Genomic DNA, 72,089 nt, shown 5'->3' with positions numbered 1-72,089 from the left:
GTCTTCTGGTCAGAGATAGAAACGGAGAGGGTCTTCCTTTCATATGCCTTATTTCCTCCAAAATATTTTTCCTCTGATATGAGTCCTTTCTGGTTCTCAAAGGGTCTAGGCTACTGAAACTTGAAAGCCAGGAAGAGGGTTCCTTTTCCTTCCCCTTTCTGCTGTCACAGGGAGGGATATGGGGGAAGAGAAGACGCACCGATGAATGGAAGGGCCAGGAAGGAAAAGGAAATAACAGTTAATATTTTCAAAATGTGATCCTGTCATAGGGTGAGAGAGTCTCAGAGACATCAGGCCTACTGCCTAAAGACACAGAACACATGTGTGTGGAGGAACTTGAACCAGAAATTAGCATCGAAAAGATGAGATATGAGAATTCAGACATCTTTAATCCAGTGGGTCCAGCTGTGAGTCAGAATCACCTGGTCTCACATGGAGAAGCTGACTTTAACAAGAGCCCCAGGAAATTATTCAGCAGTAATTCTGTACTCTTTGGAAATCATTTTCCAGATGAAGACACTAAGGCCCAGAGAGAACAGGCTCTCACAGATAGTTAGTTGTCATTTACAATCTACCTCTGTCCAAATAAATGGAGGCCATTCGAAACAAGTTCACGGCATCAAGGCTAGAACATGATGCTCAGGCTCCTTCTTCCAGAAGCTAGCCTGTCTCTCCTCCATCCTGTCTACTCCTGGCAAGGGTAAAGTTTTATCCATTTTTAATAAGTTGTAGCCAATTTATTCCCCAAAATTATCCAGGAGGCCAACAGGTTTGGAAGAGAAATGGAAGAGCTTGTGCCTAGGTGCAACTGCTGTGAGCAAGAAGTGATGTAAACACACAGTCGGCACTCATCTGTCCTCCAGGGGTTATGTCCATGTGTTTGGGGTAAGTAGGCTAAAGATAATCCAAAAACACTGATCTGACCAGTAACTAATTACTCGATTAGTCCTAGGAAACTACTGGGCCATGTCATCATTTTTTTTTAATTTTGTTGAACAAATAATTGAATTCTTCCTATATGCTCAACCCTATGCTCAGACATACAGGTGTGAATATGTCCTATAAGGCCTCTATGCTCTGGGAATTTACATTTTTATGGGAAGACAGATCAAAAATAAAAGCAAACATGAAAATACATACATTGATTCTTTTTTTAATAGTTTTTTTAATTTTTTTAAATTTTATTTTATTTATTTTTGGCTGCATTGGGTCTTTGTTGCTGTGCGCAGGTTTTCTCTAGTTGCAGAGAGCGGGGGCTACTCTTTGTTGTGGTGCACGGGCTCTAGGCGCATGGGCTTCAGTAGCTGTGGCGCACGGGCTTAGCTGCTCTGCGGCATGTGGGACCTTCCCAGACCAGGGATCGAACCTGTGTCCCCTGCATTGGCAGGCAGGTTCTTATCCACTGCACCACCAGGGAAGCCCATACATTGATTCTTATATGTGAAAAATGATATCAAGAAAGCAAATAAAAGGCTGAGCTACAACAGGAGTCAGCAAACTTTTTCTAGAAGGGGCCAGATGGTAAATATTTTATGCTTTGTGGTCCATATGGTCTGTCGCAACAACCTGGCTCTGCCACTGTAACCCCAATATAGCCAAAGTCAACAGGTGAAGGAACGGCCAGGGCCGTGATCCAATAAGCATTATTTACAGAAGCAGGCTGCCACCAGATTTGACCCACGGAGTTTGGTGACCCCTGAGTACTGCGCGTGTTGGGTAGAGGGTAGACCTGCAGGGTCTTGAGGAAAAGCAGCCACAGGAATTGAGGGGAGCGCCTCGGGCAGGGGAGCCCAGGGCAGGGGCGGGGTGAGAGTAGGGGAGGCCTGGCAGTGAGACAGCGGGTTGAGGCTGGTGAGGAACTGCAAGGCTGTAGGCATCGCCAGGGACCCTATGTGGGCTGTGAAACGAGTGGGAATTTTATTCCAAGTGCAAAAAATGCCATGGACAGTTTTAAGCAAAAACTGACATAATCTGAGTGACTTTCCTCCTAAAAGCATCGCCCCTTTTAAAGCTGCTCTGTGAAACATGGAAGGTATGGGAGACCCGGGTAGCAGGAAGCACCAGTGAAAAGGCTTCTCTCAGAGCAAGATGATGGTGGGGCCTTGGTGATGGACAGCAGAGGGGCATTGGAGATGCGGTGCAGAGATAAAGCCACAGCTCCAGTGGGTGGGTTGCACGTGGAAGGGAGGAAAGGAAAGACTCAGCAATGATTGCCAGGTCTCTGACCTGGACAGATGTGGCGGAGGCGGGGATGCACTGCATGGTCCTCTTAGCTCTGAGATGCTGCCTTTCTATAAATGAGGGAGACCGTGATGATGCAGCGGATGGGTAAGTCACCAAAACAATCATCTCAACTACCAGTACTCAAGGCTGTTCATGGCCTCAGTCAATCTTAATTAAGCACCAACTGTGTGCCCAGCACAAAGCTGGGTTTTTAGGCTCCACTTGGATGAGGTGGGCTGCTGCCAGGACAAGGAAACGAGACCACAGGCCTCCTCTGGCCTGTGCCTCTCTGCTCCCTCCACCCCCCTCCATCTCAGGTTCCCAGACATCAAAGAATCAAAATGGCAGCGAAGGCAGAAGCAGAGGCTGCAGAAGGACAGGAGTGACCTATCAGCATTGGCTATGTTGATAGAAAAGCTAAGAAGTTTTTAAAAGTTTAACTTTTAAATAAAACAGAACTGTTACCTTTATTATCTTTAAGTAAAAGCTGGGCCAGTTCAAGTGATTTAAATGCCAGCCCTCCAGAGAGCCTAAGGAGGGGTTCTCTGCTTGGTTTTTGCTGGGGGTTTTTTAAGAGGAAAGGCCACGGGGAGGAAGGACCAGCCTAGGGAGCCCTGGGTTCCAGTCCTGCGCTGCCCCAGAGAGGATGCCTGCGTTTGATGCTGGCCTAGTCATGCGCCCTCTCAGGGCCTCGGTGGATCCATCTGTAAACTTGGGGATGCAGCAGGGGTTCCCCGAGGCCCCGGTGTCTTGCCTGTGCCGTAAAGCTCCTCTGTCGGGTGATGTAATTGCCCACAGTCGCTTGGCCCAAATGGTCTGAGGCTGGTGTAAATCATGATCACCTGTCCTCTGTCTGGGGCCCATAAATCACAGCCCAGAGAGCTGAAAGGCCAGTCCTGCTCAGACCCGGGCCATGCCTCACCAGCAAGCAGCGCCAACTTCTGTCCATTTGGCAGAGGGGGCTGGCACGTAGGGATGAGGCTCCCCGAGTTTACGATGAGACAGAGAGCTGACACGGGCCCTCTTTCATCAGTGTCTTCCCTGGGGACTGTGGACTGGATCATCTGGGCCATTTCTGGTCTCCCTCAAGCTCACAGGCCTCTCCTCCTCTCCGTGTCCCACTGACCCTGATTCGACCCTCTGTACAGTCTCATCCCATGAATATTTTCACTTGTACATGTTGGGCTCATTTATTCAGCAAATATTTATGAAGCACCTACAATGTGCCAGACACACAGTATAAAGAGCTGGGAATCCAGGACCAACAAGACAGACACACGTGCCCACCAGAAGCCTACAGTCTGGTAAGGAAACAGCATCGCAGTCTATTCAAAAGTACAACTTGTAAAAAGTGCTATGATGGAAGTTAAAAGCAGAATATCAGGGCTTCCCTGGTGGCGCAGTGGTTGCGAGTCTGCCTGCCGATGCAACGCACACAGGTTCGTGCCCCGGTCTGGGAAGATCCCACATGCCGCGGAGCGGCTGGACCCGTGAGCCATGGCCGCTGAGCCTGCACATCCGGAGCCTGTGCTCCGCAAGGGGAGAGGCCACGGCAGTGAGAGGCCCGCGTACCTCAAAAAAAAAAACAATATATGACTCTGGCTGCAGTGTAAGAATGGATTAAAGCCAGTAAGAGAGAAGGTAGGAGTTGATGGGAAGCAGTGGGGAGATGATGGAGAGAAGGGGACCAAGTTAAAGTCTGTTCAGGGGACTTCCCTGGTCCAGTGGTTAGGACTCCACACTTTCACTGCCGAGGGCCTGGGTTCAATCCCTGGTTGGGAAACTAAGATACCACAAGCTGTGCAGCACGGACAAAAAATAAAAAATAAAATAAAATCTGTTTTAAAGGCTGAGCTGAAACAGTTGGCCATGGACTGGACGTGAGGGACAAACAAGAGGGGTCAAGAATGCCTCCCTGTTCTTTGTACTCTTGGTCATCAGCTGGCCATCGGACCATAGGCATGTTGAGATGACCCTTTCTTCCCCCAGCACAGAAGAGGTGCTTAGGAAATACCCTTGCGTTGATGGATGGCTCCCAGAGCAAGCATTTCAGATGCCAGGACAGGCATCTTAGAAGTTGAGCACAAGGCCTCTTTCTCCACTCTGCAGCTGACACCTCCAGGCTCAGTCTTCTGCCTGGATGGTGGTTTTCACCCCGTAGGAGAGGCAGAGAGCAGACCTGTGCTTCCTGACCCTCCCCAGCTCTCCTCCTCGGTTTCCAGGGCTTCCCCAGGGACCTCTGGCTGGGCGTTTGGGTGATGGTTGTCGCTGCGGTTTCCATGTCAGTCTGCCTCATCGGCCCACAGGACCTCCGGGGTAGAAGCAGAAGTTCTCATCTAACTTCTCAGCTCTGGCAGAGAGCTGGGGCTGAACGAGGGGAGGGAGTGGGAAGAGGAGGCTGGGTTCTCAGACCTTCTAGGGTCCCTGACAGGAAAGACCCTGAGTCAAAATATGGGCAACGGAAGGAGGCGGCAGGAGGAAACCGGTACACAGACGTGAAAATAAATTCCGTCTCCAGTGAAGACGACTTCTCTGAGGCAGTATCCCAGGGGACTGGCTTTGAGAAAGGGAACACTTTGTACTTGTTCCTTGACAAGTAGCCTTGAAGCAGCTTTGTAGCCTTGAGAGGAGGCTGTGGCCATGGGAGAGCAGTGGCTTCTAGGAGGTGGCCGAAGGGAGGAGAGAACAGCCCACGGGTACCGGCACAGGCACACACACGCACGCACACGCACGCGCACACACAGACACACACTGCTCAGCAGCCTGCCTTTCGATCTTATGCTTTGAGAATGCTGGTGCTATGAAAACTGAACCTAAATCAGATCAAGCCTCCAGATCCAAGTTCCAGATTACAGGAAATATGGGGGATAGAGGAACAGGCTGTACAGGACCTCAGAGATGCCAACAGCCAGAGCCAGGTGTGGGGAACCACAGAATAACTGACCAGATTGCTTAAACAAGTACGTTGCAGGGGAAAAAGGAGAGGGAGAGAAAAACTGCAGCTCAAAAGAAACTGAAAAGACTTTGCTTGCCATGTATGGCTCTTGGATCCTGACCACCTGTTAAAAAATAACTGAGACAAGGGCTTCCCTGGTGACGCAGTGGTTGAGAGTCCACCTGCCAATGCAGGGGACACGGGTTTGTGCCCCGGTCAGGGAAGATCTCACATGCCATGGAGCGCTGGGCCCGTGAGCCATGTCCGCTGAGCCTGCGCGTCTGGAGCCTGTGCTCCGCAACGGGAGAGGCCACAGCAGGGAGAGGCCCGCGTACTGCAAAAAAAACAAACGGAGGCAACTGAACTCTGACTAGAGTGATAATGACACACCTGATATCAGGTGTGATAGTGACCTTGTGATTACGGTTTTAAAACAGAATCATTAGCCTTTAGCGCTGCCTGCCGAAATACTTATGGAGGAAATGATACGATGTCATGGATCTGCTTTGAAATAATCCAGAGGTGGGAGAGCAGAGAGGATACAGATGAAATGGAACCGGCCCTGGGTTGGCAGCGGTTGAAAGTAAGTGATGGGAGCACGGGGCTTGTTCGCTACTCTCTCCACTCGTTTGCGTGTGTGAACTTTCCAGGAGGTAGACATCTGCCTTGCGAGCCGTGCTCTGTCTCTGCTTTGCTGTGTGGCCCTGGGCAAGAACCTCCACGTCTCTGAGCCTCTCCTCATCTATAAGGTCACACTTACAGTCACACTGCCTTACAGAATGGATGTAAATCTGCCCACTGCCCACTGCCTCTTGTTTCCTCCTGGAACCTGCATTCATAACGCGACCCCCTATCATCCTCGCCTTCAGAAGCATCACCATATCCAGCCCACTGGTCCTCCCTTTCATCGGATCCCCTCCTGTTCCACAAGGGCTCTGCAGGAGTCCTGGGGCTCCGGACAATTGCTTTCGCTAAGATTCTCATTATGATGGAAATCATCTGCCAACGAGTTTTAAAATTAGCATTCCACACAAGCCCATTACACTATTGCCCCAATGAGGGATTACTTTCAGAGCGGAGAAAGGGCTGCTGGAGACCAGCAAATAAGCAGGGTCCTCCGACTGCAGAGCAGAAGCTGTATCCACTGGGAGAAGAAACTGCAGCCTGGCCAGCATGCCTATAACGCACGTTATTAAGGCAGGAAACCCACGCAAGAACTCGGTGCAGCCCCACAGCCTGTGATGCTCAGAGATGCCGGCGACGAGAACCGCACCAACCGACACCTCTGCAGACGTGACGCCTGCACTTGGAGCCCTCGGGGCCTCTGTGGATCCCGTGGGGCACACAGGCCCCAGTGGCCCAGGACAGTCCGTCTCCCTGGCTCCTCCAGAGAGCTCGGCCCCATGGTTGAAGGCCAGAGCAAAATAAGGATAACATCCCCCCTTGGTTCCCTGGCCCAGAGCAGCCTGGAGGTTAGAAGGCTCTGGAAGCCAGGAGCAGAGCCAGCTTCATGAGTTGGTTTCCAGATTCTCAAACAGCAGCAGTGGCCACTGGGCCAAACCTCCTCTGGATGGAGACCCCCCTGGAGGTCAGAACGCTCGCCCGGCTTCCAAGAGCCGCTCACTGCCCTCTCCCGCCCCCTCCCCCTCACTGGGTACCCCAGCCTTTCAACTTCTTCTGAGCCCCATCCTGCAGGACCACCACCTTCCCACCCACTCACTGTCTCCCAAGCGGCTGCCACCACCCTAGGCAGCTGCTCGCCAGAAGCCAACACCCAGTAGGCACCCGGGGCCAGTGGATGTGATGAGTTCCTACCAAGGGCAGGATCCAGCTAGGCCCTGACAGGCAGAGGAACAGGGACAAACACTCCAAAGACAGATTCTCTTTCCCAGGAGAGTCACCCCACAGGGAGGAGGCTGCAGGCACCCCCAGGCTCTTGGGCAGGCAGACCCAACTGCACACACGGGGGCCAGCTCCGGGAGCCCCTCTGAGGTTGGCCACGACAGCCCAAAGCCCCCAGGCACCGGCCAGGGGTCCCCACTCCCCAGGGCTCATGTTGGCAATGGTGTAGCCAGAGCTGATCTGTGAGATGCCCAAGCAAACAGCAGCCACATCTGAGCAGCAGATAGGAACAGAGGGCACAGGGGATGGGATACAAGGTCGCAGTTCCAGGCACGATGGCATCTCTGAGGGCCCTGAGACACCCCACCCGAAACCTCTCCCACAAGCAGTGGCTTTTGAAGCTGCACCAGCAACTGCAGGGTGCTGACGCCCTCTACTGGATGGAGGGGCCGGGCTCCACCTGGACCGTCTTCCCTGGCCCGGGGGCGGGGGGGGGGTGGGGGGGTGGGGGAGTGAAGGTTCCCAGAGAGGTGCCAGCCCAGGGCAAAACTGTGATGTACAGAACACCGGCTTTCCAGCCTCAGCATTACTCCCCTTGCCCCTCCTCAGTGTCTCCCCATCTTCCCACTGGTCCCAGACACAGTGTGCCTTCTCCCTACGGCCCTTCCCAGCTTGCTATGTGGATGTCAATTTTACTACGGTGCAAACTTTACACTGTAGGACTGACTGTGTAGTCAGTTTAGAGCCAGCAAAGTCTTTGTTAGGAGTGAAGTTCCGATATGATTCAGGCATCCAGGAGGCATTTCTGGGAAGCATGGGAGGCACCCACTCTCCCCTTTGGCAAGGCAAGCCAGACTACAGGACTCCTGAAACCATCAGCACCCCACTTTTCAGAGGAGAAGTATGCAGGCGGACCCTGCAGGGGGAGGAAGAGGGATTGGAGCTCACTGCTTAAGCAATAGCAGCGAGGGCCAGGAGGGCATGGAGTCCCAGGCACAGAGCGAAGGAGAAAAGCCCGCCCTGGCCCCGTCCCTCTGTAGCCACGCCAGGCATCCTCAGTGCTCCCAAGACAGTGGATGGCAGGCAGCAAAGGGGGCCCTGCTTCAGTCCCCTTGACACCAGCGTCTCCAACAGTATCAAATCTTTATGCTTGTTCTACCAAAGGGAGGGCCACCCAGGAAATGCTTCTCATGGTCACAACAATTAATCAAGCGCGGTTCCTGCTCTCAGGGAGTTTTGAGTCCATTCATCAAATGTCAGATCCACTGTCCCTGCCGCGTTGTGGCCCCCTGCACCTCCCTAGAGCTGGCTGCTCAGTCATGTCACTCTGCCGCCCAGACTGCACGTGCTCGGAGCCCCTCCCTCACAGTGCTCGGGAGGCAGTGACCACCCCCACCCCCACCCCAGCCCCGGCCACCGGAGCTGGTATTCAACTTGACCCTAGGTCCCATGCCTTTGTGACAGGGCACACCTGCCCATCAATCTCCAGAACGTCCCCAAATTCACTAGTCCCAGACGCCATCCTCTCTCGCTGCACCTGGTGTTTCATTTCCTCCCCTTTCCCCAGGTCATGTACACAGAGCAGCAACAATACTCTTTAAAGGGCTTGAACCTTGATGTTCCCCTCCAAGCTTCCCTGCCTCGTGCTCTGGCAGCCTCGTGGCTCAGGGGCTGCCCAGCCTCTCCCAGCTTCTCTGTGGTCCAGTAGGGCTCTGTTCATGCTGTTCCCTCTGCGGGAACGACCCGCCCCTGAGCCCCCTTTGCAAAACCGGCTCTTTCTCAGCCTTAAGGCTCTCGGCTTAAATGTCAACTTGCTCAGAGTAGACTCCCCGAGCCCACACCCCACAATTACACTCTCCCACAGCACCCCAATGGTTTCATTCACTGCACTCATTACAATCTGCATTTTATTTACACCTCTGTTTACTCCTTTTAGACCTATCTCTCCAAGGAGAACTTGAGCTCCATGAGGGCGGAGATGTCAGTATTGTTCACCACTGCATCCCCAGCGCCTTGCTGCATACAGTAGGTGCTCCATGAGTACCAGAATGAATGAATGAAAGGGTCCAGTGCCATAGGAGAGATGCAACGAGGGTTCAGAAGAAGGAACAATCACTTCCAAGTGACCCAAGGGGGAAAAATAAGATGTGAACACGCAGAGGTGTTGACAAAGAAACTCAGAAGCAAAGGCGTGGAGGAGGGTAAGGACGGGTTGGGTTTAAATGCAGTGAAGAGCGAGGGTAAAGAAGGGAGAGGTGGTCTTGGAGAGCTCCGGGGGTATTAAAACAGGAGCAGAGGGGCTTCCCTGGTGGCGCAGTGGTTGAGAGTCCGCCTGCCGATGCAGGGGACACGGCTTCGTGCTCCGGTCCGTGAAGATCCCACATGCCGCGGAGCGGCTGGGCCCGTGAGCCATGGCCGCTGAGCCTGCGCGTCCGGAGCCTGTGCTCCGCAACGGGAGAGGCCGCAACAGTGAGAGGCCCGCGTACTGCAAAAAAAAAAAAAAAAAAGAGAGAGAGAGAGAGAGGAGCAGAAAGGCGCATGGAAGATGAACCGCAAGGCAGAGGTGGGCAGGGGGCCAGAGAGAGTGACAAAGTGACCAGAGCCTGGACTAGCACAGAGCAACTGGCAGAGACAAGGCCATAGACGGGAGAGCTGGGGCTGCAGGAACCACGCCCGCTGCTGCCCCTTATACCCCATCCGTCCCCGTCCCTGTCTCTTCCTTTCCCTTTCCTCCACTTGGAGGATCCGTCCCGGAGTCTCGTTTGCGGCAGTCGGTGAGAAGCCCCATTGCTAAGGAGCACCTAAAGCCCACCCCCCAGGAAGCACACACTCCAGACCCAGGGTCCGGACGGCGGCGTCCTTCTTTCAGCCCCGGGTTAGGAGCCCAAGATGAAGTTCCAGCGCCACCTCGTGGACGGAGCTGGAATGCGTGGCGCGGCCACACCCTGCATCCCTGCATCCCAGATTCTAGCAAAGTCGCCTCTGAAACTTCCCGACCTCAGGAAGGCTGAGGAGGCTGAGGAGGCTGGGGAAGCACAGAGCCCTAGGGTCAGGACCACGGGAGGCTTGCACAGCGTCTACCCGAATATTCTGCGAATCGCTGGCTGAGGGAGCGAGAGGGCAGGTGGAGGTAGAGAAAGCAGGGGGTCCCAGGGGAAATTTTCTGAGTCATCAGAAAAGGGGAGACATTTAACAGGGTTAACGTTTATAAAGCATTTACTATGTGTGTGCCAGGCTTGGTGTTAAATGCTTCGTGAATACTCATTACTTCCTCGTAAACCCAGTTAAGTGGAGACGGTTAATCAAGAAACAGGCGCCAGGTCGCCGGGCTGGTGAGCGCTGAACTGGGATCCGAACCCAGAGAGCCTTCGACAGATTTTGGGCACAGAATCCCAAAGTTATAAACGCTTCGACCGCAGTCACATCACAGAGATAACCCGGAAGCCCCCAGACTACTGCGCGGAGACCCTACCTGTTCAGAACTCCAGTTGGTTGGCGGGTCGGAGCTCTGTACCCCCAAGAAAGCCGTGAAAACGGACTCGCCCGTGACTTCGCGGTCATGGCCTTCTTTTCACCCCCGAGAAGCCCCACACCTGCGATTGGCCCGCGCATCACGTTCAACGCCAGCCCTCTCTGTATTCCCCTCCTCAAACAGCTGCGGCTTCTTTGTCCTGGATTGGGCACGTTTAACTCCCGAGGCAAACGTGTGGGTCCTGGGAGGCGGGCTTTAAATTATGGGGAAATCGTAAAGCCCCACATCTTAGTGCGTCGCCCTCCTTTTCCCTCCCACCACCCTCATCCCTAACCCACCCCCCAATGTGGTCACAGCGGGGACTTACCACAGCCAGATCATGAAATCCAAACAGGAAGAAGCTCACGGTCAAGGAAACTCCCGGGTGCCATAGAAAGAACAAGGGTTTGAGCGGCAGGTTGGCCATGATTCCCTTAAGATTCCCTTAAGATGCCTGAAGCGCTTCCTAAGACTTCCGCGCCTCCACTTCCCGGCGTGTAAAATGGGGAGAAGCTAGTCGTGCCTGTAAAGCTGTTAGCGCAGCGACTGGCAATTCGCTTATGCTCAATACGTATTACTTTATTCTCTGCACACTCAAAGGGTTTCTTTTTTTCATTTTAAATAAAGACGCGCATTTAGAGACCCTGCTCTTTGCTTTGGAAAAATAAAATAAACTGCACAAGCCCAATGATTCAATGACCCCTGACCTCCGTGCAGCAGACAATCCAGCAGGCGGAAATATAACAAGCATACCCCATGTAAATGACCTCTATTCATTATTAACCCATTGTTCCATGTGGAGTACAGACCCAGTGCTCCCAGATCTTCTAATAGTTTTAACACAAGCTAGAATTTTGCTACAATTTTAGAGAAATCTGATATCTTGAACTTTGACTCCATTTGTTTGACATTTTGAAATTACCAAACTAGGCAAGTCTGCAGGATGAATTAAGGCTATGTACACAGGTCTTGCACATGAACTTTGATATTAACTTTACTCAAATTTAATTATCAGGTGAGGTTTTGAAAGGACTCGAGTTCCCACTGGCTGGTTCTTGCCCTTCTTTCCAGGCCCACTTAAAGACTGGCTCTGCCATGTGCTCCCTGTCACCACCCAGATCTCCCACAGCAAGTTCTGTCTTTGCCTCGACCAACTACAGTATTATTAGCTAACCTTTCTTGGGTGAGGTCCTGGGTCCCCTAGGAGACAGTGCGCTGCTCCCAGGTGAGCACATGCTTTACACGTGGCCTCCTCTCCCCTGCCTACCTCTAGACTCTTTCAATGTTGGTTCCACTCCCTGAATCTTTACCACCCTGAATTCTTTTTTTATAATTTTTATTTATTTATTTATTTATTTATTTATTTATTTATTTACTTTTTGTGGTACGCGGGCCTCTCACTGTTGCGGCCTCTCCCGTTGCGGAGCACAGGCTCCGGACGCGCAGGCTCAGCGGCCATGGCCCACAGGCCCAGCTGCTCCGCGGCATGTGGGATCTTCCCGGACCGGGGCACGAACCCATGTCCCCTGCATCGGCAGGCGGACTCTCAACCACTGCGCCACCAGGGAAGCCCTACCACCCTGAATTCTAATCTCTCTAACCACCATGGCGATCCTGCTCACTGGCAACCAGCAAAGGAGGCAGGACCGTGTTTACAGATCCACTCCTCATCACCATCTTCAAACATGGATGTCAAGCCGGGAATTAGAAACGCCACGTTCTCTCTGGCTCTACGTATCCTGCGTCGACAGCGCATGGGTGAGTCCAACTTAACAGACTTGGGAAACACTAGCTCTTGACATCACTGTGCTCAGCATCTAGTCAATGAAAAGTCGTGAGGACTGCCTCCGTTTGGGTTCCCCTGAAAACAGCTCCTGAGACAGGATTCAGCTGCCAGTCCTTGATGTGTGAGCTGATGTCAGGAAGCACCAGTAACAGACAGGCAAAGGGAGACACGGAACGGGGAGAAGGATGATTACACCCCAAGAAAAGGGAATAATGAGTGGGTCACTGCTATAGCCGACTGGAGCTTAACCCCACTGAGGACCCTCTGAATTGTTCCAATGAGGGGCTGTTTATCTTCTAGTTCCACAAACCCAAACCCCACTGGATGACCATGACTGCTGGGGTATTGACTTACCAGCAACTTCCAGCAGGCTCTGGTGGCTCCACGTACTCCCAAGTCAGGGACCGCCCTCAGCAGGGAGATCCAGGCAGACAAAGGTGCAGGAATGTCCACAGGTGACCCGGAGGTGGCCACGGGCACATAGGCAGGGTCCTACAGAATCCACTGCAAGTCTGCCTCAGGAAAACCCAGCACCAGAACAGAAGCCAGTCTTTACGTTTAGAGAATAAATTACACTTTCAAGGCATCGCCCACTGGCTCAGGTGGTTTTCCCAATACTCCCGTGATAGACGTGCTAGATGTGGGGACATTATTCTTTGCCCTAATTTACAAATGGGAGAAGTCAAGGGTTTGCCCAAAGTCATATAATCAGTTACTAACTCTCATTTGCAGACTTGATGAACTTCTTATAACTAAAGACCTTGCCAGCGGGATTACTTTAAATAGCAAAGCATGTAATTCTTTAAAATTATTTTTGCAGTTTTTAAAATTGATTTCCTAACGGCTTTTTGGGAATTCATCTGATTCTTGGTGTTGTCTTTGTGTGCTTGTGTGGTGGGCTTTGCTGCAGTGACTCCCATATTCCGTGTCTGCAACTTTCTGGCCCCTCACAGTGTCCTGAGACTCAAACGCCCTTTCGGACAATTACTCTTTCAACCTCTGCATTTTACCTTTATTTATGTAAAGTTATTTTCTGGGCACTGAGAAGACTCTACTGTTAATTAAATTGACTTAAAGCAGGAACCCTGGATACACCATGCAAACCTACCTCTTGGTTCAGCAGCTTAGGGAAGCACAATGAATCTTCATCAAGAACGACCTCAGTGCACGTTGTTGCCAATGAAATTCAGGTTCATCCTGATCAAAGACAATGGCCGTGTTCTATCACCCAATTTAGACATACTTTCCAAATTAATCTGCCTGCTTTATGCCTGCATTGTGCCCACGAAAAGAATGTCATTCGCCATCTGGCTCTACAAGGATTAAGTCATTAGCCACTGCCGTTGCTGACCTTTAACATACCCTGAAAGGAGATCGGAGCAAAGATCAGGAATGAGGCACTCTGTGCTCTGGGGAAACTGGCAGAACAGGCCTTCAGAGAGTTAGATAGTTTCAGGAGAAAATTTTATGAACCCAATTTCTTGCATCTTCTCATACAAGCACTACAGTCATTAACTGAGATACCTGTTTCTCGTGACTCGCAACAACCTTCTGCGGAGATGTGTGCCTGATTACACCTACCCCTCCTCCAAACTCACTCTCATGCTGACCTCTCTCCCCACCTCTTTGGAGCTATCTGAGAGGCTGTCTCCTGGGCTATAGTCCTCAGTAAGTCCCCACATAAAACTGAAACTCATGGCTCTCATGTTGTGGGTTGTTATTTCAGTCGACTGCTGGGAGGGAACGTCTATGGGGAAAAGTTAATGAGGCTGCAAGACTTCAATAAAAGAGATTTTGTAAAAATTCCCAATCCAGAGATGGAAGCAAACTTTATGTAAAGAAAAAAAAAATGACTTGCAGTTTAGAGCCTCAAAGCGTTAGACAACTGTGGCCCTGTTGATACCATTACTGTTTCAGGATTGCAGATGTAGAAGTGATTTATGCAGTGCCTTGGAGGGAAGGGCTATCTCCTGACCCCAAGTGGAGGCGGCCAGGACTGCAGCCTGCAGTGTGGGAGGCCAGGGTGGAACTGCCCCCTTTTCTTTCTGCACAAGAGGCAGAGACTTTTCCAACTCAGTGAACACAGTGGAAGACTTCAGAGCAAGCCCAGCCAAAGCCTGCCTTGTGCTCAAAACCCCTCCCAAGTAAACGCCACCTCCAGATTCTGTTCCAGTGTTATTTGTTCTCTCTTCCAGACATGGACCCACTGGGGAGGCTGAGTGCCTCCAACGAGCCCCTGTAAAAGGCAGTATTGAAGATCAAGTTTGGAAACCAGCCCCACAGCCTGCCAGCAAGATGACCGTGAGAAATAGCTTACATTCAGTTTCCTCTTAGGGTCTTTAGGACCCCTACTACATGATCAGCGTGGTGCCCGGCACACACGTTCATAAAAATACTATTACGTTGTTGGTTTGCAAACTGGCCCCTGTACACAGAGGGCAAGGAGAGAACAGAGGAAGAGGCAGACTGTCCCAGATTGGTAGGTGGCAGGTTTAATAAGCAAGGGAACTTACACACGAGGATTGTCCTGGGCGGTGCAAGACAGTAGATCTCTGCCCCCATCAGCTAGAATCCTAAAAGTCTATATAGAGGCCTTAACTGGGTTCAATCACGTCTTCAGTCGAGTTGGTCTCGGCAACACCTCTCTCAAGGCTGCATCCTTGAAATGGCTGTCAGCATGGGAATAGTAAGCAGCACGGACATTCCAAGGACAGAGGAGGGGGTGAGGAGTCTCCTGCTGCCCGGGTCTAACTCTCCAGTCAACCAATGGTCACTTCCTCTCCGTGATTCCCTCCAACACATATGCTAATCATTGCTGAATTTTGGCCCTGCGTCATGACAAATCCACAGTAAGTGGCGACAAATTCTAGCCGTCTTCAACCTCAAAAGCTCTCCTTCTGCTTAACTCTGTGCAAAGGGCACAGTGTAGGAGGGCTTCTGAGAAATCCTTCGAGCTGGATACATCACCTTAGTGACATGGTTGCCCTCTGAATTGTACAAGGACACCCTTAACAGTGGATTTTTCAAGAGGAAATTAGGTGAAGGGAAAGAATCCTTACGTCCTTTTCCGCCTGTCCTGATGAGACATACTGCTTTCTGCCTTATTCCTCTGTGCCTGTCAGTTGTTCCAGGCCAAGGGCAGAATTTGCAAACCCAGAGAAAAGTGTGTCACCACGATGGAGAGCAAATCTGCACACTGCCTTGGCAGGAGCCTTCAGCAAACTGCTTCACGGTGCTTCAGTTTCATCAGTGGTTAAGATGAGGCTAATAGTATTGTACCTTCCCCCGGAGGATTGGGGTGATGCATAGAAAGTTCTTAGCGCAGTGCCCAACTCTGTACCCACAAACAAGTCCCAGGTACCAGCATGTCAAGCACATTGTTTTGCTGGAGCCAATAAACTTCCTTCCAGTTTCACAACCTTATGTACCTATAATTTGCCAAGTTCGACACCAAACACAAGGATGGTCCCTACTTCACCGGATGGGACTTGATCATTTTGCTTTCTTGTTCACCTTCCATTTGGCTGGTGGTCATTGAAGTGGGATTGAAGTGGGGTGGGACTGAGGGTCGAACGATGTTGCTTCTGTTCTAGATTCTATCATCACTTACTGTGCGAGCACCGGTGATGTCCTCTTCTGTAAAACTTGGGTGCCAAATACCAGGTGACTCCTAATTTCCCTTTCAGAGCTACATTTTCTTTCCTAAGTAGGAAATCGAGAAAACCAAATACCACATAGTTGTAACGCTCTTAAGCTTACAAAACACTTCTGCATTCATTCCACCTTATTTCATCTTCAAAAATCCACTGTTGTCCCCATACAACACAGAGGACACCCATGTATGTTCACTGGGGTGAGGTGACCAGCTCAAAGTCTTCCAGCACGTGCACAAGAGAGCCAGACTGAAGAGTTTTTTGCTCCCCAAACCCCATGCTCTCTCCCTGCTATACTCCTTTTCTTAAAAATAATAACAACAGATTTGAAAGGCTATATAAAATCCACACACAGAATGCAACTTGGATGAGCCTTCCTTTTCCTAGATTGAGGGCTGAGAAGCATCCAGATGTCAAGCTTTGTGGTACAAGTCACACAATGCAGGAGCTATGCTGGCATCTAGAGACGGCTAAGCAGTGGCCGTTGTGTGGACATCACAGATGCTGTGGACAATTAAGAAAATGTCTATTTGTACATTAGAATTTTGCTAGTTAGGTGTGTACCAGACAAGACTGTAAGGTGTTTAAAAGGGGCATAACTAGGACTACAATTAGTGAATACAGGACTAAACATTAAAAGACTAGACTTCAAAATTAATATCCACTTAAAAACGCGTGGTTGTAAAAGTTAGAATTTTGCCTTGATGAAGGGAAGGTAAGGTAAGTCCACAACGCAGGAGCAAGAAAGTTGCTAATGCAAAGGAAAGAACGAATACACCAAAGGGTGAGGGCACAGTCATGGCAACAGCATCCCAGAGGAAATCAAAGGGGCTAAAGCACAAAGTCCAGATCGAGAAGCTGGAGCAGAACACATGGGATGATCCTGGGTGTGGATCAGGTTCACAGCCCTGTCACGCACTGTCATGCACCCAAAGGGCATGGATGGCATCACCAGGCACCTGTTTAACACCCTTTCCAGGGGGCACACTTTTGAGAGAAGGCTGCATTTGAGCAGTTTCAAAGCATCCACAGAAAACTGTGCTCTAGTAAAATACTCATCTTACTTGTCAAAAAAAGTAAACTATTTTGAGCAACTATCATGAACTAGTGGGAAAAACGTAAGACTTCAGTTCATGCTTTTATAAACTTAAACATATTAAAATATATCAGAAGCACCACGTTTAAAGGAATATTTACAGAAACCCAAAGAATCTCTCTGTGATGTGAATATTTACTGAGAAGGGCGGTAGCCAAGCTGTAGATATCTACATCCCCAAAAGCCTGATCAAATTTGAAGAGCTCTGGGTCAGTAATAAAATCACGCACTGCAGGTTCACAAATTTATGTAAGATTATTTCTTATAAGCATTTTAATAAAGGCCTATGTGAAGTCAAACAAGAACCGTTTGTACAATGAATTATGTAGGGAACTTTTAACTACAAATGCAAGACACCAAGAATACATTCACTTTTTGGTTTATTAAAACAAAACTACACTTCTGTGCTTCTTACAATATATTGACAAGCATAAAAATCAATCAATGTTTCCAAATAAGTTTCACTCACAGCGTCACATGGTACTTTATAATAAATCTTTTTATAACAATCTGACACTTCTCTGTACAATGGGCAAATAGTTTAACACCTTCCATCAAGGCTTTTCAGAACTTTAGATGTTCAGAAATAAAGTCAAAAGTCTCTTTCAAATTCAATCATTAGTTTGTATTAAACTGAAATGCCAGATGCTAAGCCTCAAGTTCCTAAAATGTGTTTTAAAAAACAGATTTACATCCAAATTAAATCTTATAAACCTCAGTGGTAAGTCCTATCGTTTCTAAGCACTAGAACTATTTGTGGATAAAAAGCTGCATTCGATTGTGCAATATTTTCTTCTAGGTTTGAATTAAAATCTTAATTTTTTATCGCAATTAATCCTAATGTTAACTTTGCTACTTTCAGTGAAAAACCCAGATACATTAAGGGGCTGGTCTTTCATCAAAGAAAAGAGCTCTGACCACCTATACTATAGTTTTCTGTGCTTATTGTCTCCAGGGGAGGAAATATACATCCATTAAATGCAACATTCGATTATACAAAATGCATGCAAATTCTGCCTCTGTGCACGTGTTATTGTTTTGACCCCTTAGAGAACTACCTAACATAGTGTTTCCCAAAATGTTTTCTATGACCCTAAGGAGAGGTCCATAGGTGTCCCAAAGGGGAAAAAGGCCCTGGGATCACACAGATCGGGAAATGCTGGGTTAAACAGGCTTGGTACTGGCAGGCCCTGAGCCCTTACTGCACTAAAGTGCACTGTGAGTTTCTAGGAAAGAGGGTCCGTGTGCAAATTTATTTTACCAGCAACACGTTTTCTATATACAAAACACCTATGAACATCTCACAGAGCACTCATATACATGGAGAACTTTGGGAAATGCTTTTCCCCTTCAGACTGGAAATTCCACAATCCTACATTCATTGCAATCCCTGGTGTTTTCTCCACTCACCCTGTGGCTTTGTGAGACTTAATAGATCTGAACAGATCTGAGAAGGAAGACTCACAGTACTGTTACTAGTTCTACACACTTCATGCTAGTTCTTTCCCTTTGTTTTTCTTTAAATTTTGAGAGCGAAAGTTCCTTCCCCTCTTTTGAATTTCTTAGGATTTTCTCATTTTGAAAGAGTGCAATTTCACATTGCTTATTATTGGGTCTTTTTGTTTGCTTTTTAACTTGAGTCACAGCTTGTCTTCCCCTGGAGGACATGCATTTCAGTTTTCTAGAAATGCAATAGAGTAAACTGTAGTAAATTATTTACAAGCACCTAGTTTGTTTAATCTTACATGAAAGCCATTCGCTCTTGGAAAACAAGAATAAATCTTCTAGCAAAACAGTGCTATCTGGAAGCCTTATTGGGATGATGGATGTTCATTCAGTACCGAGGCACTCAAGAATGAGCTGTGCTAAAATTAACTCGAGGGTGAGCTTGTCTGGATGAGCAGAACTTTGGTTGAGATTTGCCTTCCTTAAAAAAAGGTTTTCAAAGCACCAGTTAATTACAGAAAGCATGCATATTTATTCTCACAGTGAGTTAAGTGGCGAGAGAGCTAGCAAATCATATATTGCATTCCCCAAAGCATCTGAGTAGATTTCTAGAAAACAAACCAACTGAAAGGGAAAAATAAAGCCAGAGAAGCCATTGTTCCCTGCTTAGGCTGGTGCAGCAGTAGCTCTTAGCAGAAGTCACAGGCGGGGCAGCAGAATCCACTGGGAGGTCAGTCCCAACCTTGACTTAAAGGGTCTGAGTAATCCTTGGTCTATAATTTAGTGGATGGGTAAAAGAGACTAGTGAAATATTTGCTTGCCTAGGCAAGGAACACACAAGGGGATAAATAAGCCTCCCTGGCTGTTCCCCCAAACACAGAGCTCCATCCTACTTAGGAAAAAGGAATGCTACACGGGGAAGACCCCACTCCACACCAGAGACGCTGCAACACTGACAACTGCTTAATGGTACATGAACGCCTATAAAGAAAACATATATTTTAAATGCGGAATTTGAGAAGAGTGGAAGAAAATCACAAAAGCATGGCATTATTGCTCTGAGTTTCAAAAGTGTCATACAATGTGAAATACCAATTAGTACCTTTCCCTCTCGCAACACACACAGAATATTCATGAGATATTATTAGTGTTTAAAAGCCAAGCTGATGAAAGCACAAACTTAATTCGCAGTACTTTTCGATTAAATTCAAAGATTACCTGCAATATTCATCACGAAAAATTCCTATTCCATAATACCATGGACAGAAAAGAAGGAACAGTGAGCTGTTAAAAAACGTTTAATATCACATGATTTTTAAGAAATCACTATAATTACCATAATTAGCTAACAATTATGATCCCTGCTCACAAAAAGGCACCTACATGTTACGAACAATTTTTCATAATTATTTGCCACTATGTGGCATCGGGGTTTAGGAAAATAACCCACACACATTTTTAAAGAACCATGTTTTTTTTCTTCCTCAAAGCTAAAAAACCTATAAATGCCTCCGACCATTTGCCAGTCTGCAGGGCTATCACATATACCGTCCAGGTTGTACTATGCCCAACGTGAGTGGGTACTAGCCACCCAGAAGACGTGCAGTGCACGACCGGTCTGCATGGCATGAGAGGACTGGGTCAGTAGCCTGAAGCCCGGGCACTTTAACACAGGCTATCAGGCCAAGCTAATAAGTTAATACAGCTGCTCTCTCTAAGAAACAGCTGTACCTGTGATAGGCAGGTACTACCTGAGGGGCGGGAAGGTATACAGACATAAAATAGGAGTTGTTCCTAAATACTTGCTGGTCATTTAAAACTCAATGGCACTTTTTCATATGAACAAACGTTTTCAAAGTCAGTTTTCTGGCCAGGTTTATCTTGAATTTCACCAGCCAAATTTATTTCCTGGTGCTAGCTGTTTGGTCACATTATCTCTATTCCTGACCTAAACTAATATTGCGTCTTCACTTAGCTCTTAAAACACTTTCTGTATCTGACTGCAACAGACAGCACAGTGATACCTGGGTGTGATGTATATTAGCCCATTCATCTGTAAAGCACTTTAAGATGAAAAGTGTTCCCACTTAAAATTTAGCTACGACTGACAAAGATAAAAACAAAAAAACAAAAACAAACAAAAAAAATCCAGGGAATGGATGACACAATTATTTTTAAAGGAAGCATTAACCATTAATCAGAAAATATGCCAACAAATTACCTGACAGCATTAAGTATACTATACAAGATTCAGTTCTAGAATCAACTACATTTTTGTGTCCATCACAGTAATTAGTCCTTAACAGTTATACTTAAAATGTAAATCTTTAATAAACTCCAAACTAATCGTTTGCGATTTCATCTTGTCATCTATTGATTATGAACTGTGAACGGAGGCTGAGGGCCCCCAAAGTGTGATCTGTAGGCGGCTGGGTCATCTCAGAGTCCGATGATCACAGATGACGTAGGGGAGAAGGCACTTGTCTTCCAGGAGGTCACATCAGGACAGGTCGGGCCCGACCACACGATGGCACCTCCCACTCTCGAGCCACAGGCAGGAGCCTACGAGGGACTCGTCCCACACTTGTCACTGGCCAGACGTGCCAGGAGTTACCTACAACACCACAAAACTCAGAATATATTCTAGGAGTTTTTGCCGGTTGCACTGAGGTAGAAAAGTGCTGCTGAGTTCTAAAACAGACACTCTCTTTTGTTTGGTCTCTTTGAAAACCTAGAGAGAAAGTTTAGATTAAATTAAAGACAAACCAAAAAGGGTCAGGGGGAATTTCTATCACCAACCCTGCCCTGTGTCCTAGCCCAGAAAATGCAGTAAGGCACGTAGAGCCATATGCGGGCTTTAAGTAAACGTCCATGTAGGCATGTGCAAGTGTGGGGTGGGGGGATTTGGGGGCAGGTGTGGGGTTTTGGGGGTGGAGTTCAACCAGTGTACTATATTTTTTAATTTACGTTGGAATAAAGTCACAAATATTCCCTTACAAAGACCACTAGTACCTTCATGGAACTCATGTCCCAAATGATATGTGAAGGTAAGGGATACCTGAGGATACTTCTAGAAATATCGGTAAAAGCACAAGAAAATAACTGAAGGGACTTCCCTGGCGGTCCAGTGGTTAAGACTCCACACTCCCAATGCAGGGGGCATGGGTTCAAATCCCTGGTTGGGGAGCTAAGGTCCCGCATGACGCACGGCGCAGCCAAGAAAAAAAAAAGAACTGAAAATCATAGGGCATAATTAACATCCCCACCAAAACTGTAGTAGAATCTTGAAACACACTGACACCTTTGTTTGGAATGAAGATGAAAACCAGGAAAATTCTGAAACATTCAAATAAATCTGTGCTGATGGGCCTCACCTTCCACGTGCCCCTTCTCCTCCCAACCCCCAGAAATGCCTGCAAGGTTAATCCAGCAGAAACTGCTTCTCCCAGGGTTCAGCCCAACACAAAGGTGCCTCACACAGACTAGATCTAAATAGAAAGAAGACAGACGTGAACACACTCTTTTATACCATAAGCAGGGGACACTCACCCCAATATCCTTAAACATTTTCACAGCATTCTTCACAAGACAGTAGGTGGCACTCTCAGCTGTGGAGAAAGAAAAAGCCCATCAGACGTTTTGGCCCAGCAACAGAGTAAACCCCAACATCCACAGGAAGAGCACGGGAGGCTAGGGAGAGGGTCAGAGCAAGTCCAAGGACTGGGTCAAGCTCCCTTTCGCTACTGGCAACCTGTGAGGCCTCAAAGGATTTGCCGTTCTTTAAAACTACTTTGTCATCTTTTAAGGAAAAAAGAGAAGGAGAGAGGGATAAGGAGAGAAACAGGGAGGGAAGGAGAGAGGGAGGCAGGGAAGGACAGAGAGAAGAGGAAGGGAAAGAGAAATACCCAAAACGCCCATCTTGAAGGATTTTTGTAAGACTCAAACAAGACAGTGTGCAGAAATTCTTTTAAACTGCACAGTGATGCATACATGACTACTACACCAGTGGGACCAGAAAGAGCACAAGTCTAGAGGTTGGAAAAAAAGAGTTCTAAACCCAGGTTGCCCTTTAACTAGCTATGTGATCTGGAATAGTGTCCTCATCTATAAAGTGAGGTGATTCTAGCTCTAGATAGCAATCTAGAGATATTTCTAGGGATATATCTACACATCTAACTATCTATCTATCTATAGAGAGATCTAGATATCTCTAGATAACTATAACTAGATATCTCTAGATAGATTATCTCTAGATCCCTCATGGCTCTAAAAATTATTGATTCAAAGTAGTTTCAGTCCTAAACCGTAATTGTGTAAAATGCCACTCCCACCCCAATCACACCTCTTCTGTAGCAGACACTACCAAGTGCCAGTCAGTATGGGGGGCAAATGAAACACCCACTGCTACTAGGCGTGCAAACTGGTTCAGCACTTAAGAAGCACTTGGCAGTACCCACTAAAGCTGAACCCACCACACCCTGTGACTAGGCAATTCTCCTATACAGCCCAGCATAAATGAGTCCCTGTGTTCACCCAAAGGCACATTCAAACATGTTCACAGCAGCACTATTCAGAGTAGCTCTGAACTGCAACACCCAAATATCCATCAATGATGGATGTGAATAAATAAAATGTGGTAAATACTTATACAGTGGAATACTACAAAGCAACAAGAATAGACAAACTACATGCAACGACATGTATGAATCTCACTTGCAAAGTTAAATGAAAAAAGCCAGACATAAGAATATCTATCTGTATCATTCAATTTATATAACACACCCAAACAGGTAGTAGTAGTCATCTATGGAGTTAGAGGTCAGGATAATTTTGCATTCTTTTTTCCAATTATCTACAAAAAGCAGATTCCTATAATCAAAAAATGTGTAGCTTTTAAAAGAAGCCAAAATAGGATCACACATACCATACACTGCAACACTTCTTTCTGTCCTGGTTATTAGGTATTTGTGCAGCTTTTGCAGATATTCAGGCTCTGGAACAGGACCACTGAAGTTGTGAATGAAGATGGCAGCAGAGCTGTAGGCCTCCAGCAAAGGCCCAAGGAGCCTCTGTAGGAAGGTGATGAACTGCTGGTGCTCCTTGGACTGGCTCACCTGGGAGGGGAGGGGCGGGAGACCCCGTCACTGGGGGACAAAGGAACCTCCTCAGAGCACCAGCGGCTCGAGAAGACGGCCTCTCACCGGTTCCACACAGAGGCAGCCTACTGCTCCGTGCGCACAGAATCGCCCCTGGAAATGACTGCTGGTTTTGAAATGCGTCCTTTACTGTAATCACTGACATTCACAGTACTTGAGGTTTGCGTTCATTGAACAGCTGCCTAGGAGAAATTGTCATACTTGAGGAATTATGCCATACGGTCATCACTGAAAATAGCTAGTCCCGAGGCTGGACCCTCCAGACTTTGAAGCCTGGCTCGACGGTCACTCAGGTGCGCAAAAAGGCCACATGTCGAGACCCCCGAGATCATCTCAGTCCCTCCCAGCCCTCACTGCCTGCCATCCCCACATGGCTTCGGGCCCACAGTCTGGCACAGCGGGGAATGGTGTTGGTGATGATGGGGTGCTTTGGGCAGTGGGCGCTCTCATTGCACCCCTCCCCCAAAACATGCACGTTCAGACGAGCCTCTCTGGAGTGTGGAAGCAAGATCACTGCCCCATCTCGAAACTAATAATACCCAACATGAAAAACCTCCAAAAGTCATTTGGATTCTCCTCTGTGTGTGTGTGCGTGCATGTGCGTGTGCGTGTGCGTGTGTGTGTGTGTGTGTGTGTGTGTGTAAACTAGGGTTATTATCCCACTGCAAAGACAGTGGGATACCCACTTAGGGTATTCAGAAAAGAAGGGTCATTACTACTAATTTCTAAAATTACAAATTAGACAAAATTGCTTTTTCTAAAGCAGGGACAATCTTTTAAAAATCAAATTTTCTCCTGTGATAGGAATTGTCTTAATTGAAGGCAAAGAGCTTGATGTAGGAAATTTTGGGAGAGACGGCAAGACTGAGCATGACTCAAAAAGAGCAACCAGGCCAGTGGCAGCTGAATCTTAATTCTCTCCCATACCTGGTACGGTACTGCCTTGCTTCAGTGATGACTGAACAAAACCGCTGCCTCTTTAGGAGTGAGTGCAGGTGTGGGTAAACAGGTTTGCACCTGTGCATTCTGATGAGAGGGTCATGAAAGGTATCATCTATGCTGTTCATCTTCCCAAATTCTCAGACTCTTGTCTCTTTTTCCATTTATCTATACCCACACTGAACAATTTAAGGTATTAATTCAATTCAAACAGTTTCAGTGTCCTAACTGAGCAGAAAGCACCCCGGATAGTTTGCGGGTGCTCTGAACGTGAATTAGTCACCAGAGTCCCAGTTTATAAGAGCCTCATAACTTGTGGCAACATAAGCCTCGACTCATCACGGTCATGTCCACCAGAATCCTTCACCCAAAGTACCTTCAGGAAGCAATCTCGCTGCTCTTCACCAAAATCGCTGTCTTCATCTTCTTCATCACTTCTCCAAGACAAAACTTCAGGAAGCTTCTTGTCCCACTGCTGCTCAGCAAGACCAGGACTAGTATCTTCCTGATCATCTGGCTATGCCAAGGAGATGACCAAGAGTAAATAAACATGCACAGGCACGCAAACACCTGCCCGGCTGGACCCCAGACAAAGCAGCCCTCTCTCATTCCCTCCCCTACTCTGCTCTGTTTAGCCATTCACAACATCAGTCCACTGCCCTCTCCAAACTCAAAACCACTCAGAAGACAGCAGGGGAGGGAAAAAAGAAAGAGTGAGGGCGAAAGCTACCAGACAGATCAAATAAAATACCCTTCCCTCTCCTAAATTGGTACCTATTTTCCCAGGCCATACCCTCTATACTAAAGGTGCCAAAATTAAAACAAAATCTCAAAAAAGAAAAATGCACATGGGCAAGCTACAAGCACACAGATACGCGGAACAGCTGATCTTGGAAGGCAGACTTCTGGATGTCAGGGAATCTAGTCAAGATACGTCTTATGAAACACCCATTACACAAAAGGAACCAAAATATTAAGCAGTCCCAAAAGACATTTATGCTCCCCGTTCTTATTTTTCTCTTCATCTCATCTGGACTCGACTATATATCAAGTGGAATTATTGGTTCAGGTGGCTGGTAGGAAAGATAATGAAGAGCAAGAAACTAAATAAAGGCAAACAAAGGCGAGCATGTCCTCTTACCTCCGCCACTGTAAGAATGCCATACTGGATAAACCTGCCTACTGTTTCATGGCAAATTTGGTAAAACGTCTGGCAGGGCTAAAAAGAAAAGGCATTTCCATGTAAATGTCACTGTCCTCCACTTATTTTTTTAAAGACAGAAAATCGCATACAAGGTAGCTGCTGGATACTTCCACAGTATCACCTGCCTCCCTCCACTGGGCAAGCCCTAAGAGTTCCGACGCCCGCCCTCTTGATGAGTGCATGTCATGGACAAAAGAAGAGACCTTGTAACCCGACTGGCAGAGCGCCCAATGCAGCACCACTTGCAGAGGGGGCTCCTGAGCTGTGTCTCCCCGAGTGGAGCAAGGCCTTAGAAGGGCTGCTGGCCAGGACCCTACACCTGTTTCTTCCTTTATAAGACAATTTCTCTGCAAAAGCTATCTTACAGTAAATGTTGTACACAAAGGTGGCGGATGAGGAAACACTATATGTATTCAAATAACTCAAAAAAGACCCAAGTGAAAGACAAGGTCAAACTTGAGAGCCTTATCTACCCTGCCCCCTCCCACCCTGCCCCCAAGATTCATGCAAAACAGATTCCCCAACAGGACCACAAACGTAACATATATAAAGAACGCTGTGGAGGAGAGCTGTACTCACAATACCTGTGCTCATAAATGTCCCAGGACACACTCATACAAGTGGAAAAGAACAGACTTTAAAATAAAATATAAATTCTATTTGTTGATGATTTTGAGGAAAAAATCTCTCTACTGCTTAATATGTATGCCTCCTTATAAATGTCTACACGTATTTAAATATACTATAAATGCTCATTAGTTCCGCTGGGCCTTGCTTTCCCCATTTGTAAAGGAGAAGGGGTTGAGCAGATGAGTTTTAAGCCTGTTTCTGACTCTTCTCTTCTACGGTTCTATCATCCACGAGTGGGCATGTTAGTTACTTACAAACCCCGGACCCAGTGGCTTAAGCACAATAAGAGCTCAATAACTCTGGATCTCAGTGATGGAGAACGCTGAGCCATCTGTCCTATCACACCTCACGGCACGCGAGGGGTTCGCTGGAGCGGTGACCCCCATAGCAAACCAAGATAGTAACGACATAATGGTTTGGTGGTCATTGAGACCCAGCAGCAGGATCTAAAGCTTCAATCGTGGGCCAAAAACTCTCTATAAGGAAAGCATTTTATGATTTCACAAAGGTGCTCAAGAAAGAGAGAAGAGGCAACACTGAAGAGTCTTCACTTACAAGCGAGATGGTGCCTTCGTTGGAGAGCAGATAGCAGAGGCTGGCGGCCTTGCGCACCAGCTGCTCCTGGCTGATCAAGCTGGGAGACACAGGCGCTCCCGGGCCCCTCTGCTTCAGAACTGCGTACAGGCTGCAGGCTGAGAAAGTAAAAGCATCAATGAAGCTGGCAGCCTTAGGTCTCCAGGAAAAACTTCAACTGGCTCAGATGAGTTGGATTACCTCAAAAGATTATTAATACATCAAAAATAATTATCTGGGGCTTCCCTGGTGGCACAGTGGTTGAGAGTGCGCCTGCCGATGCAGGGGACGCGGGTTCGTGCCCCGGCCCGGGAAGATCCCACATGCCGTGGAGCGGCTGGGCCCGTGGGCCATGGCCGCTGAGCCTGCGCGTCCGGAGCCTGTGCTCCGCAACGGGAGAGGCCCGCATACCACACACACACACAAAATTATCTGCATTCACTAGAGAAATTTAAGTAAATCCCTTCAGAATTTACTTCTTGTGATTCCATGTGATCCCAACCTTATCAAACCTTCCTCAGAAGCTTCCATCCCGTCTGCTCTCCGTCTCCTGTTGCCTCCACTCACTTCAGTTGTGTATGTCTCATCTCACTTAGATTTTCAGCTCGTGAACAGCAAGACATCTTACCTCTCCTCCCTAGTAAAACGTGTAATACTATGCATACAGTAATCCAGTTACTACTTGTTGAACAATAAATGTAAGAATAAGCTATAAACAGTGACATAGCAGATGACATTTTTATCTGAAAACTAAAACTATAGCAACACATTCCCTCAAACAAGGGGCTATCATCCCAACTGAAGTAGACACCACCATGTGCTTTTGGCCCTTTCACTTGCCACGAAAATATTTCAGGGTCCAACATACCTATGATGGCCTCCATGATAAAGACATGGAGCAGCCCATTGCTGTAGAAGTTGAGTTCAAAGACTGATGGGACAGTTGTGCTGGGAGTAATAAAAAATTCATCGTTCCTGCTGGTGTGTGTGATTGTGATGCAATTTCCCAGCAGCTGTATGGCATGCATGACTACGTCTTCTGAATTTCCTGAGAAACCCAGGTCAAAATCACGAGCCAGGACTTCCTCCTTCATCACAAAGAAGTCCTCCACCAATGTGGAGAGATCAATTCCCTAGAGAAACAGACAGAAGTGGTCTCTAGAGAACAGAAAAACTCCTTCCCAAAAGATGAAGAGACCGTTCCAAGGGTTTTTTTTCTTGCCTTGGCTTTCCTGCAGCTCGCTGTTGGCACATACGGAAAAAGAGCCAAAACACCGTGTAAAGAAAGTCAGAAGACTGGTTAAAAAGCTGTCCCCCAGGAATGTCAAGATACTCCACATCCAGAGACTACTCTAGCCACAACACATGATACGAGCACGTAAGATCACAAAAGGGAGAAGCCACCATCTGAAAGTGAGAAGTACTTATTTTTTAGCAAGAATTTCCCTCATTCTAAATATTTATCTGACAAATATTTATTTGGTGTCTATATACCGGCACTATGTTTGGTGTTGAGAACATGACTGTGAGAGAGACAGACAGACAGACACAGTCTTTCCCATCACAGGGCTTAGACAAGTGTATTGTGGGAAGGCAGAGCGCAGGTCCAAAATACCAATCAAATAGCTTGGAAACCATTAGCTATCAGAATACTTTCCGCATGTTGATGAGATACGCCTTATTTACATTAACTGTATTACTCAAAGAATGTCTTACTGTCATATAAAACAGTCTCTGAGGTTTTTTGTGTAGATTTCTTCCTCCATCAGGTGTAAGCACCTGTCAGCAGAGTCCTTAGCTTACTTTACTGTTCATCTCACAGGACTAGCGGGAAGGGGGCCAAGTCTATCAGTGGACCAGTATTTGGAGAGCTGACAAAGCATTTTCATGCTTTCTATTGAACTCCAGGTGACACTGCAGACATACCTGCCTGTGTCTGTAGAGGAGCAGGCAGGCCACGATGTGTGTTGACATAATGGCACAGGACTTGCTAGCGGCTGGAAGGCAAACACAGATCTTTAGTTGCACTTTTTTTAAATATAGTTAAAACTTTTTTAAAGCACCTAAATCTTAATCAGGAGTATTTAAAATTATGAAAGTCCTCTGCCACATTTCCTATAACCCATTTACCAAAGGGAAGTTACAACATTATACCATGTTCTGGGCCAAGGGAACCTCATCAGAGATCATGATTCATCACATAATAGAATTCAGTCTAAGACAGGTCTGCCCTCAGTCCAAACCAATGGAAGTTAGTTACTCAGTGACCAAGAGACATCTTTATGGAAATACCAAGACCCAAAGTATGAGCCTATTCCAAGAGCTCTACAGGATATCCTACTTTAGTGTGTCTTGACTTGTTCCTGGCCTCAGTCTACTACACCTGCAACTCTACTTCAGTCCTCTTGCAGGTATTCACCACCACATTACAACAAAGTCGGGGGGGGGGGATGGGGATGGGGACAGGTAGTTAAAGTCAGGAATCTGGGGTCAAATCCTAACTTCTACACTAATTTCATGACTTGGGAGAAATGTCTTAAATTCCCAAGCCTCAGCTTCCCTTTGGTACAATGAGCATCCACCTGGTTCACTGGGCTGTGTAAGCACGAAATGACTGACCTGGCACAGGACGCATAGTAATGGGCGCTCAATACGTTTTAATTTCCTCTTTTCAACCTGGCCCAGAGGCAGGTCAGAGGTAGGAAGGAAGGGGACAGAAATACATTTGAGAATGACTATAGTCCATAACTCAATATTCTAAATTTGTAGAAAATTATTAATCATATGAATCAAATATGAGAACATCTATGGAATAATCTAAAATAAGACACCATCTGTGGGTTTTCTGAGATGATAATGAATTCATGAATACTTCATTCACAACTGATGTTGTCTCCAGTGTTTAAGAAACAAAAAAGTACCGAGTACCATATATATTTGGCCTTTAAAAAGAATATTTAAAAGTTTTTTTTAAATTAAGTATTTGTGTTATAAATGGAAAATAGCACAATACAAAACGGTAAAAAATATTTTATAGACTAGACAGCAACACATCTGGTTATTTGGGTAGTGAGTTTTATCTTTATTTTACAACTTTTCAACATTTAAGGATGAAATATTTTTAGCATCCAGAATTTAAGCAAGGGGAGAGACACAATCAAATGTGCTCCAGAAAGACTATCCTGGCCCAGTGTAAAGCAGGAGTAGAGGCAGCTAGAGTGAAAGGAGCGGGACGAGGTGAGGAAGCCTCCACACTGGTGTCGCGAGGAGAGTGCGCCTGGGTGGCACCCCAAGGGCCCCACGCTGCTGCTGCTCTGCGATCTTAGAGCAGCCTCTACAACATGACACCATGCTGCAATTCGGAACTTAAGGACAGCTAATTCTGCAGGTAACTCACTCCACTCTGAGTCGTGCCCATTTGCATTATTTGTGTACAACTATCCCACTGAGAAGAGCATACGTCTTTAAGTACAGAACCATTATTCAATTTGTATTCCCCACAGCTAAAACAAAAATTTACACATAATAGCCGCAAAATATTTGCCAAATAAAAATGATCATGGGGTCACAGGGGAAAGGGACATGCAACTGTAAACCTAGATGTTGTACCACAAGTTAGTTCAAAGAGACTAATTCATAAGCAAAAGAAGCAACAAATCATTTTGGCAATTTTTTTAAATGCCTAAGAACTACCACATGAGTACCTGCTAATTAACAGGCACGGTGTGAGATGTTTCACTGGGTTACCTCAAATCCTCTCAGCACCACTTTCTTTCTAATAACTTACCTATCACCCCCTGTGTATTAGTACTAGAACCAGAAGTGGAATCTAACTTTGGCAGATTCCAAAACCTGTATGGTTTGTACTGCATCACACTGAATCTGAATTATGGAATTAAAAACTGGAATTCTACTTACTGAAGAGAATGTGCTCAGCCAGATTTGCAATCAATCTTCTTCGGAAGGATTCATCTGTTGCATTTCTGGACTCGTTAATGGACATGTCTGTACCTTCAGCAGCAGCATCATTGGGTCTAAGAAGGTTTTGTTTTTGTTTTTTTAATTAGACTTCTATAACCCCACTCTTTCACAAAGCATACTACATGGGCTTAAGATACAATGTATTAGACACTTTAAATTTCTACATATTCTAAATTTAAGCCACAGGTAGATTATTTCTATGGGTTGTTTTACTCCATAATATACCTTATTAAATTTAATATACTCTCCTGACCAAAACGTGTTATTTAATTACGACTAATCACTTCCAGAACTCACCGGTATAAAGAATGCATAAAGCAAGATGCCTCATTTTAAAACATTTTCAAAAATTCAATACTTGAACATATATTAAAGGAAGGGCTTAATATTCTATTTCTCTAAGTGACAATTCGATTTGAATTCTGGAAAATTCACATAGGAAAACTCTTTCATTTGTTGCATGAACATGCAATATGCATAGCCTAAGTTATTACCAAAAAGAACATTTCAAACATTCAAAAATATAAATCAAATAAGAACTCTCAGATGACTCACAAAATCAAAAAGATTTTATGATGCAAGCAATCAAAAACCTTCAAACTAATGTGAAAACACATAATTTCAAGATCCTTTATCAGACCAAGAGAAAAGTTACTCAAGTGAGGAAGTAAAAACAAGAATATGAATGCCCTTAATAAAGTTAACAAATTCTTCCATGCAATAGAAGAAATAACAGATATTTGATGGGTCAGTACAAAAAATTTCCATGAACCTTACCTTGAAGCAAGTATAGCTGGTAACAACGCTTGCTCCAGAGAAAGTGGAGAAGAAACAGGTTTCTGACTTTGGCTTTCTAAATATTCCTGGAAAAATAAAATAAAATATTATCATTTACTCCCACTGTCTCACTTCCATAAACATATATAAAATATAATTTCACCTTCAAAAAGTAAAAAGGGAGATGTTAATACAATGAGCCATATTACATAACATGAGAAATATTTTCTATATCCTAAACTGTCTTCAGAACTGCAGAATAACTCATAGAATGTTGTTAAGCATGAAATCTAAGAACAGAAACTCCAAAAAACAGGATGATGCTTAAGCAAAATCATTTAAAAATTAAGGGGAAAATTTAACTTTTCTCATATCTTCATGAAATTATTTGGCATTCCCAATATTACTAATAGTGATAAGTCATCAACCATACCTTCTAAAGGAAATCTGACAACCTGAAGCTCACGTTATACTCAAAAGAACCTCAAGTCAAAAACAAATCATAAACAAGAGAAGCTGTGCAATATTAAGAACAACAACAACAACAAAAAGTGATAAGAAATGATGAGGTCCCTAAAAGTCAAAAGCACTTAAGGCCAGAAAGCATGCATCTAGCATAGCAGTTTGACTCTTTCAAAGTAAAACCAAAAAGTGGAACAGAAGGAGAAGCAGGACATCTCTGCACCTTATCTTTAGGTTCCCATCCTTCTCTTCTCCTTTACCAATCTGAAAATCTTAAGAATTTAAAACTGCAGGACCTCAGGGACCCACCAGCCCCAGGCTTCTCCATGAGGATGGCACTATTCCTCTGAATATGTAGGTATTAGACTCCACTCAGTAGAATACGGCATCATCCTAGACTATCAATGTTACCCAGCTGTGAGATACATTTTGAAAAATTTCTCTTAAGGGCGATTTTAAAACATCATGTAGGGCTTCCCTGGTGGTGCAGTGGTTGAGAGTCTGCCTGCCAATGCAGGGGACACGGGTTCGTGCCCCGGTCCGGGAAGATCCCACATGCCATGGAGCGGCTAGGCCCGTGAGCCATGGCCGCTGAGCCTGTGCATCCAGAGCCTGTGCTCCGCAACAGGAGAGGCCACAACAGTGAGAGGCCCGCGTACCGCCAAAAAAAAAAAAAAAAAACAAACATATAAAATTGATATAGATAAAGCAACATACAAAATTCTCATGAATTAAAAAAAAATAGCAATACATTTTGAGACTGATATCTCCCAAACATAGACATTTAGGCTCCTTTGTCAACAGGCACATTTCAGTGGAATAATTTAGGAAACACTATCCTTGTCAGAGTCCCCATTCTATAAGAGAAGAAAGTGAGGCCCCAACTCACATGGAGAGGAGGCATCAGAGGCCGGACTAGAGCCCAGATCTTGTGTCACTGAGCTACACCAAGGCTGACACAGCTTCATTTCAACAGACACTCACCTTTAAGGAAAATGGTTGTGCAAAATCCACTCTCACACATCCATAGTTTTTTCGTAACATTCTGATAACGCCTCTTGCTATGCTCCAGAGGCTCTCATTCTTCTTAGGTTTTCCCTAATTTGAAATTTTGAAAGAATAGCATGGTAAGAAATAAAGCTAACAAATATACAAACATCATTATCCAAAGAATAAAGTTTATTAATTTTTTTATGGAAACCGATGGTTTGTCTGGAAAAAGATAGTAACGAATGAAGGAAAATAAGTATTCATTGACTGAGACCTGTCAGAAACACTTAGCACTCGAAGATGCTAAAAGATGTAATCACGTCACTGGGGAGGTAATTTGGCCAATGAAAAAGGAAACATTTAACACAACTTCATTTAGTGCATTGTTTACATCATTCACAAAAATAGAATTGCAAACTACTGAAGGACAAAAATGACGTAACAGCCTGAAAAACTGTTCTGCAGTTCTCAGATAAAAATAAGATGTCAAAGAGGCCACCTTATTGTGGTCTGATGATCACGATGGTCCAAATATGTAACATTAGGCAACCAAATGCCAAATTCAGCCCCAGAGTGGCCTGTGAGCCAATTATTCATTCAGTAAGTGTTTCCTGAATATTTAACATGCATAAGGCACAATGTCAGCTGTATAAGGGACACAGGACTCAGATATGATGTCATGAGACGCAGTCAGGGTGAGTGGAGCATATGTTCAGAATTGACACAGGCAACACAAGGAGGGGTCTCACAAGAGATAATAATAATAATCCAGGTCTATCACTTTATTTCTAAAGCCTCCAATTATTAGGAGTCCTTGAGCTTCTGATATGCTTTGGGCAATAAGCTTGAAACAAGTACCATGACCAAGACTTCCACACTAAATAAGAACAAAACTAAACTCCTCTGGAACTTGCACACTGCTGGGAGGAATAGTAAGTTGGTAAAACCATTGTGGAGAACTGTTTGGCAGCATCTACAAAGCTGAACATACATATACTTTATGATCCACTGACTCCACTCCCAGACACATACCCAACAAAATGCATACATATGGTCATCAAGAGAAATGTACAAGAATGATCACAGCTGAAACCAGGAAACCAAACTATTTTTTCAACAGTAGAATAGACAAATTGTATATTCATACACTGCAATACGGTATAGCTATGACAATGAACAAATTGTAACTACCTGTAACAACAAACAGGTGTTGCTTGTGCAAAGGAAACCAGAAATAAAAAGTCCACACACTACATTATCCCATTTATACCATGTTCAAAAATAGGCAAACTAATCTATTCAGTAAGAAGTCAAGATAGGTGGTTACCCTTGCAGGGAAAACAATGAGAGAGGGATGAGGGAGGTTTCTAGGGTCCTTGACCTGGGTCCTGGTTATGTAGGTGTATTCATTTTGTGCTGATTCCAGCTACATGCGTATGATGGGTGCATTCTTCTGTAACTATTTACTTCAGTAAAAAAGTTCACTAAAAAAATTACCGCAGTCTCAAAATTAATTTGTAGTTGTTTTACCAACATGATCCCACCAGTTCTTCAGGTTTAACTTAAACTCTACACATAAGCAATAAGCCCTGGGGAGACCGAGCCATGTATACCCTCCCCAGGGCAGAGGTGGCAACTCAGTACCAAGTATTCTTCCACTTTCCGACCCCATGATTAATCTAATCATGCCACTTCCTCCAAATGCAGGAAATTACCACATCATCACTACCAATCAGGCTGCCATAGGGGATGAAAGCCCACCCTAGCAAGTTTCCTACCGTGTTATAAAATTAGAGAGTAACAAAAATATTCTTAACTAATTCTAAAAGCACTTATCTAAAAGCAAAAGACTGAAAAAGCAAAGATAACTTTTGTGCAGGTGGTCCTCTTACCAGTTGTTCGCCATTGTAATGACCCTCGATAATACGATCGTAGGAGATCCCAACAGGTATTATCAAGATGTCTGGGATGGTATTGGTAGACAGAGTATCTACTACAACTGACAAAAGTCCTGCCCGAGCACAGGAGATTTTTCCACTCCTAGAGCGTGTGCCTTCCAGAAAAATCTCCAAGAATTGCTGCTGTCGAAGTAGTTCAACTATATGCTGGAATATAAGGAGAAAGTAAAACATGAGCTCATGAACTCAAGATCACCCAACTTAGAATAAGCTCAGCAAAGTTAAACCTAAAAACAAAAACAAAAAAAACCCTATAACTTCTGACAAAATATTTTGCTCATGCAGATAATATCAAAAGAGCTTCTCCAATGTTATATTTTGGTGATAACAAAAAGTAATCATCAAACCCATATCCAAGCAATAATCACTGAAATAATTACTCAGACAACTGTTTTTTAAAAATCTCAATCAAGTCTCATTTTCTTCTACTGTGATAGCTACCATAACGACTTTAAGAATAATTAGAGATCACACGTACCCCGTGGAGCAAAGCTCTATAGAGAATATCTTTCCGTCCATCTGACGTCTCATCTAGCCTCCGTCGTATGAAAAAGCCCCCAAGCTTATGGATCAGGGTACTATAAATTTAAGAACACATTAATTTTTTAAAAAGAAAAATTTAAAAAGAGTACTCAAATTCCAAGTTATTCAAAACGTGTCATTTGGATATAAACCTCATGTGTTGTTTGAGTTGCTGATTGTGAAAATGTGGACATTTTTCCATTTTCCATATATTGACGTTTCAGTCATTTACATTATTCATTAGCCTTCAGAATATCACTGTGTATAATGAAGCTCTGTTACATCTGTTCTAAGCCAAAAGGAGTTTACGTGATATATTACCCCGCAAAGGTCCTGGTACAGACTTTAAGAGGATTATAAAATACTGCTAAATTTTAAAACCCTGTCCAGGGTCTCAAGACACTGAACTTTAGACATCCCAAAATTTTCCTATGGCACATTTACTACAAGATGAATATGATGTTACAAAAGCCCCTTTGGGGAAACCTTCTCAAGTAAGTATTTCTTAGAGAGTATCCCAGTAAGACGAGAGTAACTTTATCAAACTGGAACCAAGCATAACCATCCTCCCAAAACATGAAACCAAAGTTTGCTTCATTTACACATACATAGAATAAAACAATTTGCACAACCCCACATCTCTGTCTACAGCACTGATGAATTATTTTGATATGAGGTTGAAACTTTCCAAAACTTAAGTCAACTTTTCCAAACTCAGAGCCTCCTCCTATTCTGTTCAAACAGAGTGATATTAATATAAATATTAATATACAGTTCTGGAATCTTCTCCAGTCAGCATAAGGAGGCCACAGGAAGATATATCCAGAACTTAATGTCACTCTTTGAAAGTAAAACTCTGCAGAATAAATTCTTAATAAATGAGATGAACCATCCACAAAAATAAGCCCCCTTGAAAAGTGGTTTGTGAATGTACAGACTGGCATGTAACAAAAGAACACTGCAAATAAACAGGCCAGGTCATCGAGAGTCTGTCATGTCTGAAGGAGTGATAAGCTGAGCAATGACTGGCATAGAGGTCGTGAAAAGGGAAGTTGGATTATGAGAAATTATCAATGTTTATTAAGTACTTCCCCAGAGATCCACCTTGAGAACCAATCCAGCCTGGAGGGAATGAGTACATGAGTTTTTCTGATTACAGAACAGGCAAACTATTATGGGGCAAGGCTTCTCTAAGAGCCCAGCTGGAAGAGTCCTCTTCACGCCTAAGCACCTTTCTAATTCAACTTTCCAGGTTCCTTGACACTGGGAAGAGGTACCCATGAGAGAAAACATAGATATTCTGATACTTGGAAAAGCATGTCTGCCCTGTAGGGTCATATCACGCTGGATTAGAGCTAGCTGTTTGCCTACATTCCCCGTTATTTTATGAGCTATTTGAAAGTAAGGACCATGTATCTTGTTCTCCCTTGTCTAGAGCACATTTGGGTAAGTATTGGCTTACTGCATGAATGAATGGCTTCTCTTTAGTGATCCACACACATCAGATTAGCTACAGAAGTCTGAGCCAAGGGATTAGGAAGGAGCACCTTGTACCGCGAGGCTGAGGATCAGGTTTCATGGCACGCAAAGCAGTGACGGCCCCCTTGTGAAGCGCCACCTGCACAGCCTGCTTCCCTTCCGGTCGCTCCACGTTCATCCTCCTCGTGCTCTCTACTACTCACAGAGCTGACCTGAGAGATGCTTTGTACTTTGAAGTATGAAACTGAATACTTTTCAAATCTGTGACCTCTTCTCCAAGAGCACTATTATACTTTTATTTAAGCCTGCATTACCTTTTATCTGAACTACTGCAATAGAGTCAGAATTGATCTAACTCCCTCTAATCCAGAATGACTTTTCAAAATGCGAATCTGAACGTATCATTTCTCAAGTATGGGATACACTCTAAACTCTTGGCTTAGAAATTGTTTTGACCTAACTCTCACCACCTATGCAGTCACCACCTCCAGCCTCTGAACCCTGCTAACGCCCCCTACATTCTAACCCTAGAGTCTAAGAATTGTCTGTTGTCTCATGACCGTATCACGCTTTTAAATCACTCTGCCTTTTCACATACTATTCCCTCTGAATGGAATGCACTGCATTCCCCTGAAAACCTCTAAAACATACCTTTTATGTTATACTGTAATTATTATGTTTCTAGCTCTACTAAATTATGAGGTCAAAGTAACAGGTATGGTTCTTTCTTACCTCTATACCATTACCGCCTGCCTACCACCACCCTGACCCCACCTGTGCATTGCCAAGTCAGATACAGTGATTTGCTATCTTATCTTTCTAATTGCCTTTTATATGTTTGATAAATACTGCTGATAAGTTTAGCTATTCACAGTTCACCAAATATCCCATATAAAACACAGAAATAATGATGATAGTCTTTTGTTGTTGCTGTTGTTGTTTTCTTGGAGTATGGTTGCTCTACAATGTTGTGTTAGTTTCTGCTGTACAGCAGGGTGAATCAGCCACATGTATAAATATATCCCCTTTGTATTTCCTTCCCATTTAGGTCACCGCAGAGCACTGGGTAGAGTTCCCTGTGCTATACAGTCAGTTCTCATTAGTTATCTATTTTATACATAGTAGTGTATATATGTCAATCCCAATCTCCCAGTTCATCCCACCCACCCCTTCCCCCGTCTGTTCTCTACCTCTGTGTCTCTATTTCTGCTTTGCAAATAAGTTCAAATGATGATGGTCTTAATGCTTTTTTGTACTTTCCAAACTTTCTGCAATAAGCATGCATTACTTTTATAATGAAAATAAAAAAGTTAATGTCTTCATTACAATAAATGTATCAAAAGGTATAATAAAAAAGAAAAATTCAAAATATAATCTTCATACCTTAACTTTCAAAATAAGCTGATCTTACCTGAAGATGGGGATGTTGAGATTATTGCCTGAAGCAATGTATGGCGCTTTGATGTTATGGCAGAAGAGAATGAAAGTGAGCAGGAGATAGTCTATATGTGATCTATGAACTGGTAGAAATATAAGTGGCAAATTCATCTAGCAAAAGGAAAAACACCAAATTTAAAATTCAGATGGAAAGTTCAATTACCATTTGCAACTTCACATTTGGTTAAAGTCATTCAAACACTAGCTACTTAGTGACTCATTCTTTAAAAACATTTTTCCGTAATAAGAACTTCTTTCAATTTAATATCATCTAGCTAAAAACAACTACAACAGAAAAGAATCAGGGAAGGAGGAAAACAATCAAGAGTTCAAGTTGACTATATATCTTCTGAAAGGAAGCCCTAATCATATAAAAAGAACATAGTTTTTGGCCACAGGCTTGGTTTGGTTTGAAATCCTGGGCAAGTGACTTACTGGCTGTGACTTGGGGCAATTTCTTAATCTATATGTGCCTTTATTTCATCATTTATAAAATAAGGATTGTTCTACCTGATTTTCAGAGTTATTGCAAAATAACTTACAGAAGGAATCCTGCATATTGCTGGAAGGTGCTCCTTTACCCCACTTATCCCCCACAAATACATAACTCCTGTAGTTATCTCACACAGGGGAAAATCTTGCAAATGCGTAGGAATGCACAACAGTATACAAGAAAACATTTGAAAAAGAATTCCAAAATCACTCTGCAAATGTGGAGAATACAGAATGACAGATTCACATAATTCTTGCCTCAGTTGCAGCTTTAACCATCTCAAGTTGACCCTTGTGAATCTGAATATTCCAAAAGAAGCTGTTGAACAGTTTTAGCAGCACCCACCCGGTCAGTCTGAAAGGAAGTTAAAAAACGTTTTTAATGTATATACATATATTTATATATATAAACATATATATTTGACATTTGTCTACCTAAAGTTTGGAACCTACAACGTGAGTGATTGTAATTGATTTGTTATGAGCATGTGTGCATGTATGTGTGTGTGTGTACATCTGAACTTAAATAACTGACCTTACACATATACTACTTATAGAAGCATCCATTTATTATGTACTAAAATTTTACATTTCATTCTAGTTGCACACTTTATACTTCAGAAGCTAATGATCAAGCAAATATTTAAGTGAGTAGAGTGATCCCTCTCCTGCATACAAATCACTCCAAGACATGGGCATGTGCAGATTCATCAAGAAAAAAAGAGAGAGGGCCCAAATAAATAAAATCAGAAATGAAAAAGGAGAAGTTACAACCAATACTACAGAAATACAAAGGTTCATACAAGATTACTACAAACAATTATATGCAAATAAAACGGATAACCTAGAAGAAATGGACAAATTCCTAGAAATGTACAGTCTCCCAAGACTGAACCAGGAAGAAATAGAAAATATGAACAGACCAATTCCCAGTAGTGAAACTGAGTCAGTAATAAAAAAAAAAAAAGAAACTCCTAGCAAACAAAAGTCCAGAACCAGATGGCTTCACAGGTGAACTCTACCAAATATCTGGAGAAGAGTTAACACATATCTTCTCAAACCATTGCAAAAAATTGCAGAGGAGGGAACACTTCTGCATTCTGCTCATACTATGAGGCCAGCATCACCCTGATAGCAAAACCAAAGACATCACAAAAAAAGAAAATCACAGGCCAGTATCACTGTTGAACATAGATGCAAAAATCCTTAACAAAATATTAGCAAACCAAATTCAACAATACAGTACATTAAAAGTATCACACACCATGATCAAGTGGAATTTATCCCAGGATGCAAAGATGGTTCAATATCTGCAAATCAATCAATGTGATACATCACATTAACAAATTGAAGAATAAAAATCATATGATCCTCTCAAAAGATGCAGGAAAAGCTCTTGACAAAATCCAACATCCATTTATGATAAAAACTCTCAACAAAGTAAATATAGAGGGAACATACCTAAACATAAGAAAGTCCATAAATGAGAAATCCACAGCTAACATCAGACTCAACGGTGAAAAGCTAAAAGCATTTTCTCTAAGATCAGGAACATGTCAAGGATGCCCTTTCTTGCCACTTTCATTAAACACAGAATTGAAAGTCCTAACCACAGCAAATAGACAAGAAAAAGAAATAAAAAGAATCCAAAGTGGAAATGAAAAAGTGAAACTGTCACTGTATGTACATGACATGATACTATACTTAGAAAATCCTAAAGACGCCATCAAAAACTACTAGAACTCATCAATGAATCTGGTAAAGTTACAAGATGCAAAATTAATATACAGAAATCAGATGCATTTCTATACACTAACAATGAACTATCTGAAGGGAAATTAAGAAAAGAATCTCATTTATAAGTGCATCAAAAAGAATAAAATACCTAGGAATAAATCTACATAAGCAAGTAAAATACCTGTACTTGGAAAAATGTAAGACACTCATGAAAGAAATTGAAGATGACACAAGCAGATGGAAGCATATACTGTGTTGATGGACTGGAAGAATTAATATTGTTAAAATGACCATATACACAAGGTAATCTACAGATTCAATGTAATCCCTATAAAATACCAATAGCATTTTTCACAGAACTAGAATAAATAATTCTAAAATTTGTATGACAACACAAGACCCCAAATAGCCAAAACAATCTTAAGAAGAACAAAGGTGGAGGTATCACGCTCCCTGATTTCAAATTATCTTACAAAGCTACAGTAATCAAGACAGCTCGTACTGTCACAAAAACAGAAACATGGATCAGTGGAATGGAACAGAGAACCCAGAAAGGAACCCACACTTATATGGGCAATTAATCTATGACAATGGAGGCAAGTATACACAATGGGGAAAAGAGTCTCTATAATAAATGGTGCTGGGAAAACTGGACAGCTACATGCAAAAAAACTCAAACTGGACTACTCTCTCACACCATGCATGAAAATAAATTCAAAATGGATTAAAGACTTTAATCTAAGACCTGAAACCATAAAACTTCTAGAAGAAAAACATGGGTAATATAGACTTTGACATCAGTCTTAGTAATATTTTTTTTGGATATGTCTCCTCAGGTAAGGGAAACAAAAGCAAAAATAAACAAATGGGACTAAATCAAATTAAAAAGCTTTTTCAGAGTGAAGAAATTATCAACAAAACAAAAAGGCCACCTACTGAATGGGAGAAGATGTTTCAAAAGGATATATCTGATAAGGGGCTTATACCTTAAATATATAAAAAACTCAAACGACTCAACATCAAAAAACAAACAATCCAATTTAAAAATGCGCAGAGGGGACTTCCCTGGTGGCGCAGTGGTTAAGAGTCCACCTGCCAATGCAGGGGACACAGGTTTGTGCCCCGGTCCGGGAAGATCCCACGTGCCGCGGAGCGGCTAGGCTCGTGAGCCACGGCCGCTGAGCCTGCGCGTCCGGAGCCTGTGCTACACAACGGGTGAGGCCACAACAGTGAGAGGACCGCGTACTGCAAAAAAAAAAAAATGCGCAGAGGATCTGAATAGACATTTTTTCCAAAGAAGACATACAGATGGCCAACAGGCACATGAAAAGATGCTCCACATCACAAATCATTGGGGGAACACAAATCAAAACCACAATGATTGGACTGGTTCAAGATGGCGGAGTAGAAGGACGTGCTCTCACTCCCTCTTGTGATAGCCCTGGAATCACAACTAACTGCTGAACAATCATCGACAGGAAGACACTGGAGCTCACCAAAAAAGATACCCCACATCCAAAGACAAAGGAAAAGCCACAATGAGATGGTAGAAGGGGCGCAATCACAATAAAATCAAATCCCATAACTGCTGGGTGGGTGACTCACAGACTGGAGAAAACTTACACCACAGAAGTCCACCCATTGGAGTGAAGGTTCTGAGCCCCACGTCAGGATTCCCAACCTGGGAGTCCAGCAATGGGAGGAGGAATTCCTAGAGAATCAGACATGGAGGCTAGCGGGATTTGATTGCAGGACTTTGACAGGACTGCGGGAAACAGAGACTCCACTCTTGGAGGGCACACACAAAGTAGTGTGTGCATCGGGATCTAGGGAAAGGAGCAATGACCCCATAGGAGACTGAACCAGACCTACCTGCTAGTGTTGGAGGGTCTCCTGCAGAGGCGGGGGTTGGCTGTGTCTCACCATGAGGACAAGGACACTGGCAGCAGAAGTTCTGGGAAGTATTCCTTGGCATGAACCCTCTGAGAGTCCGCCATTATACCCACCAAAGAGCCCAGTTAGGCTCCAGTGTTGGGTCGCCTCAGGCCAAACAACCAACAGGGAGGGAACCCAGCCCCACCCATCAGCAGACAAGCGGATTAAAGTTTTACTGAGCTCTGCTCACCAGAGCAACAGCCCGCTCTACCCACCACCAGTCCCTCCCATCAGAAAACTTGCACAAGCCTCTTAGATAGCCTCATCCATCAGACGGCAGATAGTAGAAGCAAGAAGAACTACAATCCTGCAGCCTGTGGAACAAAAACCACATTCACGGAAAGATACACAAGATGAAAAGGCAGAGGGCTATGTACCAGATGAAGAAACAAGATAAAACCCTAGGAAAAACAATTAAATGAAGTGGAGATAGGCGACCTTCCAGAAAAAGAATTCAGAATAATGATAGTGAAGATGATCCAGGACCTCGGAAAAAGAATGGAGGCAAAGATCGAGAAGATGCAAGAAATCTTTAACAAAGACCTTGAAGAATTAAAGTACAAACAAACAGAGCTGAACAATACAATCACTGAAATGAAAACTACACTAGAAGGAATCGATAGCAGAATAACTGAGGCAGACCAACGGATAAGTGACCTGGAAGACAGAATGGTGGAATTCACTGCTGTGGAACAGAATAAAGAAAAAAGAATGAAAAGAAATAAAGACAGCCTAAGAGACCTCTGGGACAACATTATGCAACAGCATTCGCATTATAGGGGTCCCAGAAAGAGAAGAGAGAGAAAGGACCCGAGAAAATATGTGAAGAGATTATAGTTGAAAACTTCCCTAACATGAGAAAGGAAATAGCCACCCAAGTCCAGGAAGCACAGAGAGTCCCATACAGGATAAACCAAAGGAGAAACACGCCGAGACACACAGTAATCAAATTGGCAAAAATTAAAGACAAAGAAAAATTATGGAAAGCAGCAAGGGAAAAAATGACAAATAACATACAAGGCAACTCCCGTAAGGTTAACAGCTGATTTCTCAGCAGAAACTACAAGCCGGAAGGGAGTGGCATGACATATTTAAAGTGATGACAAGGAAAAACCTACAACCAAGATCTACCTGGCAAGGATCTCATTCAGATTCGATGGAGAAATCAAAAGCTTTACAGACAAGCAAAAGCTAAGAGAATTCAGCACCACCAAACCAGCTCTACAACAAATGCTAAAGGAACTTCTCTAACTTGGAAACACAAGAGAAGAAAAGGACCTACAAAAACAAGCCCAAAACAATTAAGAAAATGATAATAGGAACATACATATAGATGATTACCTTAAACGTGAATGGATTAAATGCTCCAAACAAAAGACACAGGCTCACTGAATGGATACAAAAACAAGACCCATATATATGCTGTCTACAAGAGATGCACTTCAGACCTAGGGACACATACAGACTGAAAGTGAGGGGATGGAAAAAGATATTTCATGCAAGTGGAAATCAAAAGAAAGCTGGAGTAGCAATACTCATATCAGATAAAACAGACTTTAAAATAAAGAATGTTACAAGAGACAAGGAAGGACACTACATAATGATCAAGGGATCAATCCAAGAAGAAGATATAACAATTATAAATATTTATGCACCCAACATAGGAGCACCTCAATACATAAGGCAACTGCTAACAGCTATAAAAGATGAAATTGACAGTAACACAATAATAGTGGTGGACTTTAACACCTCACTTACATCAATGGACAGATCATCCAAACAGAAAATTAAGAAGGAAACACAAGCTTTAAATGACACAACAGACCAAGTAGATTTAATTGATATTTATAGGACATTCCATTCAAAAACAGCAGATTACACTTTCTTCTCAAGTGCACATGGAACATTCTCCAGGATAGATCACATGTTGGGTCACAAATCAAACCTTAGTAAACTTAAGAAAATTGAAATCATATCAAGCATCTTTTCTGACCACAACACTATGAAATTAGAAATCAATTACAGGAAAAAAACGTAAAAAACACAAACACATGGAGGCTAAACAATACTTTACTAAATAACCAAGAGGTCACTATGGAAATCAAAAAATACCTAGAGACAAATGACAATGAAAACACAAGGATCCAAAACCTATGGGATGCAGCAAAAGCAGTTCTAAGAGGGAAGTTTATAGCAATACAATCCTATCTCAAGAAACAACAAACAACTCAAATAAACAACCTAACCTTACAGCTAAAGGAACTACAGAAAGAAGAACAAACAAAACCCAAAGTTAGCAGAAGGAAAGAAATAAAGATCAGAGCAGAAATAAGTGAAATAGAAACAAAGAAGACAATAGCAATGATCAATAAAACTAAAAGCTGGTTCTTTGAGAAGATAAACAAAATTGATAAACCATTAGCCAGACGCATCAAGAAAAAGAGGACTCAAATCAATAAAATTAGAAATGAAAAAGCAGAAGTTACAACAGACATCACAGAAGTACAAAGCATCCTAAGAGACTACTACAAGCAACTCTATGCCAATAAAATGGACAACCTGGAAGAAATGGACAAACTCTTAGAAAGGTATAGCCTTCCAAGACTGAATCAGGAAGAAATAGAAAACATGAACAGACCAATCACAAGTAATGAAATTGAAACTGTGATTAAATATCTTCCAACAAACAAAAGTCCAGGACCAGATAGCTTCACAGGTGAATTCTATCAAATTCTATCAAACATTTAGGGAAGAGCCAACACCCATCCTTCTCAAACTCTCCCAAAAAATTACAGAGGAAGGAACACTCCCAAACTCATTCTATGAGGCCACCATAACCCTGATACCAAAACCAGACAAAGATACTACAAAAAAGGAAAATTACAGACCAATATCACTGATGAATATAGATGCAAAAATCCTCAGCAAAATACTAGCAAACAGAATCCAACACATTGAAAGGATCATACACCATGATCAAGTGGGATTTATCCCAGGGTTGCAAGGATTCCTCAATATACGCAAATCAATCAATGTGATACATCATATTAACAAATTGAAGAAAAAAACCATATGATCATCTCAATAGATGCAGAAAAAGCTTTTGACAAAATTCAACACCCATTTATGATAAAAACTCTCAGAAAGTGGGCACAGAGGGAACCTACCTCAACATAATAAAGGCCATATAGACAAGCCCAGAGCAAACATCATTCTCAATGTTGAAAAGCTGAAAGCATTTCCTCTAAGATCAGGAACAAGACAAGGATGTCCACTCTCACCACTATTATTCAACATAGTTTTGGAAGTCCTAGCCACAGCAATCAAAGAAGAAAAAGAAATAAAAGGAATCCAAATAGGAAAAGAAGAAGTAAAACTGTCACTGTTTGCAGATGACATGATGCTATACATAGAGAATCCTAAAGATGCCACCAGAAAACTACTACAGCTAATCAATGAATTTGGTAAAGTTGCAGGATACAAAATTAATGCACAGAAATCTCTTGCATTCCTATACACTAATGATGAAAAATCTGGAAGAGAAATTAAGGAAACACTCCCATTTACCATTGCAACAAAAAGAATAAAATACCTAGGAATACACCTACCTAGGGAGACAAAAGACCTGCATACAGAAAACTATAAGACACTGCTGAAACAAATTAAAGACGATACAAACGGATGGAGAGATATACCATGTTCTTGGATTGGAAGAATCAATATTGTGAAAATGACTATAGTATCCAAAGCAATCTATTCAGTGCAATCCCTACCAAATTACCAATGGCATTTTTTACAGAACTAGAACAAAAAATCTTAAGATTTGGGCTTCCCTGGTGGCGCACTGGTTGAGAGTCCGCCTGCTGATGTGGGGGACACGGGTTCGTGCCCCGGTCTGGGAGGATCCCACATGCCACGGAGCTGCTGGCCCGTGAGCCGTGGCCACTGAGCCTGCGCGTCTGGAGCCTGTGCTCCGCAACGAGAGAGGCCACAGCAGTGAGAGGCCCGCGTACCGCAAAAAAAAAAAAAACAAAAGTCTTAAGATTTGTATGGAGACACAAAAGACCCCGAATAGCCAAAGTGGTCTTGAGGGAAAAAAACGGAGCTCGAGGAGTCAGGCTCCCGGACTTCAGACTATACTACAAAGCTACAGTAATCAAGACAATATGGTACTTGCACAAAAACAGAAATATAGATCAATGGAACAGGACAAAAAGCCCAGAGATAAAGCCACGCACCTATGGTCAACTAATCTATGACAAAGGAGGCAAGGATATACAGTGGAGAAAAGACAGTCTCTTCAATAAGTGGTGCTAGGAAAACTGGATAGCTACATGGAAAAGAATAAAATTAGAACACTCCCTAACACCATACACAAAAATAAACTCAAAATAGATTAGAGACCTAAATGTAAGACCAGACACTATAAAACTCTTAGAGGAAAACATAGGCAGAACACTCTATGACATAAATCACAGCCAGATCCTTTTTGACCCACCTCCTAGAGAAATGGAAATAAAAACAAAAATGAACAAATGGGACCTAATGAATCTTAAAAGCTTTTGCAAAGCAAAGTAAACTACAAAGATGAAAAGACAACCCTCAGAATGGGATAAAATATTTGCAAACGAATCAACTGACAAAGGGTTAATCTTCAAAATATATAAACAGCTCATGCAGCTCAATATAAAAAAAAAAAAAAACCAATCCAAAAATGGGCAGAAGACCTAAATAGACATTTCTCCAAAGAGAACATACAGATAGCCAAGAAGCACATGAAAAGCTGGTCAACATCACTAATTATTAGAGAAATGCAAATCAAAACTACAATGAGGTATCACCTCACACCAGTTAGAATGGGCATCATCAGAAAATCTACAAACAACAAATTGCTGGAGAGGGTGTTGAGAAAAGGGAACCTTCTTGCACTGCTGGTGGGAATGTAAATTGATGCAGCCACTATGGAGAACAGTATGGAGGTTCCTTAAAGAAATAAAAATAGAATTACCGTATGATCCAGCAATCCCACTACAGGGCATATACCCTGAGAAAACCATAATTCAAAAAGACACATGCACCCCAATGTTAACTGTAGCACTATTTACAACAGCCAGGAAATGGAAGCAACCTAAATGCCCATCGACAGACAAATGGATAAAGAAGAGGTGGTACATATATACAATGGAATGTTACTCAGCCATAAAAAGGAATGAAATTGGGTCATTTGTAGAGATGTGGATGGATCTAGAGACTGTCATACAGAGTGAAGTAAGTCAGAAAGAGAAAAACAAATATCATATATTAACGCATATATGTGGAACCTAGAAAAACGGTAGAGATGAACCGGTCTGCAGGGCAGAAATAGAGACACAGATGTAGAGAACAAATGTATGGACACCAAGGGGGGAAAGTGGGGGCGGGGGTGTGATGAATTGGGAGATTGGGATTGACATGCATACACTAATATGTATAAAATGGATAACTATAAGAACCTGCTGTATAAAAAATAAATAACATAAAATTTTTAAAAAATGAGATATGACCTCACCCCTGTCAGAATGGCTATTATCAAAAAGACAACAAATAACAAGTATTGGGGAGAATGTAGAGGAAAGGGAACCCTTGTACATTGTTGGTGGGAATGTACACTGGGGTAGCCACTATGGAAAACAACATGGAGATCCCTCTAAAAATACAACTACCATATAATGCAACAATTCCACTCCTGGGTATTTATCTGGAGAAAATGAAAACACTAATTAGAAGCCATATATGCACCCTTATGTTCACTGCAGCATTATTTATAATAGCTAAGATATGGAAGCAACCTAAGTGCCCATCAATAGATGAATGGATAAAGAAGATGTGGTATGTACACACATATACCCAAAAACACACAATGGAATATTACTCAGCCATAAAAAAAGAATGAAATTTTGCCATTTGTGACAACATGAGTGGACCTAGAAGACATTATGCTACGTGAAAAAAGTCAGAGAAAGACAAATACTGTATGATTTCACTTATGTGTGGAATCTAAAAATCAAAACGACATAATAAAACAGAGTTATAGATACAGAAAAAAAACAGGTGGTTGCTAGAGGAGAGGCAGGTGGGAACGTAAGAAATAGGTGAGGGAGATTAAGAGGTTCAAACTTCCGTTGTAAAATAAATGAGTCACAAGTATGAAATGTAGTGTGGGGAATACAGTTCATAACTATGTAATATCTTTGTATGTTGACAGATCACAACTAAACTTATAGTGGTGATCATTCTGAAATGTACAGAAATATTGAATCACTATGTCATATAACAGGAACTAACATAGTGTTGTAGATCAATTATACTTCCAAAACAAACAAACTCAGAAAAAGAGATCAGATTTGTGGTTAGCAGAGGTGGTGGGGGAGGGGGAATTGGATGAAGGTAGTCAAAAGATACAGACTTCCAGTTATAAGATAAATAAGTGCTAGGGATGTAACGTACAACACAATAAATATAATTAACACTGCTGTATGTCATATATGAAAATTGATAAGAGTAAATCCTAAGAATTCTCACCACAAGGAAAAAAAATTTCATTCTATATCTTTGATTTTTTATCTATGAGATGATGAATGTTCCGTAAACTCATTGTGGTAATCTTTTCATGACATATGAAAGTCAAATCTTTATGCTGTACACCTTCAATTTATACAGTACTGTATGTCAGTTATATCTCAATAAAACTGAAAGAAAACAAAAAGACATGGGCGTGTGAATCCCAGCTCACAACTAGTCTAGAAGATGTCAGCAGTAATACAATGGCTGGTAACAGCTGACAGAGATTAATGAACCTTGAAGCCTACCAAGTGCTACTTCTCATGACAGTTAAATAAGAATAAAAAGGGCTTCCCTGGTGGCGCAGTGGTTGAGAGTCTGCCTGCCGATGCAGGGGACACGGGTTCGTGCCCCGGTCTAGGAAGATCACACATGCCACAGAGCAGCTAGGCCCATGAGCCATGGCCGCTGAGCCTGAGCGTCTGGAGCCTGTGCTCCGCAACAGGAGAGGCCACAACGGTGAGAGGCCCGCGTACCACACACAAAAAAAGAGAATAAAAAGAGGAGTTGGTTTTTAACATCAGAATATGCTAAAACCTCTTTTGGACCAAGAGCATTGTGCTAGGAAAGTCCAACGGTTCAGTCCTGTCTGCTCAAAACAGGATGACTCTTGCTGAAAGTTTTCTGCTTTGCTTTTTATACCTGATCAGTGCCGGTGAGACAGTGGCAACCATCTCTTGAAGGATCTTTCTGGCTTTCTTTTTCACTTTATTGACAGCTTTTGATTGCTGCTGAGCAGAACCATCAGGGTTTAATTCAGCAGCCACTTCTGCAATTGCCTCTTGTACTCTGATTTCAAAATGGAAAGACAGACAATGTAACTGGCTCTATGCTACATTCTGTATTATTTTCTAAACTACAGCTATAAATCACAAAACAAAATATACTTTCTCTTTTATGTGATAACACAAGAGAATAAGCTCAAGTTAGAGGGGCTTTCCTTGGCTGTCTATTAAATAATAAGGATATTATATTCCTAAATCAATGAATTCCTGAGGAAGCTGGAAGGCAGATTTGAAAATTCAATTCAAATTCACTGGGTAGCAACTATGTGAATTTGAATGTTCCAGTTATGCTGTGAGGGACACAAAGGTACACTGGGGCAGAAAGGAAGAAAAGGAAGATTATCCCTTTAGGCATATAATTCAGAGGTATCCCAAGCCCACTTGCCAAAGTAAAGCGTGATTTTTCTTTTGAAGACCAAACTTATTATTCATTTACCTTGTGGCTTATTAGTGGAACTATTTGTAAAACTCTCTAGGAGGGATCAAAGGTGGACATAAATATTTACAAGTATTTTCCAAATCAAACCAGTAATTTTAAAAAGGCACAGCTCTAGATTTAAACAGCACAGACCAGTAAGCAGTAAGGTAAAAGGGAAAATTTAACCCAGTCTTGTAAATCTTCCACATGACTTAGGGAAGAACGAATGAGGTTTAAACCTCCTTAAATCACTTCTAGCATCCTAGTTATTACTCAAAATATCTGGATGGAATGAAACATACTTGAGGGGCTTTACCTAGAAAACAGAATATATAATAATCCAAGGGAGTTTCAAATAATTGTTTTTTTCTCCCACTGTTGCTGATTTTAGACTAGTGTACAGCAAAACTCCACAGAGCCCCATCATTTGTTACTACAGAAAGATCAATTCCACACGACACTTACGCACCATCCCTAATTCTATTCCATGAATAGCATTTATTTCAATACAGCCAGGAATGTTTTCACAAGTAATTCATGTGATTATTATACCTCCATTATCAAGTATTCACTCATTTATTCAATAAATATAAAAGTACCTACTATGTGCCACTACTGTTCAGCCCTTAACAACCATACCACTGGGCTTGCATTTCTAAGCATCTTTCCATCCACTCTGGTCTCCAGCTTCCCAAATCCAGGTAGGTGTCTAACATGGGCCACAACAATGAGGTGGAATAGAAACCAACCTTCACCCAAACTCCCATAGTCTAATGGCTGAGATTCATAACGATTTCCCCAATCCTTTTGAGTTCAAGTCAGTCTCTCCCATTTTTAAGCAAGATCCTCTGAGGTCAAGGACACTTATCTCATTCTCTTAAAGTTTCTAATAATGACTTTCTAATACAAGAATTTGTGCCCGGGTACTTAACAATTATTTGACAGAAATATCAAACTCACTTCTCTTCTGGCTATAAAATAGGAAATGCATTGTCCCAAACATTCATATTACAGAACTTTAACAGAGAACTCTGGAAATATGTGCATATCTGAACTCTCACTTGCCTTTCATTTATTAGAAGCCCATTCAATTATTAATGCATAAAACAAGACTGCTATTCCCACATGGCACCAAAACCATCTGTTCTTTTGCCTTTCCTTGCTTTCTTCTGGAGCTTGAACATTGAACGTTTGGAAACACAAACACCTCTTGAGACAGAGTCCCAGAGAAACTAAAGGTTGATAAAGGAAATTACTTCCCCACACCCACTGCCCATCCCAACATTTCCCCTTTACAGCAGCATCCCACCCTTACCTACTGCTGTTCAGTACATTTTCAGTCACGTTGGTGGCAAACATGCCTTTATGGACATCTCGCTCTTGAACGAAAAGCACGTAAGAAAGACGTCTTGCCAGCCATCCTCGATGCCTGCAACGTGAAAATGATTTAGCAGAGAAGTACTCTAGGAATACCTAAAGCAAGTTGCTTAAACTATACAGGTTCCCCTCCTGCAAAAACAAATCCTCATTTCATCTATTCCAGAGATTCAGGGTTCTCCTGTAGCAAATTCTCCTTAGTAAGTAGTTCAGGATGCTATGCAGACAGTTTTTTTTCTGATTTCCTTCATGTACTCTCAGCTAAAACTTAAACTTGGAATTTATGTATTAGTGCTTGAATAGTGTTACTCCGCAAACTAATAATCCAAATATAAAAACAAAAGAAATAAAAGCATCTTACTTTAATACCATTTGAAAAACCAAATATGTTGAATGCTTTATATATAAGCTATACAGCTTATATCTATAGCTATGGGCCATAAAAAATAATTTGGGAGTCTTTTCCTACCATGAAGGGCTAATTTTTTTGTTATTACAGTAATTCTTCTAAGGTGATCACTGACTGTCAAATTGAATTGACAAAGTTGATCAGTTGAGAGAAGTCAAGGAAACTAGACAGTGGTCTGAATATTTGTACTCTGGGCTTATGAAGCCAGAAGTTCTTACTGTTTGGGTGGCTTTTTTAAAAAACACATTCAGCATACCTAAGGAATAGGACATACTCCCATCAGGGACAGTGACTGTGTTATCTGGATGGGGGTTAAGGACAGGGATCTAGAATAAGAATGCTACAAACTTTCATTATGTGATGATTTGAAACCATTTGTAATGATTATATAATGCCTCATTATCATTTCCTCCATAATGACAAGCATATAGACAGTAGAAGATTTCAATTATAAATTAATTCTGGAAAGATCCAAAAAGCCTTCAATTGAGGAAAAGTAATTTGAGGGAGAACTGTTTATGAATCACATGTTCCTTCATCTCTCCTTCCTGACATTCTTTTTCTTCCTCCTTTCCTTTGTCTCATTTGTCTGAAAACTTAGCCCAATATGTTAAGTGTTTAATTCTAAACTCTTCTATCAGTGAACATTTTCAAAATTATTACTGGAATGTACAAAGTCCAAACCCTTGATGAAATCCCTTCACAATGGACTGAAAGCAGTGTGTGTGTGTGTGTGTGTGTGTGTGTGTGTGTGTGTGTGTGTGTGTGTGTGTGTGTGTAAAAATGTTTAGGCTATGCTTCATGCAACATACAGAAGAGCTAAATAGCCAACTCACTTGCACAGGTAGCTTATTACACTTAATAGTTCCACACTGCCTGGTCAATACAACATACGCTAAAAAGTGTGTGTGTGTGTATGTGTATCTCATATGCTTTTTTTTCTTAACTGCCTCCAACTGAGGACCACAAATGTCGGTTTTGTATGTAAAATATCTACTTACATAAAGAAAAGACTCAATGGGATCCTTTTGCTTAGGATCTTAATCATGTCAACCAAAGGAAAAAAAAATTTCTCCTCTTTCCTTTAAACTTGAGAGCAAGAGAGAGAGAGAAGAAAGGGTAGCATGGAAATTGGAAAAAACACATCCCTTGACTTTAGTTCTATTTTTAAAAAAAACTTAATATATACCCAATATTATCATGCTCACTTATAATATCATCATCAAAATATAGGTAGTAAAATCAGAAAGACTTAAAATTTAAGTATTTGACTTCTTGGATCAGTTTTTTAATGGAATTTTGTGTAATTCTCATGACCTGAGCCTACTACTTACCTACTCCAAGCATTTACTCTTAGAATTATAAGGACTGGTAGTATTTTTGGCTGCCGTTTCTCTCTTGTCTCGCAGACATTCCCCCTCTTTCCTTATCCCCTAGCCTAAATTCACTTAGAACAAAGCCTCTTTTCTCCCACTCTGATGCCTAACAGCCTATCCCCATATGCCTAGAATTTGGAAGTAAGAATTCTAAGAAAAGTCTTAAGCCAATAATAAATCAAAGAACATCTGTTCAATAGAGAAAAATATCTTCCAAAACTCTGTAGATTAGGCAGATTTCAAAAAGTTACACTTTCTTTGAGGTATAAAATAATAATAGATCGTAAGACATTCAAACCTACACCTCTCCTCACACATATCTCTGTCACATTTTGGCACATTTCAGCTGCAACATCAGTATCTGAATAAGGTAAAGAAAGCCAGAAGTGATATCTACACGCTCATGAAAATATTATATAATTACAGCAGGAAATAGCGATAGGTCTTCTCAGGTTCTAATTTTTAGATAAAGCCTTTTGTGTCAGAAGTTAATATCTTATTAACTCTAAAAAAAATAAATAAAGAGATTCATCTTAAAGTGTGTTAACCGGTTATTATGGAATTTTTCTCTTGACATGCATTAGAAGTATAAGAAATGTCTTTTTACCTTGTGTGAGTTTCATTGATATAAATAACATTCCGCAAACCCAAAGATGGGATACTGGGGTTGAAAAATTTATCCTACATAAAACAAAATAAACATAGACATAAATATATGACTGGATTGCTGGTGAAGGACTCACATTATTAGTTCTTGAGGACTTTTATAATTCAAGCATAAAGTAAGGCATTGCTTCAAAAATCTGAGATGAAGAAAAATGGTGTTTTATTGAAAACTACTTTTTAGCCTTCTAAGGTCACAAACTCAAAACTAATCCTCAGCACCTTTCAAAGGAAATACTGCCTCTCACTTTCCTGCCCTACTCCCCACCCCCAACCAAAAAGAGTTAAAGCCAGAGATGGCTTAAGTCATTGACAGGAATACTGGAGATTTCAGTGTTTTCAAAATACAAAAATACCATGCTAAGTATCATGTAGTTATTGTGAGATTACTAAATCTCCCAATAATCCTGACACATAAGAATTATTATCCCCATTTTATAGATAGGAAAACTGAGGCTTGCAGAAGTTTAGGTTTCAATCCCAGATCTTGCTTCAAAGAATGTGGTCTTTCTATTCCCCTAAAATGACTGTCTACTTAATGAGAAAACATATGGCTAAAGGTCACCCTCTTTACAGGTAATCTTGAAAGATAATCCAGAAATAACTCTGCTAAAAAGAGAAAGGCCGTAACTTTAACAATGTGGGCAAAAAGGTAAACTTTCCACAAATAAATGCTGAGAGAGCACAACGTACCCTCAACAAAAGACGTCAAAATACTTAAGTGGTATCTCCTTAGAGAAAAGGAAAATAGGATTTCATAGAAAAGGTAGCAAATGTCAAAAAATTACTACAAAAATACTATCAAACAAAAACTATTTTAGAAAAACATGCCATGGAAGAATATAAGATCAAGTTTAGCTCTATCAGGTACTATATGTAGGCAAAAATCAATTATCTGTTATACTACTCACCTATCCCCACCCCAGACCATAACCACCACCAAATAATTTCTTACACTCTCTTCTGACTGAAGAACACATTAGAGTTAAGGTATTGTTTTGATCTTTTAAGCATTCAAAATTAGAATTAGATGAGATGCCAGATCTAAAAAGAAAAGCCATATGATCTATTTAAATCTTTATTTCTACTGGCCTTTTTTTTTTTTTTTTTTTTTTTTTGCGGTACGCGGGCCTCTCACTGTTGTGGCCTCTCCTGTTGCAGAGCACAGGCTCCGGACGCGCAGGCTCAGCGGCCATGGCTCACGGGCCCAGCCGCTCCACAGCATGTAGGATCCTCCCGGACCGGGGCACGAACCCGTGTCCCCTGCACCGGCAGGCGGACTCCCAATCACTGCACCACCAGGGAAGCCCCTCTACTGGCCTATTAATCTGAACTGGCCTTACTCCTAGACTAGAAATGTCCATGATCCTTCACCTCCACCATATTCTTGCAACAAGGCACTTGTGATTTAAGAGGAACAATATTTCTATCAAGATATTCTTGAGTAGACATGAATATTTGACATAAACTGCTTGGGTATCACACAAATCTCTCTCAGATTAGTAAATTCCTTATACAAGACATTCTGCCAAGCCAACCCTGAGTGGAAAATTCTCACAGCACTGTTAGCTATTCACACAGGTTATAAGCAACTTCTATAAATTGCAGGGTTAATAAATGGCACTTAAATGTCCTGGTAACTGGCCCATCCCAAAGAGAGCTTACCATCCACTTACAAGGTAAGTTTTAAAAGGTAAGTCTACTGCCTTGGAACACAGCCACATTAGAGTCTACATTCCTGTGCTAACTCATCCCTCTGGCAAAATGCCCTCAGAAGCATACTTCTCATCCAATTGACTCTTCTCAAACGCTACACTCTAATGTGGAAGATTTTGTATGGCTTGTGTTTTTTCATCAAATGTGAACAACAAGCCCATGCACACTCCTTCTTTTTTTTTTTTTTTTTTTTCTGTGGTACGCAGGCCTCTCACTGTTGCGGCCTCTCCCATTGCGGAGCACAGGCTCCGGACGCACAGGCTCAGCAGCCATGGCTCACAGGCCCAGCCGCTCCGCGGCATGTGGGATCTTCCCGGACCGGGGCACGAACCCGTGTCCCCTGCATCGGCAGGCGGACTCTCAACCACTGCGCCACCAGGGAAGCCCCATGCACACTCCTTCTTAAATCTTCATCGTAACATTCTAGTGACCACCCTTCCCTATCACAGAGTCAACCGAAACCCCTCACCCCCTCCACCGCAGGAACAGACACTTAGCAAAAGGGCAAAGCCACCGCTTTAATTTCTTATTCTGTCCTGCTCACGCTCATGTATGTGCGCTCTCTCGCGCTCTCTCTCTCTCTCTCTCTCTCTCTCTCTCTCTCTCGCCTTCATCTTGCTAGGATTTTAACTTTCAGTGCTAAATTGCAACATCTTGAAGTTACATGAAGGTTCCCACCAACTCTTTGGAAGGGTTATCTTTTTTTTTTTTTTTTTTGCGGTACGCGGGCCTCTCACTGTTGTGGCCTCTCCCGTTGCGGGGCACAGACTCCGGATGCACAGGCTCAGCAGCCATGGCTCACGGGCCCAGCCGCCATGTGGGATCCTCCCGGACCAGGACACGAACCCGAGTCCCCTGCATCGGCAGGCGGACACTCAACCACTGCGCCACCAGGGAAGCCCTGGAAGGGTTATCTTAAGGTAAGATCTACTCTCCCTCTAAAGTCATACTAAAATGAAAAAACAAAACAAAATATAGCCTGGCATCAACTAGTAGACCAATATTCACTGAATAAATGAATGGAAAGAAAAACTGAGTCAACATCTTTAGTTGGAATATTTGGTTTATAAAGATGGGCCTAAGTTCTAAAAATGCATTAAGTCCATTAAGACTACACAATAATAAAATTCACACAAAGTTGGAAATCTATGTCACATATTTCACTCTGTTTATTAAAGGTCAACAAAGGTATTAAAGGTAGCATTCTTACCCAGCTCTGGGGAGTACAGGAATAACAACATCTTCCTACGAAGGGCCTTTTCCGGCTCATTAGGCTTTCTTTCCACTTCAAGGTTGCAGATCTGAAGACAGTTGGTCTGAAACCACACTCACCCTAATAAATATTAAGGAAAAATAGTGTGTGAATGACAAGAAAATTATACTTGTCCACTTGATCTCTAAGCTATTTCAGATAGAAGAGAAACTCCTCTGACATATTTTCTTTTTGGTGGCATGTGTTTCTCAGAGTGATTTTTCATTCAAGGTGCTCCCTCTATGACCAACACTTAGAACATAAGCAAAAATTGAGCACCTAAGAATAGCAATAGCTGGCAACACTCAAAGCAGCATTCAAAGGTTTAAAAACTAAGTTATAAAAGGTCAGATAGCCTTCTGACAGTAGCAGAAGGAATAAAGTCAGACTCCTGGAGCCCTATGCTAACAATTCACCTCACTCCCTCTTAAATCACACACTCCCACAAAAGAACTACAAAGGCCTTACTCAGAGAGTAAACAAGTTGTTATAATATGCCTTAAAATATTTTACTTTAAATGAAAAACAAGGTAAACTTATATAATATTCCTTTATCCTAACAATAGAGTTTAAAGTCTGGAATTTAAATTATAGCCATACTATCCAATCAGGGTCAAACTATGCTCTTCTGTTTTAAATAATTTTCTCTTAACTTTGAGTTCATCAGTTGCTCAAATCCCACTGGTATTACATTCTCAAAAATAAACCAAAAAACCACCCAAAACTCCAACATCATTTTTTATCTAAAGCAGATAGTGTTACAGGAAACATTTAAAACATGCCATGTTATATTGACATAGGGAAAACAATACAAAAAAAAAAAAAAAGCATGCCCTTTGGATTGAGATTCATAGTAAAATCTCCTATTTTCAATTTTTGAAATAAAGTTTATTTCCATTACAAAATTCACACTTGTGAAATGTAATTATGGAAAACAGATACGAAAAGAAAAAAAAAATCTCTTTATAATTACACCACCCAGAACAACTAATAGGTTTTTTTCCTACGCAAAACTGTTTTGCTTTTTAACATAATCACTGTACTTAAATTTCCTACCCAATTTTCTCTTCCCAATAACATAATACCATAGAATTTTTAAGTATTAGACTTCATAAACAAATCTTCTAACAGCTGGAGGTAGTTTCTGTAGCTATTAACCTCTATTTGAATTTATGTTGCTTCCAGTGTTTCCACCTTCATACACACTGAAATGAACATCTTTAGGCTGAATGCTTTTAACCTGTATCTTAAACTTACCCATTCCTCGCTTGCATGCTTACATCGACCAATACTGTATTCAGATGAATTTGGCAAATAAGAAACATCTATTGTGCCAAGGGTCAGTGCAGATTCATCCATGTCACAAAGCGTAACTCCCAAATCATGCGCTATAAAAAAATGTATACCATATAAGTTAATGAGGGATCCAGACAGCAAATACCAGAACTCAAAATTCTGATTTCTATATTATTTTGCCCCATGATAGGATGTCAAATGAACTATGGAGGACTTCCCCATGTTTAGTCAATGTGTAAAAAAGGACTTTGATGTGTATATATGAACCCAGGCCATCCTGATTTAAAAAAAAAAAAATCGTATCTTTAGACTTCATGAACAAAACAGCTATGAATTCACGAGGGTAAATAACAGCTGATTTCAGGTATGTGACAAATAATTACTTCACCTGTGTAACTGAATAGTTCCTAGAAGTATGAAGATACGCATTTATTAAATTAAATATAAGTTACATGTATGCACACAAGTAGATAATTTTGAAAAAATATGTGCTGGGAATTTTTAGTCATACACACTGTGCAATGTAAAATGGGTAAAGGTAATGAGGGCACCTCTCAAGTTTCCCACTTAAACTGAATTAAGCTCTTAATTTTCTTGTGCTGCCTTAAATGATGTTTGCACTTTTAATACATCTACACAGCTCTAAGACAAAAGTACACTGTTCTAAAATATCTGATTTATAAGTTTTCATATCTTTTCAATAAGCCTTTTCCTACCCTAAGAAAAAATGTTCACTAACAGTGAACTGCTAAAGAAAATAGATATTAACTTAAAATGTAAGAATTTTCTAACATAATTCTCAAATTATTTTAGCGTTTGACTATTTCTCACCTGGCCTTAAATTAGTCCTTTAAAACCCTGAAAGGTCATGTCCAAGTTAACAGCGTTCCTTGGAGGGCAGATTCCGATTTCTTTACAATCCCCATGTGGATTTACAGTGGTAATTGTTATCCTCAGCATGACTATACACATTCTTAACAATTTTATGAGTAACAATCTACCATAATAGGCGAGGGGAGGGAATAGTAAAGCAATGCACCTGGCATGAAAGCTCTTCTGTATTATAAAATAAAATTCAGCTATCAGTTTCAGGTGTAGAATGTAGCTACAATCGGCGGAGCCGGCTGCTGCCTGGGAAAATGAAGACTCGGCTGGCCCCTGTGATGAGGGCAGGACGAGAGGTGGAAACAGTCTTGTGCCTATAGGAAGTCCACGCTTCACCCCTCCCTCCCCACGTTTGTCCAAGGTTGAAAAGTACACCCACCCCCGTAAAAAAAAAAGAGAGAATCCTGGAGGCGCCAGGCTGTGGGCTGAGGGGAGCCAACTGTGGGTTTTAAAAGCGACAGAGGCAGGAGGGCCAGCTCTGAAGCCAAACAGACCCGAGTTCGAATCCCCCCTGCTTACCATCTGTGTGACTTTGGACGAGTTGGTTAACTTCCATGCCTTGGTTTCCCCATCTGGAAAATGGGCATGATATGATAAATCTTACCTCCTGGATTGCTGGGAGGACTGGATAATACCCCTAAGACGCCTTGCACAGTGTCTGATGCACAGTGAGTGCTCAGTTCAATCAGTGGTCATCTGTCAACGGACTGTCCCCAGCACCAGCTGCTCCCAGAGCACGCTTGCTGCCTCAACGCCAAAGCCAATGACTCCACGTGCCCTTCGGGTGCGCGGGGGACTGAGCCCACAGGGACTTCCCTCTCGCCCAGGGGAAGCCTGCCGCAGCCCGGTCTCCCGGGGAGAGAAAAAGCCCGACCCCCACGCCGGCACGAGCCGGGCCCATCTCTCAGGGGGAACCCGGGAGCTCGAGGGAGAGGGCCGGGGGGAGCGGACCGCCCGGCAGCTTGCTGGAGTAGCGCCGGGCCCGGTGAGAGGGCGACCACGCACCTGTCCCGGCGCTCCCGGCGCGAGCAGCCTCCCGCAGCCCGCTCCCGCCCTGGACGCTCGCACCCTCGGCTCCGCCGGCTTCACCTCTGCAGCTGCCCGCACTTCCAGCCTCCGCCGGCGCTGCTGCAACGTCGCGCCCTGATGACGCAACCGGCGCCCGGGGTGACGAGCGCAGCCGAGAGCCAGCCAGTTCCGGGAGGGCCAGGGCTGGGGCTAGGCGCCGGGGGCAGCGGCCGGGGCTCCGGGCGGCTCGTGGCCTCGTGCACTGGGGATAGGTCCGAGAGTAGAAGGTGTGCCCGCAAGTGTGTCTGTGTGGCCAGGTACGGCGTGTGCTCCCTAAACGCGCGGTGATTCTTCCTGGGCGCTGAGTCACGTGAGTGTGGGTGCATCTGTCAGCGTTGTGTGAACGCTGTTCCTCTGGAAGTTTGTATCTCCGCCCTACTCTCCTGGGAGCCTGCACGTGGGCTGTCTTTTTATGAGATTTGTAAGACTGCAGAATTTATTGGGCATGAGGGAGGTAGGGATTGGGAATGACCCTGTTGTGTAGTTTTCCAAACAGTGGCTGAGTGCCTTTTCCTAAAGGAAGAATATAAGGAATTAAAAGAGAAATAAATAAAGCCTGGACTAGCCGGAGTCCAAATTTCGCTGCCTTTGGTCCTTGAAACAAATTAACAAGGGGCACAAAGAGTTTCTTTCACAGTATTTGTCGTGCCATTGACAAGGCCAGTGGTTATCAAGAGATTAGCAATTTAGAAGGGAAAAGATAACCTCTTACATGCACTTAAGCAACAAGCATTAACTATGAACTAGCAGACGGTACAAAGATCATTAAGGCATAATCCCTGCTCTCACACCTCTGCCACCATCTCCTCTGCACATATGAACCCTAACCCTCTCTTCCAAACAATCTCTGCCCATATCCATCCATCAAAAACCATCCACAGCTCCCACAGTCCAAATGCCTGAGCCTGGCATCTAAGGCTTACACAGAGAGGCCTCTGCTTTTTCCACTGTTCTCCATCAGGAGCCCCTGCTTCAGCCTCTCCCATCGTCCCTTGTCAAGCCCTGGGCCGTCATACTCCTAACTGTGCTGACACCTCTCTCAGCTAAATTTGACAAGTTCTGTATTGAACTAGGACTCCAAGCCTTCCCTAACGTCTCCAGCCCTCCATAAAAACACTGTCATTTAAGTCTTTACTAAATTTGTTACAATATCGCTTCTGTTTTACATTTTGGGTTTGGGGCCACAAGGCACATGGGATCTTAGCTCCCCGACCAGGGATCCAACCCACACCCCCTGCGTTGGAAGGTGAAGTCTTAACCACTGGACCGCCAGGGAAGTCCCAGTGCCTGTTTCTTAGGTAACACTATGATACTTTGTTATAGTAAATGCATAACAGTAAACACAGTAACTACTTGTTAAAGCTAAGGAACAAGAAGTAAAACAAGAGTTCTTTCTCTTGCACTTCCTACTTCTGTTTATAAATCCACCCCAAATCAATTCAAAACAGCAGGAATTGTTATTCACTTAAAAAAAGGTTTTGAGCTTCTTGAAGTCAAGGACCCTGTCTTTATTCAACCCCCCTCACACACCTTAGCTCTAAGCACACACCTAAGTATTTAAGGCCTATGATGACTCGAATAAGATGAATTCTCATCCCAAAATATCATGAAATTTGTGTACAGATTACTGACCCCTGACATTAAAAAAAAAAGAAAGAATAAGAAAAGGAGGAGAGAAAATAGAGGAAAGTCACAGGATGTGAAGTCACTGTTAAAGAGAAAGTAATGAGAAATGAAGTGGACCACACCGCAGGAATTAAAATGTAAGCCAGGGGGGGAAATTAGGCTCTTATATAAACTTCATTTGTAGGCAACTCTTCTGCAACACCCACTGCACAGGAGTTTATGGTACTTGGAGGAGATGTGGATTGCAGTGCACAGATTACTAAACGAGAACTGCTTCGGAAGCAAGTGACACCCTTGGCAGCCTTTTATCAACAGAACCACAATAATTTACAGTGATCCAGATCCAATCTAGTCAGCCAAGGTGGAGCAGCAAGGACTGAAGGACTGAATTTCCTCTCCTGCTAAGATGACAGCAACAGTCAAAAATTTTTTTTAAAAAAAGCAAAATATATAAAACAGCAAGCAGTGCAGGACAGTGGTCCATAAGCACTATGATTGCCTCAGCCTACTGCCCAGAAAGAGTTGCCAGGCTATAGTGCACAGGGGTAATCCAGGAAGAGCCAGGCACACTTTCTGAGTTGAGAAGCTAGAACTGGGAGACCGGGAAGGCCACAACAGCTGGAATTGGGAGTAGAGTGCCAGAGAGGTGTGCCTCTTCCCACAAGGCAGAGTGAAAAGATAACCAGTGAACATATGGGACCAGGAATAAGGCCTGGAAAATCCCATAATTCGCAACTCAAAAAGTCTTGCCTCAGTAGTGGGGTAAAATTAACCCTAGAGTAAAACTTCTCTGGTCCTACCTAACAAATCTTAAAAGGCAGCCTCCAAAGGATCAAACTTCACAAGAACAAAATATCCCAAAACAAAGTACAAGAATACTTAAAGGATATCAAAAATATCTAGCACCCAACAACGTAAAATTCACAATGTTACTCTTCCAATCAAAAATCATCAGGGATGCAAAAGGAAGCAGGAAAGAAGGAACCACAATGAGGAGAAAAATTAATTAATTGAAAGAGTCCCAGAAATGACAGAGATGATAGAACTGGTAAATAAGGACACTAAAAAATACAACTATATTCTGTAAGTCCAAGAAAGTAGAGGAAAGATTGAGTTAACTAGAGATGTGGAAAACTTTAAAAAGCCCCAAATCAAACATCTAGATATTATAAAACCATTGTCTGAGATTTTTAACACACACACATGCACACATCACTTGTACAGGATGAACAGCAAGTTAGACGTTACTGGAAAAAAAAAAGATGAAAGAACCAGAAAATATTGCAATAGAAACTATCCAAAATTAAACACAAATAGAAAAAAGTAAAGACTGAAAATAGAAATGAACAGAGTATCAGTGAGCTTAATTGACATCCCTGAAGAAAAGGAGAAATATCAGAAGTACATATTTGAAAAAATAATGGCTGAAAACTTCCATATTTGATTAAAACTATAAATTCACAAATCCAAGAAGCTCAACAAACTCTAAGTAGAAACAAGAAGAAAACTATACCAAAGAACATCTCAATTAAATTGCTTACAACCAGTGATAAAGTGAAAAATCTTAAAAACAGAGGAAAAAAGACACATTACAGTGCAGAGGAACAAAGATAAGAATATCAGGAGACTTCTCATCAGAAATATGCAAATAAGAAGATAGTGAAGCAGCATCTTTAAAGTACTCAAAAAGAAAACTGTCAGTTTAGGATTCTTTCCCCAAACATGTATTTCAAACACAAGACAAAATAAAGACATATCTGACACACAAAAGCTGAAAGAATTCACCACCAGCAGACACTAAAAGAAATGTTAAAAGAAACTCCTTCAGGTAGAAAGAAAATACAGCCAGATGGAAATTTGAATCTACATAAAGGAATTAAGAGCTCAAGAAATCATAAATCTATAGGTAAATAATTTTTCCCTTTTAAAACTCTTTTAAAAGATAATAGCTTAATGCAAAAATAAAAACAATGTTTTGGGGAGGTTATAATATATGTAGAAATCAAATGTATGATGATAGCACAACATCCAGAAAGGGAGAAGTATCTGTTGTTGTAATTTTTTTTTTTTTTTTTTTTTTTTTTTTTTTTGCTACGTGGGCCTCTCACTGCTGTGGCCTCTCCCGTTGTGGAGCACAGACTCCGGACGCACAGGCTCAGCGGCCATGGCTCACGGGCCCAGCTGCTCCACGGCATGTGGGATCTTCCCGGACCAGGGCACGAACCCGTGTCCCCTGCATCGGCAGGCGGACTCTTAACCGCTGCGCCACCAGGGAAGCCCTGTAATATTCTTATACTAAGCATGACGTGGTGTAATATACTTGAAGGTAAACTGTGATAAGTTAAAGATGTATAATCCAACTCTTAAAACAACTGCCATAAAAGTAAAACAGAGTTGTAGCTAATACATCAATGAAGAAAATAAAGCAGAATCATTAAAAAAAAAAAAAGTCACTCGAATCCAAAAGAAGGCAGTAAATGAGGAGAAAGGTAAGAAAAATGGATTGATAAAGAAAAAACACATAGCAAGATGGTAGATTTAAATTCATGCATATAAGTAATCACCCCAGTTAAAAGGCAAAGATTGTCAGACTGGAGGAAAAAGCAAGAACCAACTGTATGCCATCTATAAAAAAAAAAATCACTTTAAATATAAAGACAAATAAGTTAAACAATTGAAAAACAATGTACCATGCTAATGATAATCAGAAGAAATATGGGTGGTTATATTAATATCATACAAAGTAGATTTCAATACAAAGAATATTACCAGAAATAAAGAGGATCATTTCATAATGATAAAGGAGTCAATCCATCAAGGGGAATAAACAATTCTAAATATTTATGCATCTAGTACAAAGCTTCCAAATATATGAATCAAAAACTGACAGACTTTCAAGGAGAAATAGAAAAATCCATGATTATAAACATCAATTTCAGCCCCTCTCTTTCCATAACTGAGCAAGTAGGCAGAAAATCAGTAAAGATATACAAGGCTTGTACAATACTATCAACCAACTTGGCCTAAGTGACATACATAGAACACTACACCCATAGATAGAATATCATTTTCTCAAGTGAATACGGAACGTGTCTTGGTAAAACTTGCCATAAAACAAGTCTCAATAGATTTATAAGGATTCAAATCACATAAAACATACTCTGACCACAATGGAAATTAGAAATCATTAACTTAAAGGTATCTGGAAAATCCCCAAATATTTGGAAACTAACGTGCTTCTAAAAAACAAAAACAAACAGACCAAAAAACACCCCACCGTTTAAAGAATAAATAAATAAGAATGAAAATTAGAAAGTATTTTGAACTGAATGATGGTGAAAACACCCCTTATAAAGGCTGGGACTCAACACCTTGAAATAGCACCCTGAGATCAGTGATTTGAGTTGAGACCTGTCTTCTTTTCTAATACAAATATATTAGCCCTATAAACTTCTCACTAAGTTTTGTTTCAGCTACATCCGTCAAATTGTCAGCTACATCCGTCAAATTGTGACATGTGCTTTTTTTTCTCTGCAAGAATATTATGAGGAACAGTGTCAACTGACTTGCCGAAATCCAATGATAAAATATCTATGACATGCCCTGATCTCAAATACAACAATGACTCCATCAAAAACTTTTAAAGGATATAAAGTTTGGCCTGACTTAACTCTTCTTACTAAATCTATGCTGTTCTCATCATCCACTTTCCTCTAGATTTGTTTTCTTCATTCATTTATTTAATAAATATGTGTAGAACACCTACTGCCTGCCAGGCAGCATAGGATAAGATAGCCTAGGAGACTTACACAACTGTTTGATAATTGTGTCCCAAAAGATTCAAAAATCAGCATCAAGTTCAGTAGCCTGTGACTTCTACAACCCAGTTGATTTGGGGCAGGCAATGAGACCTGTCTGTCCAATATCCATTCCTTGTGAGTTCCTGGCTATTAGAAGCCTGATTTTATTCAGAGTGATCTCTTGCCCAACCCCGAGAAAAGAGTGAATCAAAGTATCCGAGTTAATTATGATAATCTTGTTCTCTAATATTCTAACTGTCCCCTGCGGCCAAGATGGTCTTATGACCCAGTTCTGGGCAATGACACCTAAGAGAAAATCAAACTTGAGGATTTCTGGAGAAGTGTTTCTTTCCTAGTAAAAGGGAACAGATACAGCTGGCACTGCTTCTTTTTCACTTTCTTTCCCCATTTGCTCTGTAATTTAATGTCCAAACCCCACATTACCAATCATACACCTCTGGATTTTAAGCCACTGAAATCTTTTTTTTCTGTTACTCACAGACAAATTGCATTCCTGACTCATATTTAATTTTTAAGCACAGTTATTCCGGCTGCTAGAATAACTCAAACATATGGGAGAAAAAGAGCATTGAGAAATAGTCCCTGCCAGTATATCACACTGGGGGATGGCAATGGACGTGACCTTGGAGCTTGCCATTTAGAACATACCTTAGGCCAGAAGAGAATGGAATCCCCTCGGACTCACATTTACCACATGTGTGACAGAACAGGTACTTCAATTTGACTGAAAACTGCTTCATAGTAGATTAAGCCAAAAACTTCAAATAAGCCAAGCAGGAGGCAGTCATGCTTCTGGGAGAGCTGGCTTGGCATCTTTTACTGTGTGGGCTGCATGACAAAGCCGATCCACCCACCCCAGGAAGCAAGGCCAGTGGGAACTATGTAGGGTTCCAGGCTTTCAGCCACAAGCAGGGCCTCAGGGCAGGGTACCAGCTCTAGGGTTGGAAGCAGGGCACTGAATCAGTAACTGCTAGAGCAGTAATTAAGAAATTAGCTTCCAAGTCAATTTCTTTGTTTACAACTGTTAGCTTATTCTTAAAAAGAAAGTTATGTTTCCTTCTCCCAGGAGTGTAGCCAGGCTCTGTGGTTTAAGTCCTGAGGTTCTGTTGAAAGAGGCTAAGTCATTGCCATTAGCAGCCTTTTTGTTACTGAAAGACAAAAAATGAGAAACTATTGACGGTCGTTGGTCACCAGAGGAGACAAAACTTGAACAGGCCTTCGCTTTCTCTGTGGAATCAAGCTGGATTGTGTGACAGGGAGAGGTTGTCTGAGGCGGTAGAGGCCAGGAAGGCCCAGGTGCTGAGAAGGGGCTCAGGATGGAGGACTCTGCTTATGGATCTGATTGGAGACGGCTCCAAGGTAGGCCCTAGAGGTGGCAGATCTTCAGAAGGAGGGTGAAAGTGGAAGCACTATGGAGAGAATAGAGAGTCTTGGGAGCCTCGGTGAAGGTCCCGGTGGCTGAGCACGTTGGGAAAACAGAGCTCCACGCACCGTGCAAGGTGTAGGCAGGGAACAGTGGTGAAGAGGGCCAACCTGAACAGAGCCAGGGCCTCTGGCTCACAACGCACGTGCCAGGGAAAGGGAGAGGAGGGGAGTCCCAACACTGATCACCATCGGACTTCTAGGGACCCTTGACACGATCAGTTTGGAGACAGATTAATTCAACATCAATTCATGCATAACACATTGACTGAGAGCCCACTTTGTGCCAAGCATCTTTTTCAGACACCGAGGATACACAGATGAGGCTGTCACACGTAGATCCTGCCCCCGTGGAATTAATAGTCTAACGGCCTACGGAATGTTGGGAGGGAGACGGGAGGGAGAGCAATAAACAAGCAAACAAATAAAATCATGACACATTTTGGAAACAGCAATGAAGATCCAACAGCATCTGTCACAGAGAATAACAGAGGTGACCAACATTAGATCAGGAGATGGGAAGGGCCTCTCTAAGGAAGGAGCAGCTACCTTGAGGCTGGGGTGTGAGAAGGATGTGAAAGGAGACCAGGAAAGATCTTTCCAAAAAGAGGGAATTACACCTGCCAAAGCCCTGAAGGAGGACAGAGCTTGGCAGACAGAAGTGAACAAAGGCCAGTGCAGGCTGGAGGGAGTGAAGGGGATGTGGCAGAGGGAGGGGTTGGGAAGACAGAAGGGGCCGGATAGAGCAGGGCTTGTTAAGCCGTAGGAAGAAGTTTGAAAAATTAGAAATAAAAGGGTGACATGTCATACATGTCGTGGCGGAATCCACATGCCCTTTACCTTATAAAGATTAGAAAAGAATGCATCAAAACAAACCCAGGTCTGTGGACGTGGACAGCCCAGAAGGAGGAGAAATGGGCATTGATTCAGGAGCTATGATGTAGGCAGGGACCTACCTGCTGCAAACTGGCCTCAGAGAACCTAGGCAAGAAGTAAGTACATTTTTTAAGCTACACTTATTGGGCACTTACTATGTGCCAGGCACTGTTCTAGTACTTCATAGGCATTATCTCAAGCAATCCTTTGTATCAGGCATGGTGCTGTGTGAAAAATAGCCTGTACCAGACAGCCGCTAGTGGACTTTAATACAGAATTCTACTTAGAAAGGTCTTAGAAGAACTGAAAGGACAAAAGGGGATACTGAGGCAGCCTAGAGATCAGCAACAATGGAAGATCACTACCCTCCCTAGGGCTGGAGTGACAAAGCCAGGTGCTAACAGAGCCACTAGGCAACAGCTGGGACCAAGGAGAGAGGGGCTGCTTAGGGGAAGCCGAAATCACAGAGCTGCCACCACTGGAGATGCCCCCTGAGAAAGGGGGGGGTACCCTCCCTGGCTTTTACCTCTTTCTGGCTTCGTCTGCCAGCCCTCCTACTGGCTGAAGCAAACTGCAGGGGAATCTAAGGAATGAATTTGCAGGGGGCTACCTCAACCACCCACCCAGCCCCTCCCCAGACATAGAGTAGAGAAGAGAAGGATGGGGATTGGATCTGAGAGCAAATAGGCAAATAAGGTACCCATCCTCCCAGCAGCCCCATGAGCTAGGAACTATTATTACCCTGATTTTCCATATGGGAAAACTGAGGCACAGGGGGAGGTTAGGTGAATTTGGTATGTGGAAGAACCCTGATTTGAATTCAGATCCATCTGATTCTAGAGCCCAAACATGAAACTGATAGCGTTACTCAGCCAGCATAGGTGAGAGCCTGGGAGTTAGGACTGGGCCACCAGATCCCAGGTCTGAAAAGCTTATCTTTATGTTAAACCCCACTCCATGAAGGAGCTGAGGGTAGTGATACTAAGAGGTGGTTGGCTTAAAAACTGGGCTGCTGCTAGTTGGGACATCAGTGGACTAACCCTGAGTCCTTCCAGCAGAATGTCTGAGAGTTGTGACAGGGCTTTGGAGCCCGACAACCTGGGCTCCAATCATGGTCTGCCATCTACCAGCTGTGTGACCCTGAGAAAGTTATTTAACCTCTCTGAGCCCCAAAATTCTCTCATTTTAAAAGTGGATTTGCTGATGTTCACTCACTGGGTTATTTTAAGGTAAAATGGAATAATTATACATATAATTAGCATATTGCCTGCCACATGGTGAGATTTACTAGATAGTAGCTATTATAATGATTGTTGTTAGTCTCTTGCATAGACTCTGAAGACAAAAGAGAGGTCCTATTCCTTTGAGCTTAAATCCTAGTGAAGAATTTGTCCTAAAATCTTTGGAACTCATATGAACCATTAAGCTTACTTTGTTCTGGGAAGAATGTCTCTGTATCAGTCAGGATGGGCTAGGTTATGATTCAGTAACAAATGTCTCAGAGTCTTGAGACAACAAAGTTTATTTGCCTATGCTACATGGAAACTGCAGGTTATTACAGGGGCTCTGCTTATAAGGTCACTAAGGGAGGCTCCATCTTGACACTTGCTTCCTTGATTGCTGAGGCTGGGACCAGAGAGTATAGTGAACCATGCACTGGCTCTTAATCCACACATCACTTCTGTTCCCATTTCATTAGCTAAAGCATCATATAAAGCAAGAGAGGGCTTCCCTGGTGGCACAGTGGTTGAGAGTCCGCCTGCCGATGCAGGGGACACGGGTTCGTGCCCCAGCCCGGGAAGATCCCACATGCTGCAGAGCGGCTGGGCCCGTGAGCCATGACCGCTGAGCCTGCGCGTCCGGAGCCTGTGCTCCGCAACGGGAGAGGCCACAACAGTGAGAGGCCCGTGTACCGCAAAAAAAAAAAAAAAATTAGCTTAAAGCAAGAGAGTGAAGCAAGAGGTGGTGTAATCCCACCATGTGCCCAAAACAAGGTAACTAAACATTTATGAACAACCCTAATGACTATCAGAACAACCTCAGTGAAACTTCTGGTTGGGCTGGATAAAGCGAAGGCCCCAATCTGGAATGAAGGGATTCAGGAGCCTCTAACAGGCCAGACTACCATATATGACATCACAAAAGTGTCCTTGTTGTGCCTAGAATTGCATCTCCGAAGACATTGTCTTTTAGGGAAAACTTTTCTTCCTAAATATTGCTTAAGACCACTTCTCTGAAAACCGCTGTTGGTTCTTGGAACATACGATCCAACATGGTTTGTGGAGCTGAGATGCTGACTGTAAACAAAGCATCTTGTCTTCTGGGAGAGGGATCCTAATGTAGGCTAGATTCTTCATGCCCAGACTTACCCAGGACCTTTCTTCCACTGTTGTATAACCTGATGTCAGATTATTGCGTACAGATGGCTTGTGGAGCAAGTTCAAGCTCTGGGTGTAAGCCTTTCCTCAGCTTTCACAACCCCATGTCCTGCTGGATTTCTTTCTAGCTACCTGAATGTTCTTTCTTGGCATCTTTTGCTGGTTCAAAGCCCTCCTTCACTCTCATTCCACACTCTGTCCTTAGCAGACCAGGAACCTAGGAGTCATTCTTAACTGCTTCCCACATCCAATCGAATACTAACTTCTCGCAATTTTACCTTCTAGATAGCTTTAAACTCATCATCTTTTTATCTTCCTCTCTCCTTGAACTGTCTTATTCCAGGCCACGACCATCTTCCCTGGGCTGCACAACAGCTTACTACCTGGACTCCTCATGTCTGCTTTCTACCCACCACCCTCCCAAACACCCCACATATCAGCCAGGATGAACATTTGAAAGTACAACACGGATGATGTCAAACACCCCCGTTTCTCTGCCTGATCCCCACTCCAACTGATTAAAATCTTTTCAATTATTCCTTATAGTTTTTAGAACTGCCAATGCCTGGCACATTCCACCCTTGTTAATCTCACCACCCTCATCTCCTCCCACTTGCCCTCTTTTTCTCCAACTTCAGTCCCCAAGAAAAACAGGCTTTACTCTTCCACTGCACAAACTGCTTTCTCTGCCAGCAGAGAGAGCACAACCCTTTTTTCTCTGCAACTCATGCTTCCTAACGTAGCTCAGATCTCACCTCCTCATGAAGAACTTTTTGACCCTCAGACTAAGGCAGGCCCCGTATCATATGCTTCTTCCCCAAGGGACTTATCACAATTATAATTAAATATTAATTAATTGTAGAATTAGTCATTTAAGATCTGCCTCTCCCTCTTGAATGTCCATCTTGATTTCTCCCATTCCTTTCCTTTGTATTCCTAGCACCTAACAGTACCTTGTACAATACAGATTCTTAAGATCTATTTGTCAAATGTCTAAATACAACATGGTTAATTAACTGTTAACAAAGGAAGGTGTGAATGGCTATGACAACTGTCAAGAGTCCTGGACAAGGGTAGCTCTAGGAACAGAAGTATTCAAGGAGAGATATATGAACCTAGAGTTTTGGGGGCTCAGGACTCACGGGTCTTGGGGAAGGCATGTATCCAAGCTTGACAGGGAGATAGGAAGCAGATTTCCCATTCCTCTCCCACCCCAACTTCCTGAGCCAGAGTAGAGGGAAGAACATAATACAAGGGAGAACAGGGGCCCAACTCTGCAGTGGTAACCAGCAACACAGTGGGAGGTGGCCCACAATGGATAAGAACCCCACAATTAAGAACAAGGCAAAGCACACTA

At 42.9% G+C, this 72,089-nt stretch overlaps 1 protein-coding gene across 5 annotated transcripts; it reads right to left on the bottom strand.

The window, feature by feature from the left end:
- Positions 1–17,357: 17,357 nt before the first annotated feature.
- GPAM (glycerol-3-phosphate acyltransferase, mitochondrial) lies at positions 17,358–60,692 on the bottom strand. Of its 5 annotated transcripts, XM_060099624.1 has the most exons (23): positions 60,547–60,692; positions 60,061–60,113; positions 59,696–59,814; positions 58,618–58,748; positions 57,319–57,441; positions 54,337–54,410; positions 51,883–51,996; positions 50,007–50,153; positions 39,351–39,447; positions 38,575–38,711; positions 35,641–35,740; positions 35,097–35,309; positions 33,199–33,312; positions 31,753–31,838; positions 30,913–31,028; positions 28,921–28,991; positions 27,863–28,127; positions 26,977–27,113; positions 25,729–25,806; positions 24,964–25,104; positions 23,417–23,606; positions 22,042–22,100; positions 17,358–21,223 (listed from the first exon to the last, which is right to left on the bottom strand). In XM_060099624.1, the coding sequence occupies exons 3-23, from the start codon at positions 59,700–59,702 to the stop codon at positions 21,107–21,109; spliced, it is 2,517 nt and encodes an 838-aa protein (XP_059955607.1). In that variant the 5' UTR covers positions 59,703–59,814; positions 60,061–60,113; positions 60,547–60,692; the 3' UTR covers positions 17,358–21,106. The 5 variants fall into 5 exon arrangements, with proteins under 5 accessions (XP_059955607.1, XP_059955589.1, XP_059955597.1 ...); XM_060099606.1 differs by lacking the exon at positions 59,696–59,814; XM_060099614.1 differs by lacking the exon at positions 59,696–59,814 and having other exon boundaries at positions 60,631–60,681.
- Positions 60,693–72,089: the final 11,397 nt, after the last annotated feature.

Source organism: Mesoplodon densirostris, chromosome 1 (assembly GCF_025265405.1).
Source record: "Mesoplodon densirostris isolate mMesDen1 chromosome 1, mMesDen1 primary haplotype, whole genome shotgun sequence".
Taxonomy (NCBI): Eukaryota; Metazoa; Chordata; class Mammalia; order Artiodactyla; family Ziphiidae; genus Mesoplodon; species Mesoplodon densirostris.
The sequence above is the reverse complement of the archived record's forward strand: the minus strand, read 5'-3'. Positions and strand labels throughout refer to the sequence as shown.

Bases quoted from the DNA above. Each gene is read 5' to 3' on its own strand.
- GPAM (XM_060099606.1), bottom strand. From the start codon at position 60,097: ATGGAAGTTAACCAACTCGTCCAAAGTCACACAGATG. The intron at 39,448-50,006 runs GTATAAAAAGCA...ACTTCCTTTCAG, and splicing joins GTCTCACCGGCACTGATCAG to ACTGACCGGGTGGGTGCTGC. The intron at 22,101-23,416 runs GTATGTGTGATC...CTTTCTCCACAG, and splicing joins AAGAAGTGTTGCAGTGTATG to CTGAGAGTGCCACCTACTGT.